The sequence below is a fragment of the Notothenia rossii genome (assembly GCF_949606895.1).
Source record: "Notothenia rossii genome assembly, chromosome: 2".
Classification (NCBI taxonomy): domain Eukaryota; kingdom Metazoa; phylum Chordata; class Actinopteri; order Perciformes; family Nototheniidae; genus Notothenia; species Notothenia rossii.
In genome coordinates, this window is record NC_136904.1 from 83,456,696 (window position 1) to 83,528,784 (window position 72,089).

At 40.0% G+C, this 72,089-nt stretch overlaps 1 long non-coding RNA gene across 1 annotated transcript; it reads left to right on the forward strand.

Annotated features, from left to right (window-relative positions):
• The first annotated feature begins 19,658 nt into the window (after positions 1-19,658).
• On the forward strand, positions 19,659-49,937 carry LOC307030329. The gene is made up of 3 exons (XR_013805621.1): positions 19,659-20,056; positions 49,015-49,133; positions 49,592-49,937. It is a non-coding gene; the product is annotated as an uncharacterized lncRNA (long non-coding RNA).
• Positions 49,938-72,089: the final 22,152 nt, after the last annotated feature.

Here is a 72,089-nt window from a genome sequence, read left to right on the forward strand (position 1 = left end):
AAGTAAACAGCTGTTGGTGCGATGACTCTCTGGTCTGGTGCAAACAAACACACAACCCTGAACTATAATATCACCTTGTTAGATACTATGTCCCAGTCCATGATTTAGCCATGATGGGGGGGTTTGCTTGTCTACAACCAAGGAAATAAACGTTTACATTACATCAATTTGTAGCCATGGTTCAGTTTAAGTCATGTTTCATTTAGCTACTATTCGCTTAATCTGTTTCCATTTCTTTGTCAAATTTTGTTTTTTATTGATGTTACCATTGAAATTCCTTAGCCAAGTTTGAAAACGTTTTGTGATACTGAGACTTTTCAGAAATATTGTTGGGTGTTTTAACTCATTGTGCATGTTTTACTGCCTCACAAATTACATTTTCCAGACATTTATTGCTGCAAATAGTTTTAAATGTGGATGATTTTGTCACAGCTATATCCATAGATTTCCAATCCTTCCAATATCACCTTAAAGTCCATAAAGACGCTCTTAAAATCTGTGTTGTTCATCGGAGTGATCATCCAGTCGATATAACATTTTTGTCTAATATACAGACTATTCAATTCTATGATAATGTAACCAGGTTGAAAATAACCCTTACAGTGAAATTAAAACAAGATAATAAATATGTAATTTAGTTATAAGTGTTGTTAAAATATCTAGTTCATGCAATGCGATTAAAAGATATTTCACAACGGTTCAAAAAGGGAAAGTGTAATACATATGTTTAAAAGACTAAAATGTATAATTATAAATATTGTGTTTTATTTTGAAAGTCAAGGGTTGAAGTTGGCAGGAAGTGAAGGCGGGAGAGGGAGTGTGCGTCAGAGTGGTGGCTTGACTGACAAAGTCGCGGCACAGAGAGTGAATTAAAGTTGACAGTTTATAGCAAGTAAGTATGTAGTTAGTGTCTCAAGATTATCAACTTGACAGTCTTCATATAGATTCTTTTCTACACGCTGTCTGCAAGGAACTGATTACCTTTCTACTCCCAAGTTTGTCCCAGAGTTATCCACGTGTGTATTAGCTTGTTAGCAACTGAGTGTTTGCATTCATTAATACAGTGAATGGACTCTTAGCCACGTTATAGCTAACTCAGCTGGCGTTATTGGCTTCAGTTCGGGGGTTTTCGGCATGAAAACCCTGAAGACCTTTATCAGTTTTGCTGCAAGTTGGTGACAGTGAGGAGTTTTGGACAATACCAGAGAGCACGCCGTCGCTGGACACCTTCCCGCCACCATTGATCGCCATCTGAGACTCAGGGATCGGTACAGCTGCAGTTTGGAGTTGAAGATGTAAGGTGTCGCTCTGGTTTTATTGCTCATTTGAGTGAAGAAGACAAATAGTTTTGACTTTCAACGCTCTCAAGCATCACATCAGGCCTGCAACATGAGGGGTTTTATTTCATTTAATTTGGCGGCTTGTGTGTGTGTGTGTTGAGTGAGTGTGGGCCCACTGAGTTAAGTGTGAAATTGTATTCAAAGGTGACCTTATAATATTTTGATATGGTTAATAATGTCCAGTTAAAGGGATTATTAATCAGACATTATTGAAGGTACATTCTGACTGTGTATTTCCTGTTTGTTCACAAGTATACAGTAAAATAATTGATAATGATCTCTATTTCTAAAACTGATTCCAGTGTGCTATTTGGTGATTTATATCAATAGAGGTATTTAAACTAATGTGTTTAAGGTAAGTGTCATTGTGCTCAACACATTTAAATATATATTTCTTTTATATGTCACTCAGCTAAATTGTTCAGTGTGTATTATGTTATAGTAGAGTAGACATAATCTAATACTAGCAAAGTTACAGTGCTTAAAGGTGCTTAAAGGGACTCAAGATAACACAAAGGGTACATTGGTCAAATATAAACAGGATAATTTAAGAGAAATAAGACAACATTACCTTATGTATTCTTCATTGTAAATTAGATTTATTGAGTTAACAAACTCAGGGCCCTTCCCTGATTAAACTAGGGAATAACTGGGCTACGATAACAAAAACAAACTTCATAAAACAAATGCCGATTACACAACACATTAAGTATTTATGTTTTTTTCTTATCCTGAAATAAATAAAAAACAATGGCTGCCATAGAACAATCCAAAACACAGCGTCATGGTTAACGAAATTGAGACTATTTAGTTTCATGTGAATAAGCTTCAGGAGATTTTAGTAAATGGGCAAAAACATGCAGATATCACAGCTGGTACTTAACACTTGGGGGTTCCAGCAAAACGAATATATTTTAGATATTTTAGACTCGTTTCACTCACAAAAGGCACGACAGGATTAAAAACAGTGATCAGCACATTCAATATTAAATCACAACCTCCCTAGAGATATATACATCTTGTCTGAATGAGGCTTTAGTCTGTCTGAGTCTGAGGTGATGGAGGGGAGTTGCTGCCAGGAAACATCCACACACACACACACACACACGTGCACACACACACACACACACACACACACACACACACACACACACACACACACACACACACACACACACACAGCAATACCTGAACCAGAGACAACAGATATCGAAGACAGGAAGACCTATATATAGATCTGGTAGGGGTTGAACTTTGTAAAGGTGTGTATGTGTGTGTGTGTGTGTGTGTGCGCGCGCGCGCGTGTGTGTGTGTGTGTGAACACACTGCTTCAATGTTCTTTCCCCCCGTGGGACTCTCAGACCAGCATGAGTAAGCACCCAGTCGGATTTACAGCATATTGATTAAATTAGCATTCGTTCCACAACCTGAATATTAACTCCTCCCACACACACACACACACACACACACGCACGCACGCGCACACACACACACACACACACACACACACACACACACACACACACACCGGTAGGCGTGCACACCAAGAAAGAAGTGATTAATTTCTACCCAGAAAAAGAAATTTGACTCTACAGACAAAAACGTCTGTTACGAGGCTTGAGGTGCGTCTGGTTTTTAAAAAAAAAAAAAAATGGCAGAAGGTGATGATCACCTGTCCACTACCCGAGGGAGAAAACAAGGAGGATTATTTTCAGCTTTTTATTTCTCCGGGGAATATTGACAAAGCTGATTTACAGAAACACACTGCAGTCCGGTCTTCTTACACGCAAACAGTGGTATTCACACAGTCAGACTACAGCCCAGTCACCTGCCTCTCCTTTGTTTGTGCAAGAGCAATTACGAAACGTTCAATTCATTTGTTTTAGAAACACAACCAATTAGGCACTACCGACCTGTTCTCTGGTCCTTTATTTCCTCTTTTCTGTACTCAATATGTGAGAAATGATCACATCAATATAAATGATTCCTTCCCCCCTTTATGATACAGTTGTATATGTGCGTGTTACATATAATAAATAAGTCTGACTCTGACAGAGTTGAATAAATAATTGATAAGGAATGTCAGAAAATATATGAGGTCCAGATAGGAAGGCAGGAGATGCTGTCATGGTGCCCTAAAGTTAAGGCAAATAACAAACTACATTCCTAAAATGTAACACACAAAAGTATTTTGTAGTATTTTTTTTGTACCATATTGAGCCGGAAAATACACAAAATCACAAAAGTTTTTTTTAAAGTTGATATTGATTTTTTGTTTTTAAAGGAGCTTAGGATCATATTTTTGCTGAAATTGTGTGCTTTGCAGTTCAACGATATTCATCCCCCCCTTATACCACCAATCATTATATAATTTAAAACTGATATACAGACTTTTATCAATATTAACATATGTTGTATATAATGCCATTAGCCGAAATAAAAGTTTAACTTTACAATACTTAAAATATATGTATTTACTACACTCGTATACAGGACTGTCTCAGAAAATTAGAATATTGTGATAAAGTTCTTTATTTTCTGTAATGCAATTAAAAAAACAAAATGTCATACATTCTGGATTCATTACAAATCAACTGAAATATTGCAAGCCTTTTATTATTTTAATATTGCTGATTATGGCATACAGCTTAAGAAAACTCAAAAATCCTATCTCAAAAAATTAGAATAGTTCCTCAGACCAAGTAAAAAAAAAAGATTTATAACAGCAAAACACAATCAAACATTTGAAAATGTCCATTAATGCACTCAGTACTTGGTTGGGAATCCTTTTGCACGGATTACTGCATCAATGCGGCGTGGCATGGAGGCAATCAGCCTGTGGCATTGCTGAGGTGTTATGGATGCCCAGGATGCTTCAATAGCGGCCTTTAGCTCATTAGCATTGTTGGGTCTGGTGTCTTTCAGCTTCTTCTTCACAATACCCCACATATTCTCTATGGGGTTCAGGTCAGGGGAATTTGCAGGCCAATCGAGGACAGTAATGCCATGGTCAGTACACCAGTTACTGGTGGTTTTGGCACTGTGGGCAGGTGCCAGATCATGCTGGAAAATGAATTCCTCATCTCCATAGAGCTTTTCAGCAGACGGAAGCATGTAGTGCTCTAAAATCTCTTGGTACACAGCTGCATTTACTCTGGGCTTGATGAAACACAGTGGACCAACACCAGCAGCTGACATGGCTCCCCAAACCATCGCTGACTGTGGGAACTTCACACTGGATTTCAAGCAACTTGGATTTTGCTCCTCTCCAGCCTTTCTCCAGACTCTGGCGCCTTGACTTCCAAATGAAATACAAAACTTGCTTTCGTCTGAAAAGAGGACTTTGGACCACTGTGCAACTGTCCAGTGCTTCTTTTCCTTAGCCCAAGTCAGACGCCTCTTCCGTTGTCTTGAGTTCAGAAGTGGCATTCCCATTCAGAATGGGAATACGGCTATTGTAGCCCATTTCCCGGACACGTCCGTGAACAGTGACTTTTGATACCTGGACTCCAGCTTCAGTCCACTGTCTTTGAAGCTCCCCCAAATTCTGGAAGCGACTCTTCTTCACAATGCTGTTAAGGCTGCGGTCATCTCTCTTGGTTGTGCAGCGTTTCCTGCCACATTTCCCCCTTCCAACAGACTTTTTGTGGATGTGCTTTGAAACTGCACTCTGTGAACAGCTTGCTCTTTGAGAAATTTCTTTTTGTGTCTTACCCTCCTGATGGAGGGTGTCAATGACGGTCCTCTGGACAGCAGTCAGATCAGCAGTCTTCCCCATACTTGTGATTTAGTTTACTGAACCAAGCTGAGTGTTTTTCAAGGCTCAGGAAACCCTTGCAGGTGTTTCGAGTTAATTAGAGGATTCAAGTGATTCGTTGAACACCCTACTAGTATACTTTTTCATGATATTCTAATATTTAGAGATAGGATATTTGAGTTTTCTTAAGCTGTATGCCATAATCAGCAATATTAAAATAATAAAAGGCTTGCAATATTTCAGTTGATTTGTAATGAATCCAGAATGTATGACATTTTTGTTTTTTTAATTGCATTACAGAAAATAAAGAACTTTATCACAATATTCTAATTTTCTGAGACAGTCCTGTACACTGTGAAACAGACATGTTGGTGAAACTACTGAAACATCTCATTAACATTCATGAAATACCTTTATACATCCGCCAAGCAGGGAACTAATGATGTGCTCTAATGAGGCTTTCAGGATCATTTGCAAAAGTTTCTTGATTCTTTGTTCCCTTTTTTGTTTATGCTTTATTTTCAATCATAAATGTCCTGTATCTGTCATTTATGGTTTCCATCCAAAATTAGCTCGTCATTTTTAACAATAATTCTACAAATCTGCCAGCTCCTTTTCTAACGAGTAGCCAATCAATTCTTGTCTTGATGCCTACCATTTAGTGGCTACTGATCTTCAAAGCAGCATGGTCTTTTCTTTTTGCGACTAACAAGCTGTAAACACATTGATATATAGCCATCTTATAAAGTTATGAAGGCTGATGTGTCAGCAAACAGTTGCCTATTAACACGTCCTTACTGAACAACATTAGCATTCATTTAGAGTTGTTTTTCTGTCCAATATTTACTGTCTTTTTAACTCAGGTTTGGTCTCCACCATCTCCTTATTTCTTTGTATCTGTCTCTTGTTTCTCTTAGATGGGCTTATCAGAGCTTGTTTACTGATAAAGTCTGCCTGCTGCTTGAAATTAGATTAATGAGAGTGCTGAGAGTGAACCATTAGGTGCTGTCCAACCAAAACAACACACTGAAATACTTTTCTGTAGAGTGAGATTTAGAGTTGGTTTGATCACTGCATTTAAATAGCATTGCACATTTGGTCTTCAAATGCCACATCCCTTCTCCTTTCTCCCTCCACCGTAAGCAAAAGAGGTTCCTCCACTGGGGGCAAGACCCCAAGAAGGAACCTGTCCTATACCTGCATGGCCTTTTAACACATTATTATTGCTAAAACCTTTTTTTATCGTATACAGGCAATACTGAGCAAACCGGCAGCAGACGAAGACAAGGTGGCACACAGTGACATGAGACAGACAGCAGGCATTTTCACACATTTCATCTTGAAAGTAAAACTCAGTTCCTTCTGTTGTTAAACTAAGATATTATTTGCTTCCCTGTTGTTCCTTCCCTCTACGTGGATAACAGGATGCAACCCTTCACTGTGAATTATATCCCACAGTGTCTCTGCACCCCTGTTGAATGTGAACTGATGATTTAACCTCACCACCTGCACTGGTGGGACTAACACTACTGAGACTCTCATTTTATCCACATGCACAGCGTGTAGAAAACATTTTCTCGCTTACTTTTCTGGGCTTGCTTTAAATTTCCCAAGACATCATGAAAGTTCAAGCAGTCTATCATGAAATCAGTTATCCCTGCCCATCTGCTTTTCATGGCAGCTTTAAAGCAAACAATCAAACTGAGCAAGATTGTTTGGGAAACCTGTGAAGCCATATGCCACGGAGAACAGGATGATTTCAGAGAACAGCAGAGCTTCTACGAGAGAGGGCAGATTTAATCAGATGTTTTACCTCGAGTGAAATTCAAATGGCTCAACAAAATCACCTATCTTGTTATACTCATATTGGAATCTAGTTTCTACAATTTACTGTTTACCAAGGAGTGCAACAGCTCAGCAGCATTCAAGTAAGGTAAGACACAGGTTTCAACTCATGGCCAAATTAAAAGTCAATGTGTGTTTGTGACAAAGATGGCTTTGTCACTGTGGACTGACGGCTTCGGGCTTTGTATATTGCACATGTGTTTTATTTTGAAAAGTTTTCCCTTTCCCCATGTCTGTTGCTGTTGATTGTGTGCACCTGGTGCCCTGTGTTGTCTCCTCCCCCCTCACCTGTGTCTTGTTGGATTAATTAGTGTGGGTATTTAGGCTCTGTGTTTCCTGTTTTGTTTGGTGTGTGAGATCCTTGTGGCTGGTGACTGTGCTCACGTGAACAGCGAGATTGAGGCTGTGTCATGTGCCCGTGAGTAATAAATGCCCACACCGGGTTGTATTTTGGACGTTCTGCCTCTGCCTCCTTGCTTGTTCGGGCCGCTCAATGGTCAGCTTCACAGTGTTCAGACTGAATATTAAGTACATTTTAGATGTGGGGCAACTGGATACAGAGTAAGGTGTAAGATGTGAACAGACACAGATTTGCTCAAGGTGGGACAAATTACGGTGAAGATGCATCCACATGACTGGAACATACTGTATTTCAACCTGCAAACCTCATTGTTACAGCCTGACTCATAGGCTGCAAAGATGGGAGACCAGACGAGTTTACATGTGACAAAAAGCATATTTATTTACAAAACTTAACAACTAAACTAACCTAACAAACACGAAAGTCAGTAATCAGTAATGTTTGGGTGTGTGAAAACGTGCAATAAACAAGCTAGTAGCCATGTTCAACAGAAGAGTGTTATAAATTACTTTTGAAGCAACGGTACAAACTGAAAATCTGGCCTTTGAAGATTGCCTTTATCAAGAGTATGTTGTGTGGCTCACTTAATGTGTGTAGACAAGGATGCTAGTCTGTCGACTCCTCCTTTTATTAGAGATGTGTCTGTTGTTTGTGTTTGTTTTTAGTGTCAGGATGGAACCCTTGTCTTTTTCTCTGCAAACAGAATCTACCTACGGGTACAAATAAATAACCTGAACCTTTCTTTCAAGTCTTTATTTTTTAGCGTTCTTTGAAGAACTCCATTTCCCATAAACCCTAAAGGCTAATTATCGCTGTAACACAAAATAGTATACATGTAACTATAAGTGCCCTGACATATTCAACATATGTGCCTTTTTACATTGTTTCTCATGTGCATGTTGGGGTGATACTCTGTCTCTTCCTCCTCCATCCACAGCTCTCTTGTAGGATGTGAGATAATGCAGTTATCACCATGGAGATCAGGCAGAGACGGACTCTGTCTGGTCTGGACAATGTCAAGCGTCTCTCTCTGTCTCTAAAGCACATGAACGTCTCTAGTGCCTAAAGTATGAAAATTCAAGAGTGAGAAAGTGTGAATGCTGGATGAGAAAGCTTACATAAACATCAGCTCAGCAGCTTTGTATTACCAAAAAGTCTCTTTATGGAGGAGCATTATTTAAACAAAGCAATATCCAACCTTTTCAAATGAATTCAACTAAAAGGCCAGAGGCAGGAAGTGACTCATGCTTATCAAATGCGGAGACTGCATTCAAACAAGAACAAAGAGCAGAAACCAGTAATGAGCACGAAACACAGCAAAGCTAATCCTGTCGGCTAAAGTCTCTGGATAATATATGCAACCTTGTGGACTTTGATATACTATTAAAATACTTACCATATGACGAAGGCTGCATTCATCTTTCTTTTGGTTTTGTATTAAACCTTTAGGATGTTTTGTTAGATTCATTTCTTGTTGGAGTTTTAATGAAAAACCATAATCATTTGAGTCCTGCTTTTCATGCTGGCTTTGAGACAAACAATGCATATGTTTTTAATAAGCTCAAAGGACTTAAAGGTGGGGTAGGTGAGTTTGAGAAACCGGCTCGAGATACACTTTTTGTTATATTCCATGGAATGCTCTTAACATCCCGATAGCAATGAATATCTTAAGTGCTTTGACAAAAAGTCCATAAAAAAATGTCATCTGTGGAAGCCGTAGCACTGTAAAAAGCACGACCAATCATTATAGCCGGCACGGCTAAAATAACTGGATGGCCTACCCGCCTGTCAGCCTTCCATCTGTGCACAAACTTATCTCGTGTCCTCATTGGTCATGAAGCGTTCGTGTGTGTTGGAGGAGGGGCTCTGTGAGGAAGTGGCAGATTTTTTCCGGCTGTTTATTTTTAAATTCTATCGCACTCGAGCTGGTTTCTCCAAAATTACCTACCCCACCTTTAACAAAACTAACTGGCCACTTTTTGATGTAAGAGGGACCTGTGACATTCTGAAATAGTTTTCTAAAAAAATCTTGATAAGAAATCTTGAAAAGAGCCATAAGTTCAGAAGAGCAAGAATCAATACTGTTTTAATTCTGTTCCTTCCTGTGGAGGTGTCACAAAGTCTGACTTAGTCCGGCTTTCCCACACTCTAAAAACAAATGCCTTGGCACAACAAAGAAAATCAACGCAACAGTTTGCATCGATGTTTATTGAGTTAAGACAACTTCTAATGAAATTGTCTTAAAGCAACAAAGTTATTTGAGTTAGGGGAGAAGGATTTTTTTTTTCATCTACAATCAGAGGTGCTTTTAATTACCACTTACTTAATAATTGGTAGCATAAACACAAGTTTTGAAGTTCATTACTCAAAAGATTAAGTTGTTCCAACTTGTTTTACCACATGATTTAAGAGGAATTTTAAGTTGTTTGTACTTAATTACCATCAATGTGAACACACGTTTTTAAGTTGACAACCATTTATAAATGAAGTTGCTCCAAATATATTGTATTCAATTGTTTTTTTTCTTAGCTTTTTCATGTTTTTGCCTCTAAAGAAAGAAATGAATTGATTCCACTCGAAAAATACTAGGCAATTCACTTTTTAATTTGAACTGCAGTTGTTTATTTCAACACATGATGTTTCAATCAGGAGAGAATTCATTTCATTTCAACATTTATTGACACATGCCATATGACAAGGTGCATGAACACCTGAAATCACAGCTGACTGCAGGAGAGAGGAGAACCATTTTATAGTTTGGCTGCAGCACGTTGATTGGCTGCTGGAGAATGAGGTGAATGTAATAGGTTAAAGAGAACGCCTGTGATGAGCTGATTATATATATATATATATATATATATGAACTCACATTTTTATCTTGCAACCATGCATTTTTTTAAGTGGAGGTGAAAGGTCGCCTGAATTCGTTTTTAGAGTGCACCTCCAGTCAGCTGCCTCTCATTCGCCTGTTCAGGTGTATCGAAAGATGGAGAGGCCTTGAACACCTTGAACCACCTTTATTTCAATGAATGGGTTGCAATCTTGGATGTAACCGATGACAAAACACACTGAGTTGGTTTTGTTAGCTCTACAGAACAACACAAACTCTTTTTTTCTTAGACAGGACTGTTTTTAGGAGCCTTACAAAACTGTCCAGGTGAATCTTCTCTGTGATCTCACAACACTATCGGGAACATTTTGATATTTTTTGGGACAAACAGGCCTTGGTTAGGGTCAGCGAAAGAGCGTGGTTGGGGTTAAAGTGACAACTCCATAAGGTTTGTTGTCAGGGAACGACAGAGCACTGCCTGAAATATATACTATCCGTTTGTAACCACAGCAACAATACTGATTATTATGATTATTATGATTACAATTATTTAGGTTACCTCTCTTTTCCGTTCAGTGCGCTCTGACCTTTCTTGGAATGAGTGGGATGTGTGCCATGCCTTGATTAGTTTAGCTTCCCTTTTATAGTCTGAACTGTAATAAGGTACTTTTAAATTAAATGAAAGTCTATTAATGGTACTCTGTTTGATAATGGAGAGAGGGTTAAAACATCTGTGAGCATGTTCCTGTAGCTTGGGGAGAACAGAGATGGAGACAGAGATTGAAATAGAGAGGAGAATGAGAAGGAAATAAGGTCCAGTGCGTCCTAGAATAGAAAAAGAAAATCCATTTATTCTGAGAGGCCTGTGGGGCTGGAGGTAGCAGGACTCCACTGGCACCACACACACGCACACGCACGCACACACACACACACACACACACACACACACACACACACACACACACACACACACACACACACACACACACACACACACACACACACACACACACACACACACACACACACACACACACACACAAAGGAAACTCTCATCCCACTGGATAAAATGAATTCTTTCCCTCTTTTTTCCCCCTTTACCTTTTTGCCTCAGTCAGCGCAGCCACCATAATTCCAACCTATGTGTAAATCCCCCCACGTATGTACACACACACACACACACACACACACACACACACACACACACACACACACACACACACACACACACACACTTTCACGGACGGAGTCACTCACCTGGTCACCTGCCTGAGGGGTTGTGATGCTGTTTCACTCTGTGCAGGGGTCTCTGTGGCCTGTCTGCCTGGCCACAGAGAATAGGAGGCCATCAATAATCCTGCAGCTATGAGAGGAGGAGAGGGGGAACCAGCAGAAAGGGGGAGAAAAGGGGTAAATAGAGGGAAGAGAGGAGAAAAGGAGAAAAGGTTGATGAAATGAGAAACCAGGCTAGGGAGAAGACCGAAGAACAAACAAGATGAGAAGAGAAGAGAGGAGAACGCAATGGAGAGCAAGAGAAGGAACAAGGATGGAAAAAGAGTAAGGAAAGGGAGAGTGGAAACAAAGAGACAAGACAATGATCGTTGAGAAGAGAGCATTATTATTGGTCATGCCAATAAAGCCCCTTTGTATTGTATTGTATTAGATGTGTGGATGGGAGGACAGCAGAGATATCTCTTTAGTCCTGCCTGATACAGATGCAGCTTATTGGCTGGTTAAGGTGTAACATGCTGGCAGTGTCTTTTTCCTCTGAGGATCATTCGTGAAACCTTAATCCTAACTCCAAGTCTAAACCCTCCGGCAGTAGGGGAGAGGACAACGTGTTCTAACTTCCTTCAGTGTCCTTTATGTCAAGGTACAAAACTCCTCACAATGACAGACTTACAAAAGAGCACACACACACACACACACACACACACACACACACACACACACACACACACACACACACACACACACACACACACACACACACACACACACACACACACACACACACACACACACACACACACACACACACACACACACACACACACACACACACACACACACACACACACACACACACACACACACATACACACACACACACACACACACACAGGAATGAATAAGGAGACAAAAGTGAAACATCGCCCTATCCTTCATTGCGCTCTGTGCTGAGCTGATTCTCCTTCCCCCCCGTTTCACCTCAAATCCATCTGCTCCTCTCACCCAAACTAAATCCTTTTCCTCTTCTTGCTCCATCCTTTTTTTATATTCACCCATCCCTCTGTCCCCGTCAACCTATTTCCTTCTCCTCTAATCCGCCAACCTTCAAACCACCTCAAAACCTTCCTTAAAAGTCCAGAAATACCTTCAGCTCTGCAACCCACTGAAAGATCACCTGTCAACACTGATGCCTGACATTCACAGCAGAGAGTCATGTCAGCGGCAATATCTCCCCGTGCCTCATCCCCATGTTTCCAACCACTTTAAAGAGCAATTTCATTTCAAGCACAAAAAACAGACATTTAGGTAAAGGTGAGAGTTCTTTTTGCACGGATGGGATAAAAAAAGATATTTAAACGAGATGTAATAACGGTTTTGGGAATACATGTTCACCATGATATTGTTGCTTGTACCTCTTGTTCTTAATGAGGTAATCCAATCATGTATTATGGAAGGTTTTTCATACTTTTGGTTCATGGGAAAGCATTGCGTGACTGTATTGTACTGTAACCTTTCTAAGTGTAGGTACAATGCATCTACATGTACTCATATACCTTACTTAAGTAACATTCCAGTAACTACACTACTTTTTTATGACAGCTGCAGAAAAATATTTGTAATTATGTTAATGTATAACCATCTCATGAAGTACAACACATCGACATCGGAACATGCAGAGGTTGGAGAAGTACTCAGATGTTGTACTTGAGTAAACTTATAAATACCAGTGTAGAAGTACTCTGTTATAAGTAAAAGCCCTGCATTCAAAATGTTACTCGAGTAAAAGTAGGAAAGTAGCATCAATATAAACGTAAAGTACCAAAAGTAAAAGTACTTATCATGCAAATTGGACCATTTCAGAATAATATACCTATACTACTGTATATATTTTGATTATCATTATTGATCATTAAAGTGTTATCAAAGCTGGTAAAGGTTCAGCTTTGAAGTAACTAAAGTCTTACTTATGTGTAGTTTAAACGTCAGATTATTAATCCAAATCTGCAAATTCCCTAAAGATATTATTTAATGGAGTGAAGTAAAAGTACACGATTCACCTCTGAATTGTAGTGGAGTAGAATTACAAAGTAGCAGTAAATGGAAATACTCAAGTAAGGTACAAGTATCTCAAAAGAGTACTTAAGTACAGTACTTGAATAAATGTACTTAGTTACTTCCCACCTTTGGAAACACGTGGCATATCAACACCTGCTTTGTTGTGAGCTCTACATTTTCGGACAGGTGTTGTAAAACCTCCATCTCTGTCAGTGTGATGCATCTGAAAGACTCCACTGCTGTCATGTCTAAGAAACTTATTGTGAAAGTGTATTCTTTATGTTAGTTTGGTCATGTCCCTTTGTCCTGTGCTTTATGTTTCTTTCGATAAGTAATTCTCCCTCTCATTTCAGGCCTCCACGCTCCCCGCCCCTATCTGTCTCCTGCGTCCGTGATTGTTTTCCCCGCCCTGATTGTTTCCACCTGTTCCCCTTACCCTGCGTATATATTCCTTCCTGTCCATCGCCAGTTTGTTTCCTCATTTAGGATAAACGTAGAAGCCTGCTCCACGGACATCTCACGTACCTCTAAGCTCATGATCATAGTCCTTGTTTTTCCTCAAAAGAGTGTTATTGTTTTCCCTGTTTTGTTACTGTGTCAATACCAGTAAAGTCTTTATTTTGAACACTACCTGAGTCTGAGTTGAGTCGTGCATTTAAGTTCATGCCTCAGAGTTCACTGCTTGACAACTGGAGTGCTATACGACTGTTGCTCCCTGACTGAAAACAATAAACGTTAGTGTGTTCATTTGCCTTGATGCCTTCAATCACGTTTATTGGCCGACATATTTCAAAGCACCTTTGGGCCAACCTTTTATTGCTGACCACACTGTTTTCCATCCACAGCACACCACCGACACAGTGCCACTGCAGCCTGAGACTGATCATTTCATTTCTTTTTAGTCCCTTATGGCTTCTGCTTCTGATGGAATCCTTTTGAAGGGCACTTTGGAAATAATTAACCGTCTGAAAGGAGAACATTTGAGAGGATAAATCGAGTGCTTCTACCTCTGAACGTCCACAGACCAGTCTTTCCACAAATATAGCTCTGCTTTTGTGCGGCAGAGAGATGGTAACAGGAACTGTTGCGTTGAAGTCTACACTTGTGAACATTAAAAATAATGTTTTGCTGTGAGTTGTCATTTTGTCTGCATCATGATGGATGGTTTAAACAGACCCCTTATATTGTAGCCTACAAGATTTCAATATTGTTCGATCACTCCCACTGCCTAAGATTTTGCAAAAACAAACATAACTTTTAAATCCATTGACACTTCTGTAAATCCCCACATGTTCTGCCTTTCCTTTGAGAAATACAAATTGCATTGCACTCTTTAACCCATAAGAACTACTTTAAGTCCTCTCCTCTCTCTTTGGCTTTTGTATGTTTGGGTATATGATTATGTTATTTTACTGTATTACCTTTTATATATATATTTTTGTGATGAGTTTCCTGTGTTTGTGTAACACATACTTGTTATTATATTCAGTTATATTTGAATGTTGTGCTTTCCCTGACATGCATGTCTTTATTCTGGGTCTGGACAATGTTGCTATGCTCATCTGATTAACTGATGATTACTTGTTAATTAAAATAAATGTTCTAATTAATTAGATTTGCATGGACCCTCAGAAGTGCAATTAAAGTCATCACATGAGAACACAACTATTATCAGCTCAGCTTCATCTTGCAGGTTGAGCCAAATAGGTGAGGAAAGACTCTCATGCAGCGCTGAGCCTCCAGGGCGGGCAATATTTAATGTTTTTAGGCCCCCAGTGAGCTGTTTGTTTGGGACCAGAGGTTCTCACAATGCCTCTGCCTCGATAAATTGGTTTATGAGTGTGATGGAAATAGATTTTTATCAGTGACTAACACTGGGGGTACATTTGGCTTAAGGAGGTCGGTAAAGTTTAGGAACGAGGCTGAAAATAAATCTTGATCTCGTGAGGAATGCTAATGACCTCTTAAAAATGGCTCGTCTCTTTTATCATGCAGCTAAACTACAGCACTGGTGCAATAATGTTCAATATAAGAATGAAAGAGATTTATTGTATGTTGTCATCATTTCAGACACTCACACTGCTTCTGAAAAAAAAGGACGATTAGGGAAATAAAGTGGACTATATAATATAAGGGCAATTTGTCTCATTTCATCATTGGTGTGAGATATTATGAGATAGTGTGTTTTAACATTATTCACCATAAAACAAAGACTTAGTCCGGATTAGAGAGGGGGAGACGGACTACATTGAGACCACTATATCCTGGACCTACTGACACATTGGAGACACGGAGGAATTAGGTCAGGACTGGAACGTGGAAGGTAATAGATGGCTACAGCAGAGATTTATGTGCGACACCCTCCCTCTAGAGAGAAATAGAGAGGGGGAGACAGAGAGAGAGAAAGAGAGATGGGAGGTTGGTATTGGAACTAAATCAGACTGTCAGTTGGTGCTGAATTCTTCCTGAGGCGACAGAGGAGAGGGAGGGAGGTAAAGGGGAGCAGAGCAATGGAGAGAGAACTGGGGCATAGAGAGGGAGAAGAATAATGATGGAGGAAGCAAAGAGGCTGAGAGAAAGATCCTGGTGCTGGAGTTCATGGGGCAGAAAGCAGCACAGCCAGGGTGAGGACACGGAGGAGATCAGGAAGCCTTCAGATGATGTAACGTACTGTGCGGTGGCGGAGGAGGGGAGGAAGGGGGAGTCGATTCAGGTGTCAAGAAGTAAAAGTCCCATTCGTTTTCTACATAGGCAATGTTAGGTAACTGAGAGTTGGAGCACTTCCAAGGTTTGAGAAGCCATGTTACTCTCTTGGTTGAATAATAGTACAAAATATGAACCACTGTGTTATAAAAAATGTGTTTCATGAGCAAAAAGTCAATGAGACTGAAAGAGAAGTCTTTGATGTCACATTTAAAGAGCCTACATTTTAAACATTTTCAGATCAGCACTACGTTTTGTTCCCAATTACAAAATGAAGAAGCTTTTTCTAAATATGCCACAGTAAATGGTGGTGTCTTCAGCATAACAACTGCTGCTAGGGCTAATGTTCCCGTGTATAGAGCTGACTCTCAGAAGTGGTATGGGTGCAGTTCGATTTTTCAGAAATATTTAAGAAATGTCCAGATTTAGTTGCTTTTTTTGGATGTAGGTGTGCCGATACCTTTAGAAAGGTGATGCCTTCTTGATACAGCTGAGATAAGGATAACAGCAGACTTTTTAAGATTGTTGACGTCATTAGATAGCAGGTTAAAAGTAGTTTAGGCTGCCATCAAAGGCTGCTTTTCAAGAACCTTTTATTTATTATGTCTGTTGACATTGTTGTGATCTGGTAATTATGCAAGCTGCTACAAAAACGCAAAATATTGACATATCGATTCTCTTGCTTTAGGGGTCCATTTACCCCTTTTTTAAGGTATGTTTGTGTTTTTTAAACAATAGTATTCTGCATTGTACTGAGAGTAGCCTCCAGACTTTTATAATAATAAAACATTAATGCTTTGGGAGTGGAACATGATAAAAATGCCACTGGATCAATTCAGGTCAAGGTCTTCCATGTAAAACCACTCAATTATTGATCTGTCTTACAGTACCCTATAGTATGTAATCCAAAACGCTGCAATCCATCATATCCATCTAGACTTCATCCCATTTGAATAAAGGATACATACAGTACGTCCCATGCATGTCATGTTTTAACCTTAACACCAGTATTGACTTTTCTCTCTTTCACTCGGACATCAACATTAACCCATCAAACACTGATTGACAGTTCCACCATTCATGGCCGGCTTTTGATTTCAAACCAAAACAAACATGGCTCTCAAAACCCTCCCAACATAAAGAGATGTTTCCATTGCCACACCAAATGTCAAATCTAGAGAGTTGGGAATGATGGATTTTGGGTTTTGAACTGATGATACCACCAGTATCCGGTCATGTCTATCAAAATGTTTCCATTAAATCCTCCTTTTATCAAACAGTAGGCAATGCACACTTTTGCACAAAGAACATTTCAAAGATGGGCCGCAATGTTGTATCCCAGTGTGAAAATGGAATTTTAGAAAGCAATCTGAAAACACTTTTGTAAAAAGTTTTTTCAAATATATCTACACTACAGACGCCTTTCACTTTTGTACTGTTACTGAACACACTCTACACAAACACACACAGCTACACGCACACACTAATCACTGTTCCATTTGCTGCCAGTGACCCTTATTGAAGGCTCTGTTAATGATGACTTAAACAAACAGTGTGTCTTTAGCTCCAGTCAATAGCTCTAAACAGCCACGAGTCACATCACCCATTACAATTAGGGTAGAAATATTAGAACTGCTGCTAGTGCACACATTGTCATTATGTGTGTGTGTGTAAGTGTGTGTCTATGTGTATGTGTGTGTGTGCTTGTGCTAATGACAGTATTGAAATTGTCATTAATGTGTGTGATGACTCAACACTAGGAGAGCAATTGGGTTTATGAAAGGCTCATTGCTTTCCATATTTCAGCCTTAAGCAATATAAATGTTTATGTGTTTTCTCATTGACAAGTCCATTTAAAGCAGCTTCCAAAGACCTGACAGGCCATAACTAATTCTCTGAAGCAGCTGGTCGGCCAGCGATACACTGAAACACTGGCCTCCTCATTTAATGGTGCTGGATCTCCTTTTGTCTTAAAAAGATATATACAGTGCAGTTTGTTTCATCCACCCTTGATGCACTACAAAGCCTCATTCTCATTGAATGGGCCCAATTATGCTTTTGGGGATTTTCCCTTTCCTATTGTGTATTTTATAGGCTTTTGTGCATGTAAATGGTTTGCAAGGCTAAAATCCCATACTGCCCTACTGCCTGAAACTCCAATTGGACTAAGATATTGAAATCAATATGTAACACTAACGATGTATAGAGAAAAATGCTAAGGTTCTACGTGATAGAAGGGGTGGGTCATCTCTAAGCGGTTGAACAATCACAACAGAGCCAGCAAGCTAACCAATCAGAGCAGACTGGGCTCTGGTTTCAGACAGAGGGTGAAAATAGGTTCTGCAGCACAGGGAGTATGATACAAATAAAGAGTTTTTGAACATTAAAGCATGGAGACATGTCACAGAAGAGGCACAAAACACAAATATGAACCTGAAAATGAGCAGAATATGTACTCCCTAACATGCTGGTACATACATCTTGGATGCAGGAAATGTTTTGAGTTTGTAAAAACACTCATCTATGGCAAATTCATCCTCCCTGTTCCCTCCCGACTTCCTCTGGAGGCTCGACTTCATGAGACATTGAAATCTCGCGGGACAAAGACGCCGGCAGCCTTGAGAGCGAGGTGGAGAAGTTTCTCTCCACGAGCTGCGGAAGCGAAATGCTCGATGGGAAACGACTCGCTGTGCTGGCGATGAAACTCTCCAATTGGCTCCGCAAAAGTTTTTTGTTGTTTTGTGTCAGTTTTACGTCGCCACTTCCATTCAAATTTTTCATAATTGTTCCACAATGTTTATCATCATGAAATTAATATCTATTATACTATACTTGCACTGCTTACCGTTTTCATACTTTGTATAGCTTAGCATATTCATACACACTGTTAATACTGTTCATACTGCTCACAGGCTGCTGTGTATATCTAGTTTATTCATACCCCTCACTGTTTATTCATCATTCAATTAATTCTATATTTTATTCTGTAGATGGTGTACATTACTTTTCACTTTACTGCTTTTTGCACTCTTGGTTAGAAGCCAAACTGCATTTCGTTGTCTCAGTACCTGTAATCAGTGCAATAACAAAGTTGAATCTAATCTTGACCAGGACCAAATGTATTTACTTAGTACATATCTGACATTAACGATTAAACACATTTGTGCATTCTTTATAAATGCAAACTGGTGAAGACCACTGACGTAAGTAGTTTTGAAAATTAATGCGTGGTTCTGTCTTTTACATGTAGGATTCAACCCCCCTTGTATTGATTTGTTTTAACCGGTTTAACCTTATGTATTGAATAAATCATTTAAAATGGCACGCCAACGCAATTTCCGCCATTGCAAACCGAGTCAAGCCGACTCCGAGCTGTCCGACTTCAGACGAGCTGTTTGAGACCTCCCCCGGCTGCAATCGGCTATTCTCGTCTACTTTCGAGGCGAGCCGCAGCTCGTCTCAAACAAGCCTCTATTCTCTACCTGTCCACCAGATGCCCTCAGACTTTCCCCCAGCTCCATGAAGTCACCTGACTTCCTCATCTGCCAGCTCACCTGTCTCCACTTCCCCTCATAAGCCCTGCAGTATATAGAAGGCCCATTTCCACTCACTCCCTGCAAAGACAGCCATGTTGTTTTATGCCACCTGAATCTGACCCGAAACCTACCAACCTGTATCCTGTTAGCCTATATAACCTTTAATATGTCAATTATCTATATTTGGGTCCCTCCCTTTCCCCTGTATCACAGTCTATGGATATAACGTGATATCCTGAGTGTCCATCTGCACTCCTTCAGCACAGGAGACAGCATGAGGTTTCTTGTCCTCAACAGCAGTCAACATAAGTTTATTTTTAACTCACCTGTCATGCCCCTCCAGGATTGATTTGTCCAGATTGCCATCCTGTTGCCAACCTCTTCCTCATCCTGGACGTGAGTACCTGCCTTCATGGCTGCAAGTATATTTATCTTCACTTCTTCAGTAAATCCCAGAACTCTTCCTTCGTCTCCCTTGGCCATCTGCCTTATTACCTTGCATTTACTTGCCCGAAAAGTCCACAATATTTATATAAGACCAATGTTCCATGATAATTTTCTTGACAAGGTTTTTTCATATGTACTGCTGCACTTTCGGCTTCCAGCACAACTCAAAAGGATTATGTGAATGTTTTTTTATTTGAGGAACTCTGAATCGAGATGAGATAATTTTTTAAACCATTTATTTTGATAGTTATTTTGGAAGGTCTGTGAGTTGTTATGAATGATTTTTTTCTGAAAAAGACATTGCTGTTGAGTTTTAAATGTCCTTTTGAATGTACTGAATGCTAAATATGAAATTCCATGCGACTCAATTGTTGGGAAAGTGGCAGAAGTTTCAGAGACGGTTATCTCAAAAACCTTAAACTGCAAATAAAATGTCTGCATGACTGGAAACGGCTGAGGCTAAGAGTGAAATTATGTTTTTGGAAAGAAAAATCTCCACATCTGTGTGGATGTGATAGAGCTGCAGAGTTGGAATGGTCTCAGTGCACTCAGTGTGTACTTGGCCTCCATTATCTTTTATTTGTAGGCTGATAGCATCTCTTGGCAAGGCATAAACAGGCTGTAAATCAGAAATGTGTTTGTGCATGGGTATGAGGGAATTCAGACGTGCACAAACACAAGAATAAATATGCAGGTGAGGAACACACATTCAGGCAAGCTCTCCGTTTTATTTTTTGTGGACATCTGAAGAAAAAAAGGCTGAAAACAATGAGTCTGATCGTCCATTAGCTGTGCAGAACATGAACACAAACCCACTGTGTGAATATGCACATTAGCAAATCAGCCATGGCAAGCTTCACTCCACAACACATTTGAATATGCAAATGTTTCCCAGCACAAAAAGCCTTGACAAGCTGTTATTACATGATTCCTGTGGGTGCAGACACAACAGCCTGAAAATATATAATAGAAAGCAGAACAAGAGAGGAGAGTAGCCCCAGACAGTTGCCGGGGAGATGTGTGCACGTTGCTTGAATGCATACATTTGTGGGTGCTTGTGTGTGTGTTAGTGTGTGTGGATTCACAGAGACATGTAATAATGCCAGTGGTATTTCTTTGCTACTCAATAGAATACGAGATGTGCTGGGTCATACTGGTTATGAAGGGGTTGGTCACCGAGGGCATCAAAACATTCGTGGAAATTAATTCTGATCACAACTGCACATCAGGCAGCGGTGACTCGGGTACAAAGCAAGTCTTCAGAAAACTCTGCCTGAACAGCAATGGCCATTTCTATAAATAAAATATTCTAACCGTACTTAAAAGATAACAAATAAAGGACTTACATATAGTCCAGCAGATATGTGAAATATCTGAAAGAATTGTGCTTTTGATGATAAAAGCATAACATTTGGCACACTGTTAGAGCATGCCCTAAGGAAGATTTTTGCTCATAGGGCCATCGCAAATTTGTCCATTGGTTGTTATTTTACCAGTAGTTTAGGATCTAGACCACCTAGGATCTTGATTCTGGTGACTAATCCTACATTTTCAAGGACGGGGAATGCATTGGTACTATTTACAACATGCTAGAATGTAGCTAACTATATGTATCTGGTATTCAGGGAACAAAATACACAGTAAACCATTAACATATTTATTATGGTGAAGTCATACATGTTACATAATATATATGAAATATTACAGGTCTTCAACTAAATGCAGAGTTAGTTCTAAAAACACAGTCCACCAGTGGCAAAGGGCACTGCACTGAATTGCTGCCTTGACACATTTGCATTGTCCACTGCAACCCTTTTTGCATCCACAGCGGAGGAGTTCACAACAGGCCTGGTAATGTGGTCCAGTAAACTTCCCATCCACCTGTGGCCTTCCTCTTCCACCCCCAGTCACCTGGGGATGGGAGTTCAGGGGCCGCAAACATCATCTGTCCCCAGCAGTGACCAGCTTGGAGGGCAGCTCTCTTTGTGTGCTGAATCGATGGTGCTTGCTTGTGTTGGGGGGAGTCCTTCAATTGTTCTACCTTTCTGGGTGAAGAGCTGCTTGATTGACTGACTCCTGGCTGCTAGTGCGGTCATACAATACCAGAGAGCAGTGTCATGCTCACTTCTCTACTTCCCCTCTTCTACGACCAGGCCAAATATGTGGCCATGATTCGTCATTCCATCGATGAGGTAAGTCAGGCATTAGAGATTCTGAATCCTGGTCAGATCACTCTGGATCAACCTCTATACGCTGTGGCAAAACAAACCCAGTGGAGCTGGCCAGCAACTCACAGTGAAGATCATTTTATTGTGATGTTTGTTGGGTTTCACATTGAGATGGCAGCACTCAAGGTACTTGGCGACCTCCTGGAGGGGTAGCGGGTGGACAAGCGCAGTGTCATGTTCCCAGTTCCACTTCTGGTCTATCATCCTGCAGCTGGAAATAGAGTTATGTGCGATCGATAAGAGAGGCCGACTTCCTACTCTACATAAATGCCTTGACCAAGATTGTGCCTTGGTTCATTTCATTACATTTCAAACCTTTATTTATGCAGGTGAATCCCATTGAGATCATTGATCTATTTTTCAAGGGTGACCTGAAGGGTCCTTTTTCTGGGACACACCCACTATGCCGGATGGATACCAGTCCACTTACGTGACATGATTGTGCTAAAATATAACCATCCTGATGTCCATGGACAGTTTCTGAAAGGAAACTTTGCTGTGAAGAAGACAACACACAGCTTCTCTGCTATTGCCATTCACCAGGCCCACGAGCAGAACAATGCCTCTGTGAAAGGTGATGGTGGTGCTGCAGGCCTGACGGATAACCCTTCAGCTCTGCGACGCTGGGTGGTGTCTGTCCCCGAGATGGCACGTGTGGTTGGGGAGTTTAAGGCCTCCACTGAGAAGAGAAAGAAGACTGACACCCGGCACCATGAGCAGACCAAACATGCTCAAATGGCATTTTCACAAGATGTTAAAGCACTAATTGGTGCTACATAAGACATGGGCAATCCATGCTGTGAAATAAGCAGTGAATATCTTCTTGTACTGGATACTAGAGACCTTGCAGAGGCAGCAGTCATTGACACTCTGAACCTGATTGAGAAACTCGGACACGACGGGTATGACACCTACAGTGGAGGAAATAAGTATTTGATCTCTTGCCGATTTTGTAAATTCACCCACTTACAAAGAAATGAACAGTCTATAATTGTAATGGTAGGTTTATTTTAACAGTGAGAGTAAAAATATCAAAAAGAAAAACTAGAAAATTACATTATATAAAAGATAAACAATTATTTGCATTTAACTGTGGGATATAAGTATTTGATCCCCTGCAAAAAACAAGGATTCTGGCTCCCACAGACCGGTTACATAAGTCCATTTCCTTTAGGAAAGTACCCCTCATACTGTATCAACTTGTTACCTGTATAAAAGACACCAGTCCACAGAATCAATCAATCAGATTCCAACCTCTCCACCATGGGCAAGACTAAAGAGCTGTCTAAGGACCTCAGGGACCAGACTGTAGACCTGCACTTGGCTGGGATTGGCTACAAAACCATCAGCAAGCAGCTTGGGGAGAAGGTGACAACTGTTGGTGCGAATATTCGGAAATGGAAGGGAAAAAAATGGACGTCAATCAACAATCAATCACCCTCGGTCTGGGAATCCACACAAGATCTCGCCCCTTGGGGTATTGATGATCATGAGAAAGGTGAGGTATCAGCCAAGAACTACAAGGGAGGAACTTGTTAATGATCTCAAGGCAGCTGGGACCACAGACCCAAGGAAACTATTGGTAACACACTACACCATAATGGATCAAACCCTGCAGCGCCCGCAAGGTCCCTTGCTCAAGAAGAACATGAAAGGCCCTTCTGAAATTTGACAATGAACATCTGAATGATTCAGAGAAGGCTTGGTAGAAGGTGATGTGGTCAGATGACACCAAAATGGAGGTGGAAACATTATAATTTTGGGGTGTTTCTCTGCTAAGGGGACAGGACGACTTCCCTGCATCGAGGAGAGGATGGACGGGGCCATGTACTGTAACATCTTGGCCAATAGCCTCCTTCCCTCAGCCAGGACACTGAAAAGGGTCATAGATGGGTCTTCCAGCAGGACAATACACCTGAACATACGGTCAAGGCAACACAGGAGCTGCCAAAGAAGAAGCACATTTAGGTGATGGATGGGCCTAGCCAGTCTCCAGACCTTAATCCCATAGAAAATCTGTGGAGGGAGCTGAAGTTTTGAGATGCCAAGAATCAGCCTCAACACCTTAAGGATTTGGAGAGGATCTTCAGAGAGGAGTGGACCAAAATCTTTCCTGAGATGTGCACAAACCTGGAGACCAACTACAAGAAGTGTCTGACCTCTGTGCTGTCCAACAAGGGTTTCTCCACCAAGTACTAACACATGTTTTGCAAAGGGATCAAATACTTATTTCCCACAGTTTAATGTATATCAAATTGTATCTTTTATATAATGTACATTTCTGGATTTTCTTTTTGATATTCTTACTCTCACTGATAAATTAAACCTTCCATTACAATTATAGACTGTTCATTTATTTGTAAGTGGGCAAACTTACAACATCTGCAAGGGATCAAATACTTATTTCCTCCACTGTATGTCAGTGAGCGCCTGGTCGAACAGAAAAAGCCCATCAAAGATCCCATTAAAAGGAAAAACCTCTCTCTATTCAGCCGGCCTCCAGTCCAAGATAAGTCCAGGTCCCAACAACAGCTCTCATCTCTGAAGAATGACTGTTCTCTGTTCTCTAGGCTGTACATTGTAACTGAGATACGTGATGGAAGTCTGGATGAGTTTTTTGGGATTAATTATGTGAAATATAAGAAACTTAAAAACTAGGCATATCCATCATCATTGTCACAAATGGGCGAGCTCAGAACTGGTACCAACTCAGACTTGGTGGGCTGTTTGGAGGACCTGATTTCTTTACAAGAGAATGCATCCCACCACACAGTTAATGCCTCATCCTTGATGGGGCTACTCTTGTGAACATGCTACGACCTGGTGCTGCTAAGACGTTTTTTTATTATGCGCAGAAAGCATTCTCACCATACATCCTGTCTCAGCTGGAGCATGTCAGCAGAATTGATGTCGTGTGGGATGAATATTTCCCCGAAAGTCTGAAGGCTGAAACACGCAGCCAGAGAGGGAAGGGAGTTCATAGACGTGTTGAGCCATCCAGTGTCATTCCTGGAAACTGGCCAGAGTTTCTGCGCATTGAAGACAAGAAGGCTGAACTGTTCTTCTTCCTGGCAACCAGTGTGACAGCCCTCAACACTGGCAAATAAATAATCAGTACTTGCAACATGCACACATGAGGAGGCTGATACCCGCATCCTACTGCACCTAGGAGATGCTGTGAAGGAAGGGTATAGCAAGGTGTCAATACGCACAGTTGACATGGATGTGGTAGTAGCCGGCAATCACAGCAGCCCAATCGACCCAGGCCTGTCGTGAACTCCTCCTGAATGTGTCAAGGTAGCAATTCAGTACACTGCCCTTTGTCACTGTGGTGGACTGTGTTTTCAGAACTAAGTCTGCATTTAGTTGAAAACCTGTAATATTTCATATATATGATGTAACATGTATGACTTCACCATAATAAATATGTTAAAGGTTTACTGTGTATTTTGTTCCCTGAATACCAGATACATATAGTTAGCTACATTCTAGCATGTTGTAAATAGTACCAATGCATTCCCCATCTTTGAAAATGTAGGATTAGCCACCAGAATCAAGATCCTAGGTGGTCTAGATCCTAAACTACTGGTAAAATAATAACCAATGGCGGCCATTTTGAAAATGACCGCCATTGGACAAATTTGCGATGGCCCTATAGCCAAAAATCTTCCTTAGGGCATGCTCTAACAGTGTGCCAAATGTCATGCTTTTATCATCAAAAGCACAATTCTTTCACATATCTGCTAGACTAATAATGACAATAAAGAAAGAAACCCTATTTCAAATCAATCTAAAACAATAGCCACTCAATCTCAACGGCAAATCTGTAATAAGCCAATTATCATAACTCTTCAAATATTTCCCTTATATTGCAGTGAATACCATCTTTAAGAAAAATGCATATGCCTCAAAGATATTGACTGGTAAAATCAATCAGTATAATCAGTCTTATATTATAGCATGGTTTGTTGGGTACCTTTTTAAAGGAGACTTTTTGCAAGAAAATTGTTTAGCACTGACTTTAATCTCCCTTAAAAAGTGTCATATACAAATTATGTAAATTATCTTATAGAGGTGTGTTTTAAGTTTGTAAAAATGAGAAACTGTGTGTATGACTTTCGGTAAACTTGACCTGAGTTGATCACCAACACGAGCGCCTATCTTTGTGAAATGTCTGCCATACAGCTCAATTACATTTTGAAGAAGGCTTCTTTCTTTCCCAGATTGCAGTTTTGATGTCTAGAAATTTAGCAGATATCAAAATGTACATTGTGAATTCCTTTTGCTTTTTCATGTCCTTCATTGCAGCTTTTGCATGGATGCAACAAAGCACATTCAGCTTGTACAACAAACCCTTTCATGTATTTCCAATGTGTAATATAGGCGTTGTCAATAGTGTTTGTTCAGAAATCATTCAGGATTTCAAGAGAAACCACACCTAGGCACCTAATCCTTGTTCTGCTGTTTCACGGTTAGCTTTTTCTACCTCTACCACACCCATTGTGCAAGTACTGTACTAACCAGTGCACCATACTGTGATCATACATGCCATTGAGTGTGGTTACAAGAATTAGAGACCACACCCAACAGAGAAGATCCACTTTAAAACAAGACCAGCTCAAGTCTTGCTCAACCAAAAAATGAATATAAATATGTCTTTCTGTTTTTAACCGTCTTCCTGTAGTATTTGTATGAGTAATCTTTAGTAAAACAGCAACTATTCTACTATATATTCTCAAATTATTTTTGCATTTTCTTTTTGGAGCAAATACTTTGAAACCAGTCTTTTTGACTTTACGTGTGTCGACTGCACCCAAGCATCCTTACTGAGCTGCGGAGAGGAATTCGGCCAGCAGTGAAGGTCAAATGATAATTTGGAGGAAGAAGCAACAATGAGAGGGGGGAAATGAATACACCTCCCATTTCCTGGTCATTTTAAAAAGGTCAGGGCGAAATGTAAAAGATCTGCAGGGAATTAAAAACTGCAATTTGCAGTGGCAGAAAAACTACCCTGAATTCAGAGATGTGTTGTTATGCCCAAGCTCTAACTTCCTCTGTGGTCTGAGTTTTCTGGGTATTTAAGCTATTTTCCGAGATCAAATCACTAAAGAACAGCGTGAACCTAATAATCAGATGTTCTGATCAGTCCTTATAAACTCATGCATCCATCAATCAATCAATCAATGTTTATTTATATAGCCCAATATCACAAATGTTACATTTGTCTCAGTGGACTTCACAGTTTGTACAGAATATCAGTATGACAATACGACACCCTCTGTCCTTAGACCCTCACATCGTACAAGGAAAAACTTCCAGAGAAAACCCAGTTTAAAGGGAAAAATGGGAGAAACCTCAGGGAGAGCAACAGAGGAGGGATCCCTCTCCCAGGACGGACAGACGTGCAATAGATGCCGTGTGTAAATTGAAAAGATAATACATTTGCAACATAGGTAGTCCAAATGTTTGGAAATGCATGTGTGTATAATAGGAAGATGAATCCATGAGTATATCCATCCAGGACTTATGATCCAGGACCACAGCCACGACTCAAGATCCAGGACTCGCAATCCATGACACAGGACCGCAGGATCATCCATGACTCCGGATCCCGGCGTATATAGACACCAAAAGAAAGAAATTTGGGGAAGCTGGGTTAATCGGAACATGAGTACACAGGTATAGACAGAGAGAAGGAAGAAGTAAGATGTCCCCCGACAAACTAAGCCTATATCAGCAAAACTAGGGGCTGAATCTAATCAGCCCTAACTATAAGCTTTATCAAAAAGGAAGGTATTAAGCGCACTCTTAAAAACGGATAGGGTGTCTGCCGTCCGAACACAAACTGGAAGCTGATTCCACAAAAGTGGAGCTTGATAAGAAAAGGCTCTGGCTCCCATTGTACTTTTAGAGACTCTAGGAACAACCAACAACCCTGCATTCTTGGAACGCAATGCCCTAGTAGGACAATAGGGTATAATGAGTTCTTTAAGGTAAGATGGCGCCTGCCCATTAAGGGCTTTGTAGGCGAGAAGAATAATTTTAAATTCTATCCTGTGTTCTATAGGGAGCCAGTGTAAGGCAGCCAGAACAGGAGTAATGTGGTCCCTTTTCCTAACTCTGGTTAGTACACGAGCTGCAGCATTTTGAATCAGCTGAAGCGACTTGACTGACTTCTTGGTACACCCTGATAATAAGGAGTTACAATAATCCAGCCTTGAAGTAACAAATGCATGGACTAGTTTCTCTGCATCGTTTTGAGGCAAGATATGCCTGATTTTTGCAATGTTACGTAGATGGAAGTAGGCGGTCCTTGAAATTGATTTTATGTGGGCGTTAAAGGATAAATCCTGATCAAATATAACACCAAGATTCCTTACAGTCTCACTGGAGGCCAAATTAATGCCATCCATAGTTAATATATCTTTAGATAATTTGTTTCGTAGATTCTTCGGGCCAAGTACAATAACTTCAGTTTTGGTCGTGTTTAACATCAAAAAATGTAAGGTCATCCACGTTTTTAAGTCCTTGAGGCAGTCTTGAATTTTATTTAGATGATTAATTTCATCAGGCTTGATTGATAAATATAGTTGAGTATCATCCGCATAACAATGAAAGTTTACAGAATGATTGCTTATAATATTGCCTAACGGAAGCATATATAGGGTGAACAAAATAGGTCCAAGCACTGAGCCCTGTGGCACTCCATGGCTAACTTTGGTTTGAATGGAAGATTCATCGTTGACACGTACAAACTGAGAGCGTTCAGATAGATAGGACCTAAACCAGCCTAATGCAGTTCCCTGTATGCCAACTAAGTGCTCTAGTCTTTGCAATAGGATATCATGGTCGATAGTATCAAATGCAGCACTAAGATCGAGCAAGACAAGAATAGAGACAAGTCCCTTGTCAGAGGCTATTAGAATGTAATTTGTGACTTTAACCAGAGCTGTCTCTGTGCTATGTTGTGTTCTAAAGCCAGACTGAAAATCTTCCAATAAATCATAGTTTTTTAAGTAATCACACAGCTGTTTTGCGACTGCTTTCTCAAGAATCTTTGAGAGGAACGGAAGATTAGAAATAGGTCTATAGTTGGCTAAAACCTCTGAATCGAGGTTGTGCTTTTTAAGAAGCGGTTTTATCACTGCTACTTTGAATGATTGTGGAACATAGCCTGATAATAAAGACATATTCATAATATTTAATAAAGAAGTGCTAATTAATGGAAAAACTTCTTTTAACAGCTTAGTTGGAATCGGGTCTAAGATACACGTTGATGGTTTAGAAGAGAGAATCATTGAATTTAATTGTTCAAGGTTTATGGCTGAAAAGCATTCTAGTTTACTATCTAGTGTAATATTAGAACTTACGTTTCCGGGAGCTGTTGATAACACTATACTGGTTAAAGGCAAGAGGTCATTGATTTTGTTTCTAAGAGTAACAATTTTATCGTTAAAAAAGCACATAAAATCATTACTACTGAGTGCTATGGGAATAGAAGGCTCAGTCGAGCTGTGGCTCTCTGTCAGCCTGGCTACAGTGCTGAAAAGAAATCTTGCATTATTCTTATTCTCATCTATTAATGAAGAGTAGTATGCTGCTCTCGCTTTACGCAGTGCTTTCTTATATTCATTGAGTGTAATATGCCAAATTAAACGAGATTCTTCAAGTTTAGTGGAACGCCATATCCTTTCAAGTTGTCTCGACTTTTGCTTTATTTTGCGGGTTTCGGCATTCTGCCATGGAGCTAATCTATGTTGTTTTATTTTCTTCTTTTTCAAAGGAGCAACAGAGTCTAATTTTATTCGCAGTGCATCTGTAGCACTATCAACAACATGATCAATTTGGGGTGGTGTACATTTTGTATAAGTTTCCTCCCCTACATGCAGACATGCTATCGAGTTAAGTATTGGTGGAATCTCTTCCTTAAATTTGGCTATAGCACTAACAGATAGGTTTCTGCTGCAGGAGCTTTTGGCTAATGCTTTGTAGTCTAGTAACAGTACTTCAAAAGTTACTAAGAAATGGTCGGATAAAGCAGGATTATGCGGTTCGACTAATAGTTGCTCAATTTCAATACCATAAGTCAGAACAAGGTCAAGAGTGTGATTATAGCAGTGGGTTGGTTTATTTACACTCTGACAGAAACCAACAGAATCTAATATAGAGTTAAATGCAACAGTAAGGCTATTTTTATCATCGTCAACATGAATATTAAAGTCACCTACGATAATTACTTTATCTGTTTTAAGAACCAAAGCTGATAAAAACTCAGAGAATTCTGATAAGAATTCTGAATAAGGACCTGGTGCACGGTACACTGTAACAAATAAGATTGGCTGCAAAGTTTTCCAGGTCGGATGCGTAAGACTGAAAATGAGGCTTTCAAAGGAGGTATAATTTAATTTTTGTTTAGTATTGATAAGTAAACTTGAGTCAAAGATTGCTGCAACTCCACCTCCTCGGCCCGTGCCTCGGGCAATATGAGTATTGATATGGCTGGGTGGAGTGGCCTCATTTATGCTGACATATTCTTCATGTCTCAACCAAGTTTCAGTGAGACAGCATATATTATAATCTGATATTAAATCATTTACCAGTATTGCTTTAGATGCTAGAGATCTTATGTTTAAGAGACCACATTTAATCTTCCTGTTTTGTTGCACTGTAGTAGTTGTTACATTTACTTTTATTAGGTTATTATGTATGACACCTCTATTAGGATTTACCTTAAATTGTCCTTGGGCAGACACACACACCGTTAATATTGGGTATTTTATTGGGTTCGGGATTCCTATGGATGACTGCCTAGGAGAGAGCGCAGAGACTGCGACTCTGCCTCCTGGTCTCAACTCCAGTTTGTCATGGATTAAGTCCACAGAGCCCTGAAATGTTTGAAATGTTTGCCGAAATGAGATTTGCACCTTCCAAAGTAGGATGAATGCCGTCTCTCTTAATCAGACCAGGTTTTCCCCAGAAGGCTGTCCAATTATTCACGAAGCCCACATTGTTTGCTGGGCACCACCAAGACAACCAGCGCTGAAATGATGACATGCGGCTATACATGTCATCATTGATCAGATTGGGGAGGGGACCAGAGAAGATTACGGTGTCCGACATTGTTTTAGCATAACTACACACCGACGCCACATTAAGTTTGGTGCATTCTGATTGGCGTAAACGAACATCATTACCACCGACGTGAATAACAATCCTACTGTATTTACGTTTATTTTTAGCCAGCAGTTTAAGATGCGCCTCAACGTCGCCCGCTCTGGCCCCCGGAATGCATGTGACTGTGGACGCTTCGGTCTCTAAATTCACGTGTCTCATAATAGAGCTACCAATAACCAGAGTTGGCTTCTCAGCGGGTGTCTCGCTGAGTGGGGAATATCTGTTAGATACGTGAACGGGTTGGTGGGGACCTGCGGGTTTCGCGTTATGCCCCTTCTGAACAGTCACCCATTCTCCCTGCTGCTCGGGAGTTGCCGGAGGACGGCTAAGAGGAGCAACCTTTTGCCGGTCCGCACCGGCTAACATGGGCTTTACTGTAGCTGAGTTATTTTCTAAGATGCGGAGCCGGGCTTCTATGGCTATGATTCCCGCCTCCAACCTAACAACTATACTACATTTAACACACTAGCCATCAAGCTAAAGTAGCTACCGTTAGCAAACCCGAAAAGAGTGTAGGCAACTGTGGAGTTACAGTCGCTAAGAGAAGGAGAGTTTGTGAGTGCTTAAGCTGTAGTAACGTGTGATTACAACGTCAGGCAGTTGCCGTGATCAAGAGTTTTAAAACGATCGATTAAGTTAAGATAATAAGCTATCAGCAACAGAACAGGCACACGGGATACCCGGAGATGACAACAACAACCGGAAGTTACAACATGCTTACCGCAATGGTGGTCCGCTTCACTGAGTTCATCTTCATCTTCATCCTGCTCCTGTGACATTGAACAGATCGGAGAGTTTGAACCAAAATCTAAGCGAATGATGGATTGAATCTAAGGATGGAGATTTCAGATCAATAAGCAACAGAAAACAAATGTGTTTACTGCATGTTTGACAAAAAGGTATCAATTTCAACTGCTAAACTTAAACTACAAACTCTAAAATATCACAGATTAAATCACCTTTCAGTTTAAATTAAAGATCATTGAACCAAATGATAAAGCCTCAGAGAAAAGATATTTATTTTGAAGTAAGCGAGGAGGTTTGATTTTGATGTTGTGCAACAAGGTGTGTTTAGAATCCTGGAGGTAAAGGAGCTCCAGGTAGCCAGCTCAGACCCTGTGGAGCGCTTTGAAGTGCATCGAAGAAAAGAGTCTCAACAGCTCGACCTCTCAAGGTCGGTTTTGATTTATTGCTTGTTGCATGCGTCTTGGAGTCTTCCATATTAATGACCAGAATTAGGTTAATGGAGTCATAAGAGACTGCTCTGCACTGCAGGTGTATCTCAAAAGCAACTTCAAAATCTTTTAACATCATGAGGATGACTCCTTGGGCAAAGAGCTCACGAAAAGTGATCATCAAAGAGCGGACAAACATTAGACCTGTTTTGCAAACTACAAGCCCTTTCACCTGAACACTTTATATAGATATGTATATAGGAAACTAAAAATACTGAACTCAGAGTACAAATCAGATGCCCTTGCAACGACTATTGTTATTTTTAATGAATACAATTTGCAGCCCGTCTGGACTGCAAGCGTATCGAACTCTTTTCCACTTGTAAGTCTCACTCTACAGATACATTCTAATTTGATCATAAACAGTTGTCTGCACTTGCATATCCAAACACAATGCAGCTGTCCACTGGCTGCTAAGCTAACAGCTCAGTAGCTCCCCTCATGCTGTTGAGAGAACATGATCTGCTGTAGTCAGCACTCTGTACAGTGTGTCATTGGCTGAGCAATAGACCTGAATACATTTTCGTTCCTGGGCAGACGGGGCTACATTAGTGTCGAGCTTCGATTCAAACGACGATAACTCTAAGGTTTGATTTAATGAATACAAACCTTAGTGGTCTTACCTCAAGTTGTTGATGTAACTGATGCAGTTGATAAATTGCCGCCCTACCGACTGGTTATGAATAGTGAGGAGTCAGCAGTTAATGAGTGAAGGTGTGAAACTATAGATAACATGTATTTGTTTAAAGTGTGAGTCACCACAACCTGGTCCTGGAACATAACGTTTAAATTGAGCACACAAATATTAGGTTAATGTGGGCTTTCATAATATCAGGTTTTCATTGCAAGATTATTGTGGTCAAAATAATAAATGATATTGTGATATAGGACATTTGGGATACAAATATAATAGTGCTATCAGTCAAGGCCATGTTTAACTTATATTTGTCTATTTGTTTTTTTTGGGCAAATTAATAAAATAAAATAGTTAAATTATTTTGTAATTTTTCTTTGCCTCAAAAATTATTGTAGCAATTGAAATGTGAAGAAGCTCAGTAGTTTAAATAAGAAAAAGATGTTACACTTTTTTGTCAGTGGCTCCGACATTCACAGTGAACACACTCTTGACCTAACCTCTTAGGAGTGAAAGAGCCAAATGTCAAGTTACAATAAAAGGAGAATACAATAGGAGATACACTATGCCTCAAATAATAAAAAAGGACATGAATAGCCCTCTGGTTTATTTTCCATCGGCCTGAAAGGTCAAAAACCACTTAATATATGTTCCCAGATGTCAGAATAGACCTACATGAAATAAATATTTAAAGAAACTGCCACTGTATCCACAAAGTGATCACACACACACACACACACACACACACACACACACACACACACACACACACACACACACACACACACACACACACACACACACACACACACACACACACACACACACACACACACACACTCGGGCCCATATAGCTGGTTGGTTAAATGCCATTACAGCTGACAGTGTGAGTGTGCAGAAGGGCAGCCAGTCATTTAGTGAAGGGTGCTCACAGTGAAGTGTGTGATGGCTGTTAACAGATTTCACATCACCATCCGTCCAGCTCTACAAACAGAGTGATGTCTGTCTGTGTGACACAAAACCCTCTACTGTAGGTTTTATATGAAGAATATAAGGAACTACAGACATAACCAATCAGTAAGAGTGTTTGCCCCTTTCCGTTAAGCTTGCACTGATATTAAAAGAAAGTCTATTCAACTTGCTTAACCTTTATTTGACTGACATAGGTTGCACAGAATTAAAAAGTGTCTCTGTCAAAGGGCAAACTGCATAATGCATCTCAGATAAATCCCCCTGGGGCCGGTTTAATGGCAGCAAACACAACAAAATGAAGAGGGGAAACACCACTTCCTCCTCTGCACTGCGTCCACACCTCCCTAATTTGATCCCGACATAGCGGACAAACTTCCCTACTCCTCTGTTCAGCCTGTAGCCAAATCAAAAAGTTCCACATCATTAACAGCTGAAGGTTGCTACACTGTTAATGAGAGATCCAATTAGCCTTTGCTAAAACAAAGAGAGCCAGAGGGAGAGACTCGGAGGAATAGTTTCCCTCCTGTATAAAATGTGTTGACCCTTGGCCAAGTTTGTACACAACAAGAGATAAGGGCAACTGAGAAAAAGAAACATCAGGAAGAGGGACGAGGATAGAAAGAGTTGAACCTTGAGTTGAGGTGCTAGCTTTTGCACCAATGGCAAGTGGAAAATCAAATTTTAAAACATCTCTTATAGACTTGTACTATCAGGATGTACTTTATCAGGTAGCCATTTTGTGCTTCTCAGGTGTTTGTGTTCAGGTGGTCATCACTCACATCAACTGAACCAATGAAAGAGCCCCAGCAGGACGTAAATAATAAGAGCTAAAGGGCTCCGTGGGGTCCCAGTGTCCCCGCTGTGCATCCAGCCAGCGCAGAATACACCGTGCCTTCACCACAAAGCTATTACATTCACGATTTATAGGCATCATGGAATAATTTTGGGTGAAATTAGAGACTACAGGCACTGTGAGAATGGGATAAAAAGGTTTGAATTGCAACTTCAGCCCAAGGCTTTTTCTGCTTGCCTCATGTTGTGACAGGTCACGCATCACAGAAAACAAATTGCCCTGCTCCAATGTGGATGCCTCCTTAGACACACACACAGGTGCTAACACTGGCATATAGTGGAACATGCAGACACCCAACAGAAGCAGAGTTCACAGGCACACTGAGTCTCACACTGCCCTGTTGATCCTGATTTGTCTTGGAATGCCGCCGGTTGGTTTCAATGCAAACTCTTGTAGTCAGACACGGACATTTTAAACTTTAGAGGCTGAAGAGGATCACCTTAATGCACCATTTGGGTCTCTGTGAGGAGGCTGATCCGTCCTCTGCCCATGTCTGTAGACTTTGTGCTTGGACGAACGAAGCAAACTTTACCCTTTGAGGGCCGTCTATACCCAGCTTGATGAACACTTGATGTTATTATTTTTACGTCTGACATTATTTTCATGATAGCCTATTTCTGTTGGATAGGTGTTATGTTTTTTTTTTACCCTAAAACATTATTTCTTTCATCAGAAACTGTGGTAGTGGTTACCACAAGCAGTTAACGTTTTTCATGAAACATCCTGTCCACCGGCGTCCATCTTTTCAATTATTTTAGGACATGTTTCTATTTCTATGGAAATGACATCTTTATTGATAATCCTAAAGCATTCATTGGACAACCGTCCATCCAATGAGTGCAACAACAGACCTGTTTGTGTCTAAGAACAAATGAGAAATATGAATGGTGATTAAGATCTGGAACCAGGCTAGTCTAAAGGTAAAGAATGACTTTGATGATTTGTGATTTTAATTTAGTTGACTGACTGTAGTTTCATTGTCTATACAAGCAAATGAATGTGCTTTTAAATTAAGCTCTTGCAAACCCTTTTTTATGGCTAAATCGAACGGTAAGGAGTATTGTTTTATTAGGAATTTATTTCTCCAATCTCTTTCCCTGTCATTAACAGCATTGTTAAGGTGTGCTATCTAGAGCACAGTCTGTTTGGAGGTCTGTTCGGAGGTCTATTAGAGCAGCAGAGAAGCGATAGGAAAAAGAATGAAAGAGACAAAGCAACATTATTTCACACCGTGTCAGAGAGAGCTGCTGGCAAATTAAAGAAGAAGAAGAAAGAGCAGCACCCTAAAAATGTTTTAGGGGCACTTTTATTTCTTCTTCTTCAAATTTATCTCTTCCACACTGCTTCCTTTTCTTCTTTTAATCAACTCCTTCCCTCATACCCCCAGACCCCCCGTTTATCAGCCTCCATCTCGATCTTTCTCTCCTCTATTTATCTCCGTCTGCTCTCTGAAAGCTCATCTGAAGCACAGCGAAGTCTCGAGGGACTGCAGACCTCTCCGTCTCCATCAACCTCTTCCCTCCTGCATTCTCCTCCTTCCTGTCTTTCTTCTCAGAGTTGACAAATCAGCAGAGAGAGTAGGGGGAAGCTTGGTTTTCCAAGTGACACGCTCACTGCAGTACAAGGTGACCAAAAATGTGTCACGGCAATGAAAAATGGCGGAGACTTAGAACCACCAGATAGGAGAAATTATAGGATCCTTTGCAGCGATATATTATATGGTTATGGACGGTATATGGTTCTCTTTCACTGTTCGTACTACAAAAAAAGGCAACAAGCTTTTCCTTAACATACTAAGGGATTTTGATGACTAGATCAATATTTTGTGATATGTTTTACCCTTATCAGTTCAATTGACAACAGTGACAAAACTAATACAGTGATAGCTAATATTTCTGCACATTTAAAATGTTCAAACTTTGAGCTGTGCACCTGCTTTTGGGTTTATCTGAATAATTCATGCACATTTGACGCGGACTGCTGCTTGTATCTGGTCCTTGTCAGTGCAGAATGATAGAGATGGCACATAAAGGCGCTGGTGTGTGGAGAAATAAACCAACAGCCTGCCAGAGGGCAAAAAAACCCAGTGTCCAGGGAAACGCTTTCATCAAGTCCTGCTCATAAAAGACGATTTACGACCATCTGGGGCTTTGACCAAGGCTGAGGTGTGTTTGTGTGCATATGGGCGCCAGCCTATTTTGTGTTCATAAGGCTGTGATCATAACTCACTCCGACGAGAGAAAAAGTGAGAAGAGAACCTGGTAAAAACCCATCAATGTGTTTCAGCGCCTGAATAGATTTTAACATGGTGACCAATGCGTCTTGTAAAATCCAAGATGTTTTACCTGTCAATACACACACACACACACACACACACACACACACACACACACACACACACACACACACACACACACACACACACACACACACACACACACACACACACACACACACACACCCCGTGCTGTTTAGTCCCTGCAAAATCATACTCAATGCAGAAATCAACACCTTTCAAACTTTGAGAAAATTGTACACTGGTACAAAATTCGTACAAAAATAATGTTTTAAATGTAAGTGTAAATGAAGGCTACCTGTCTTACGAGCAACACATCCAATCACCATCTAATGGGACGATCAACCTAAATAATGCAGTTTCATGTTATCCTTTAGCAGGTAAGTACAGTAGACATTATCATTGTCTTTGTTTCTAAGGTCACTGGATACGCTTCTGCAATGATAAAATGGCACCTGGCGGATTATTTCAATGCTCTCCACTTGAATTTTTCACATAATGGTTGTGAATAGAAATGCCGATTTATCAGATATTTATTTAATTGATTTTCTATAAATGAGGTTCAGTTTAGTGCTATGTTTGGATGGAAACATGGCTACAGGTGTATTGTGTTTGTCTGATTAGACCGGTACAGACTGGTGAGGTTGATTTCACTGATTAGCACTTCTTCATGTAGAAGGAGCAACATGTGTTTGGGTTATTGTGTGCGAGTCAAATCACCTGCTGAGCTCAAAACCCCCCCACGGCACATTCGGATGCACTCAAGTACACCTTACATTTCTGATGTGTTTGTTGATATGTTGAACATGGATGTTACTTAACACAATTAATATAAAAACATATAATGATCCTGGATGTTCTATTTTCCGTATGGCCTGGCCCAGTGTGCTTTCTGGTTGGAATTACAAAAGCTTGAAGTTTCATACATTATATATTAAACCTTTATCTTTTTTTTTACTTTAATCTGAATGCTTTTGAACTATAGTCTTTGCACACTTGCTCCCAGCGTGTGGTGTGCAGCGTGGTCGGGAGACATTGAATACACATTGGATAAGCCTCAAACTTATCGTTAATCCTATTTTTTGTAAATGATCTAACTCAACACAAAATACCATGCATACATTTTATAAATAAAAATCTTTTTTTTGTATTTTGATATTAATTATAACGATTTATCTCCTGTGAATAACTGAGACTTAAGGGGGTATTTCAGAAAATTGTCTTGAAACATGCTAAACATCATAACAAATAGTTTGAAAAGATTCCAAGTCAGCTCATATTGTGGAAAGCAAAAAGTGACGGTGCTTTTTTAACCAGACATTTGATAACACAGGAGATTTAAATATTCCTGTGATGAGGAATGGTTGATGCAGCAATCATTATTTTATTGCAGCTTATAAAAATATAATATATATTTAAATAAAGTACTTGCAAATGCAACCAACACTATCGCAGCCTACACATAATGAGTGACTATCACCGTCTCGTGAAAATTCAAATCAGAGCAACTGAATTTGCATCCCACCTGCCTGAACAAGCCGGGATTAGCAGAGACAATCAGAACACATGCAGAGTGAGAGATGAGATGTGAATAGCATCTATCCCCAGGCTGATGAATAACACAGCATTTCGTTTTTTAAAGAGTACACAGCCGTTTTGTTACACTTACACGGAGCAGAAAACAGACTTGATCACAGGGTGAAAACCAGCTGACATCCTGACAGATATGTGTTGATTATTTTATTACAGCGATGACACAGGAAGCCGGCAACAAAACAAAACATTCAATCACAGCAGGTTTCCCGATGGGAGACCACGCCACTTGTTGATACATGATACAACTTGACTAGATAAATATTCTCTGGAGAAGTTTCACTACCACTTTTTGATGGTTTGAAGTGAAAGTGAACTGAATCCAATTAATCTTTGAATGAGCACTCATAATGCTGAAAGCAGACACTCGACTGTTAGGAGTTTAGAAATGCTGCTGTCCATGGTGCTGAAGAGATTATTTCAATGTGACATGGTTTATAAACAGTTATGCAATGAAATACAAATAATAGTGACAAATATTCACGTTAGTTAACTGTGATACCTTCCAAGTTGGATAATACACTTTTGTAATAGAATATGTGAAGACTTTCTCTCCATCTCAAAGGGTATTATCCTGATGACTTCAAGTGTTAAAGGGAAAGGGGAAGTTAACAAATCAGGAAAGGTCAAACAAATTTGCTTTCAAATGTTGATCAAATCCATTGTATGAGAATAGAAAATAGGGATGCATGCTGATGCACAATATTATTCAAAATGTAGAGTTTAATTACTGGCACATTCATTTCATGTGGCACTTTTTGTCGCTATCTCTGCAGTGAGGACACAGCGCACTACCGGCTAATGGCTAAACAAAAAATGGACAGGAGGGGATCATCAATAGAGCTGAGGTGGAGCTAGCGGTTAGCGACCTGTGAGGGCCCTAAACCGTCACTCAAAGCAGCCCCTCCCTTAATATTTTAACTTTTTAAGTCTCAACATAATTTAAATGGGTGAGTTATACACAAAATTAACATAAATGTATCGATAGAGAACAAATCTTGCTTACTTTGGTGCTGGGCAGGTAGCTACGTAAGGACTGAATCAAAACAGTAAAGTTAAACCAAAAGCAATGAACTACAAGATGTAAAACCACTCTGTGGCGATAGAGAGTTGGTTGAAAATTCTGACATTATCATTTATCAACATATTGAATACAGGAGATAAAAAATGTAATGGTAAATAGCCAATATATTGACTCCGTTGTTGGCCTGATAGGTACATAACAATGCACCTCCATCTCCATCGCTTCTTTGTACCTTAACGAGTATCAGTGTGAGGTTGTTGTTGTTGATAATAAACGGCAAGAGTACCCAGCTAGAAATGTTTGGTTCTAAAAACATTCTGAGAATGTTAGTCATTGTTCTAGGAAGGTTTTCAGCGGGAAGTTTTTGTTTGGTTCCCCGAACGTTCTTCTGAAAGGTAGGATAACGTTCTCTAAAAACATTCTTAAAATGTTTGGTGATAAGTGTTAGAACATTATGCCCTCCTATTCTTAAAACGTTTTCAGCGGGAAGTTTTATTTTGGTTCCCAGAACGTTCTTCTGAAAGGTAGGATAACGCTCTCTAAAAACATTCTTAAAATGTTTGGTGATAACCTTCCTAAAATGTTTTTGATAACATTGTTAGAACATTATGCCCTACTGTTCTTAAAAAAATTTCAGCTGCAAGTTAGATTTTTTATGTTGCCAGAATGTTATTATTTTAGAGAAGGATAAGATGGTTTATGATAAAAAAAAAGTATGCAAATGTTCTGTGGTAACAATTTACTAAAGTATGTTTACATTATTAGAACATAAAGACATAATATTCCTGTAATTGTTCAACTCAAAATTCCTGGGTAAGTGGACTGACCACTGTGGTCATTAGGATGATTATGATAGTTGACTTAACTATTGGAATTTGACTATTAGCACATGTAAAAGGATGACTAGGAATCAGCTGGTGAAAGTAACATTTGTTTATTAGAAAAGGTGAGCTGGGAGTGGAGGTTGGTTATGGCGGCAGTGGGAAACAGTTGTTCCAGGGTGGGTTGAGAGGCCTGGCTGGTCTTGGGAGTGTGGAAGGCCTTGGATTCCTCCTGGGAGAGACACAAAAATGAGTGTGAGGCAAAAGCAGGCAAAGTTGTCAAAGAATATGCTGGTAAAAAGGTAGAGCGGCACGCAACAAACCGTTCATGGCAACAATCCGGCAGGGAATGAGTGCAGGCTGCAGGTTTTCATAGTGTGGCTGACGAGCAGGTTGCAGGTGTGGTTGATTGGAGATTGCTCCCAGCCGTGTAGAGCAGACTAGCAGGCAGTTGGGGGGGGGGGGGGGGGGGCACTAACCCACTAACAGGGGTTTCAGGGACGGGCAGTGATAGTCGGTCCATTCTTCTATATGTCTGTCTTTGGTTTTCTAAGTGTTATTCCATCCATATGACAATAGAGATACGTATGTACATAAACAACAAAAACACTTGGGGTATAATGTTCGAACAATGTTATCACCAAACATTTTAAGAATGTTTTTAGAGAACGTTATCCTACCTTTCAGAAGTACATTCTAGGAACCAAAGTAAAACTTCTCGATGAAACCATTCCTAGAACAATGAATGGTAACATTCTCAAAATGTTTTTAGAACCAACAATGTCTATCTGGGAACTCAGACATGCCTACGCAAACATGCAATATCATGAATTACGTGATTATTTTTTTCTAAAAACGAAAATGTGGTGACATCAGATTTCTTTTAAACATCCTTTTCAAACAAATGCATCAACTTTGTTTTTTAAAGTGCACTACAAATAAATCTGACGTTGACCATGACCCTGTTAATATTTTCTCATCACAGGAACATTTTATAAAAAAATAATAACCTCCTGAAAAAATTATCCAAATGTTGCTTTCAAAATGTTCTTCTTTGGTTAACATGTAACATTGAGGGAACGTTTTATAAGAGAACATCTTTAATGTGTTACCCCAACAACGTCCAAAACACATCCTTAGAATGTTGCAGGCAAAACGTTCCACCTTTGTTGACTTATCACATTAAAAGGAACATTTTGTAAAACACTTTCTGTCATCTCAGGCCTCAATAACATCCTGAAAACATTTGCAGAATGTTGCTTGGAGAATGTTCTTCATTTTTTATCATGTAACATTAAAGGAACGTTTTATAAAACCCTTTCTGTCATCTCAGGCCTCAATAACATCCTGAAATGTTTTTCAGAATGTTGCTTTGAAAATGTTTTTCATTTGTTATCATGTAACATTGAGGGAACGTTTTATAAAGAACATCTTTAATGTGTTACCCAACAACGTCCAAAACACATCCTTAGAATGTTGCAGGGAAAACGTTCCACCTTTGTTAACATATCACATTAAAGGAATGTTTTATAAAAAAACTTTCTGTCATCTCAGGCCTCAATAACATCCTCAAAACATCCTCTGAATGTTGCAGTTAAAACGTTATGTCTTAGTTAACCTTAAACCTAATAGGAACATTATTTGAAAAAATAAACATCTAAACTAAAAAGGTTCTTTGAACATCAGATTAAAACGTTTCTTTAAAACCTTATTAGAACCAATAGGTAACGTTAGCCAAAGTTGTGAGAACGTTCCCCGCTAGCTGGGTAGTCACTATCTGACATTGATGCTTGTGTATAAACTGGAGTTTCGGCTACTCAGATAAACTATACTGCTCTCATCAAGAGATTTATTCTGCTTCTAATTTAAAATTGGGTTGAAATACCACCTCACACACGCATTGGTTGTATTGCTGAATGTCACTTTACAGCCAGGCTGACCTAGATAAAGCCTCGGGGAGGAAAAGTGTCCTGCACCTTCAGACTGAAGCCATGTTTCAGTTTTAATTAGAGGGAAGAACTTTATCTCCCTCTCAGCCCTTCTCTCCCTCGCTCTGTTCCCTTCAGCCACCTGGCCGAGGCAGCAGCAGAATGTAAATTGGGGTTTGGGCTTTAATTGGATACTGTACATGCTGGGAAGGATCTACACACACACTCACACAGACCTGCTGTCTCATATTGAAAGGTTGTACTGGAGGATACTGGCAGAAGATCGCTGGACAAGGGAAGCTCGGAAAAGCCAAGCAAATTGGCTGTGATGTTCCAGTGTACCTTGCTTTGTTTTACCTCCTTAATGGAGACAGTGTGCAGTTTGGACATGCTTGAAAATAAGGGTCAGCAGTTTATGGATATCTGTTAATAGAAATACAGTAGTTAAATAACTGACTGTAAAACAGAAACCAAAGAAAACGTCAGAAACGACTCCATGCGTCATTATTGAAACCAACTAATCCAATTGTGTTGCTATTCATTTGTCAGCTGCCTTTGCATCTACAAACACTTACAAAAAAACGGACTAATCAACACAGTTTCCAGGCAACCATGTGGACACTCCATGCACTTCTATACTAGCTTTTTTGAGTACAAAAGTATGGTGGCCCACAGGTGCAAACGTGTTACAATGGCCCAACACATTTACATTGGGAGAGACGTACTGCAGATTCAAAAGCTATACACAAATGTGCCAAAACACATGCAAATGAAGAAACATCTTCACCAACTTGACAACACATGCCCAGCGTTTACTAAAAGCGCTGCCAAAACGAAACGAAACGCTGCAAAAACGAAACGAAACGCTGCAAAAACGAAATGCTGCAAAAAGCAAAACACAACGGAAACCAGGGGACATTAAAAAGGTGATGCACACAGCTGGGACCAGAGCACTTTTTTTACATTTGTTATAAAGTTTGCCAACAGTCACTGGAAACCTACCTAAAATGTACGTTTTGTTGCGTTATTTGAACAATGTGATTGCATAATTCTTTCCAATATTATTGCAGATCTGCTGTAAGTTAGCTAGCTTACATAGTTATTTCAAATAAAATACAATAAATACTTTTAACAAAAGCAAATCGAAGAATATTTGTTAAAAATAATTACAAGTTACTGTATCTATTAACGTACATTTACCATCTATACCCAGTGAGTAACCAGAAAAGACAGTGATTGGGTGAAGTGTGAAAAGCACTGTGAAAAGCACTGGAGGTCAAAATGTTGATGTGATGCGAGGGTCATGATGGCTTCGGAGGTACAAGCTGATTTAGGATAAGAATCAGCTCCAGTTAGCAACTAAATCTGGAGCCAGCTGAGGGCCGGTGCCATCCTTTCATTCTTTGGTTGATTCTGACATGGCATTCATTACAAGGCTGGCACCGGATTTAGACCACTGTTTGGACAAGACATTTTGCCTGCGTGGGTAGGATGCCAGTGCTGCACATTTCCCAAAATGTTGAAGTGTTCCTTCAAGGATAAGGGAAAATAAAGTTCAAACCAGTCTTATCCATCCATCTTCTACCGCTTATCCTAGTTGGGTCGTGGAGGTATAAGTTCCAGTACAAACCAGTCTAATCATCCTTCAAAATGGCAATGTGTGTGTGTGTGTGTGTGTGTGTGTGTGTGTGTGTGTGTGTGTGTGTGTGTGTGTGTGTGTGTGTGTGTGTGTGTGTGTGTGTGTGTGTGTGTGTGTGTGTGTGTGTGTGTGTGTGTGTGTGTGTGTGTGTGTGTGTGTGTGTGTGTGTGTGTGTGTGTGTGTGTGTGTGTGTGTGTGTGTGTGTGTGTGTGTGTGTGTGTGTGTGTGTGTGTGTGTGTGTGTGTGTGTGTGTGTGTGTGTGTGTGTGTGTGTGTGTGTGTGTGTGTGTGTGTGTGTGTGTGTGTGTGTGTGTGTGTGTGTGTGTGTGTGTGTGTGTGTGTGTGTGTGTGTGTGTGTGTGTGTGTGTGTGTGTAGAGAGAGATAGTCTTTTTTGGGAACTCTTACTTGCAGGGAGCCAGTTGCCTCTGTGAATTTAGCAGGTGACAGTGACAAACTGTTGTTTATTCTGCATTTGTGGGTGCTCTGTGTGTGTGAGTTCACTCTACCTTAGCTTATTGAAACACACTCATACACATACACATACACACACACAATGACATGCACACACCCAGTGGGAGATGCTTCAAAGCGTGGCGTCGCTGTCGGCTGTATTGCTTTGTGTTTCATGTGTCCTCTATTTTTCTACCAGGCACCCTCCCCCTTTCTCCCCCCTACTTACCCATTCTTTATTAATGGCCCAGATGTGGCGGAGGCACACGGGGAGCTCATTACACAGAAGACAACACAGAGCAGTTGTTTCCATATTCAAACATTTTGGGAGGAGGCGCTTTCATGTAATATGTAACCAAACCAGTGTACAGCTTCTAAAACTAACAATGCTGTTTGTTCGACAGTTTCCGCTCTATGTTTGATTAGGTGAGAGGAAGGTGGAGGAAGAGGAAGACATACATTATGTAACTTTATTTAGCTGCAGACAGGGCACAAGTTTCAGGAAGGGGGAAGGAAGTGAGGATGAGGGGGGTGAGGTGACTGAGGGAGAGGTGATGATAAGATGGAGGAAGACATACAGGGTTACGGTTGAGAAGGAGGAGAGATTTAAGTGAGGAGGGCAGGAAAGAAAGAGGGCAGGTGGACACGAAGAGTGGGAGGAGAAAGCAAGTGGGTGAGAAGGTTTTACAAAAAGAGGTGAAGAATGCAGAGAAAATGATGGAGTGAAGAATAGCATGGTAGGGTGGAGGAGGAAAAAGAGGACACCAAATATGACAAGGTAATGAAGGGGAGGAGATGAGTGGACACAGATGGGAAGAAGTAATGAGGACTAGGAGGCTTAAGAGGGAAACAAGAAGGAGGGAAAAGACAAGGAGGGGGAGAGAAAGGGCGAGGAGGTGGGGCAGCAGGGAGAAGATAAGGAAAATACTTGAGGGAGTGGAGAAAAATATAAAACTTTAAAAAGATGAGCCGTTCAGTGAATGGGATTAGGAGGAGGGTGTGAGGGAGGGTGCTGATAAGTGAAAAAGATGTGATTAAGAGTTGAGGCTGGAGGAGGAGGAGGGGGAGGAGGAGAACATGTGCAACAAAAAGAGGTGAAGAAAGAGAAGGCCCAAGAAAAGAGCTGAAGAAGAGGAGGAGGTAACCTACAAAGAGGTGAAGAAAGAGGCAAATAGGGTGGTGTAGGAACTGTAAGCAAAGAAGGAGATGAGGGAGAAAGATGAGAAGTGAGTGAGAGAAAAGAGAAGGATAAAGTGTGGGAGGAAGTGAAAAAAGTAGGTGAAGAAGAGGTGAGGAGGAGGTGGGCGCCAGGAGTCAGAGTCACTGTCATCACAAAAATGTTCATGTTGATCCTAGGTGTGAATGCAGCAAATCTGTGTGCGTGTGTGTGTCAACATTTCCACAGTCTTTATCAGCCTCCTGTTTGGGATTGTGTCGCCCTGTGACCCTGAGTTAACACCAGTACAGATTCATTTCCATACAATAACAATTCCTGCATTGTACGGCCATCAGTGGTTGACATTATTTAAAGTGACACGAATATTTTATCTTGATTTTAACATGTTGAATGTCACCTGCAGCCAAACCCTTAAATCATTTAAGTTTAACTTCAGTGAAATAGGGAAACAAACTTTTTCTTGCCAGCAAAAATTGCTCATAAACACGTTTTTCAGGGGTGAGCTTAAGGATCTAATCTTCCAATTATCATCCTGTATTTATCACAGCGTGTGATTTCCCCGTTTCAAAGTTATAAGATTGAAGTCCTGCTTGATGTGGCGACAGACATGGTTGCCGTGGTAACAGCAAGTGTGGTTTAGTTCTACAGCAAACACTTTGAGCAGCTGCTTTGTCAGAAATACAACAGAAGAGCAGCTGGTGTATCTGTTTACAGTGCAGCCAAACAAACTCATGTTGTTTTAGTGAAGAAGTCAATAAATATTCCATCGGCCATTTCCATCAAGCAAACGCTATCTCGTTTCATTATGCACAATGTTGGAGGTTTTATCTCAACAGCAGGAAAATAGTTGGTAAGCTTGCTAAGGGGTTCAACCTCTATGTGCCATACTTTTCAATCACTCCATGACACTCCCTCTGTTTTGATTGGTCAACTGATTAGAGATGTCTAACCCCTTAGCCTATCATGTACAATGTGTTGGAGCGCTAGTCAATAGAAGCTTGTTTGTTACACAGTGATGTCACTTTGTTCCAAAATAAACAATAGAGTCCAAACAAGGCATTTCAGGCAGGGAGAAGAAACTCACTCTAGTGGTTCTATTGATTTTAGTTTTTGCAGACCATTTACATGCACAAAAACCTATATAGAGAGGCGAAGTCCCTCCCTTTCCGGTGGACCTCCATCGGACCTTATTTCGGAACAATTATGTATTGAAGTCAATGGCGAGAGAAAAGTTATTTTTCGATCCCGTTTGAATTGTGCCACGAATTACACATATGATCACCTCACTATCACCACAATAGGCGCGTTCACACCGGAGTACTTTTAGCCGTACTTTTCCCGTTTAGTTCCGTTAGTGCCTGGAATTTTGGAGAAGCACAGGAGCGGGAATGTCTCTGACAATACATCGCGGCAAAGCAAATTAATAGTTTTCACCGTATTCTATACCATCTGTTAAACAATAAAAAGTTAAATAAACCACAAACTCCCTCTTTAAGCTGATAAAACCATTGTGTGTGTGTGTGTGTGTGTGTGTGTGTGTGTGTGTGTGTGTGTGTGTGTGTGTGTGTGTGTGTGTGTGTGTGTGTGTGTGTGTGTGTGTGTGTGTGTGTGTGTGTGTGTGTGTGTGTGTGTGTGTGTGTGTGTGTGTGTGTGTGTGTGTGTGTGTGTGTGTGTGTGTGTGTGTGTGTGTGTGTGTGTGTGTGTGTGTGTGTGTGTGTGTGTGTGTGTGTGTGTGTGTGTGTGTGTGTGGCGGCTCAGTAGAAGCTGCTGTTATATCAGCAGATATGAGCGAGGCAGTCCTGCTTGTTTGTTCAATCTGTGTCTCCTGCGCTTCAAATCTCATGTAATTAGCTCTGTCATGTGTTCAAGTTCTGTGTGTGTGTGTACAGAGTGTGTGGTGCTTATCGCGGTTCAGCTCATAGTGCAGTGCCTGTCTGAGTGTTATTATGTGGGAATACGGGTGATGCTGATTATGAGTGGCTTCAAGCAGTGATGTACCTGTGCTTATTTTACATCCAAATCACAAAGTACAGAAGTTAACAAGTGCACATTTGCATTAGCTGCGCCCACATGCACATTATGCTGATGGAAAGCACCAGGAACCAACAACAATTATGATTACATGGTTAACCTGTCAGGGGAAAGATATGTGTTCAGAGCCATAAACTTAAAAATAAGACTCAAATGTTTGCTCCTTTACTATGTAATAAAATGAACAGGAAAAGTAATCCTGCTGCCACACAGAAGTTTTAACCATGTCTGTTTGTGCTGATAAGACACAAGGGTTTGAAAAAAATCTCAGTTTTTCCTATTTCTTAAAGCAACAGGAGAGTGGATCGTTTTTTTACATTTACTTCCACTCAGAAGAGCATTTGTAGTTCCCATTAGTGAGGATAAAAGGCCACAATGGGGAGAGAAAACTATGCAATTTAAAATTCATCCACATAAGTGCAGACAAGGCTTTAGAGACAGAATGACAAAAAGGAGGAAATCAGACAGTGAAGTACTTAAAACCCTGGAGACTGATAGAGAGAGAAAATGAGACTATTTCCACTTGTTCCCTTTAGTCTGACCCTTCCTTCACCCTCTCGTCTCCGTCTCTATCCCCCCCTCCCCCTCTCTCTCTGTGTCTGTGTTTCTGTGCTGCACACACACACACAGTGCCACACACAGCTCTGGCTCGCAGTTCACACATAGCCTACAGCATGCTGGGTAAATACATGATAGACACACAATAGAAACTGAGCATGAAGATGCACACATCCGCTGCCCACACACAGTTTGTGAGAGGAACTGTTTGTGGATGTTTGGATGCAGTTGTTGGGTTGCCAGCTGGTGTTGCTGGTTGCCAGGTTTTTTGCAGCTGTCCTTGCTTGTTTACAGCTGCGACCCACACCATCGCTACCCCCATGCCACATTCAGCATCTCCACTCACGGAGCTCTGTCAGAAGGACATGGATACGAAAATGACGAAAATGGTTTGATCAAAAACATCTTGATTTGTATGTATTTTCTATTTTTTTTTTTTTGTTTGTTTGTTTGTTTGTTTGGTTTAGACTCAGCTCTCAAGCTGAAAATATTGGCCATGAAGATATATACTGAAATACCTCTGCAGATCTATGCAGATTTGGGTTTTGCTCCTGCAGAAGTGCCAATAATAAGTATAAAAAATGTCTAAAATCAGCGTGTCAGATGTCTCAGATTTATATTAAGTACATTTAGCCGTGGCAAAATTGCATATAAAATACATTTTTCAAAATTTGGACACAAACAAATGCATACTCACATTATGTAGCACTAATTCATGCAAGGACACGTCTGTGTACATTTTTTTGTATTTCAAGCGACAGATTATTGCTCATCCTGAAGCTGACACGGTCTGTGCATTAGGCTGCACAAACTGTCAAATAAGGGCGCAATGTTTTTTTAAAATCTTTTATTTTATTCATGTTCCCCACAGGATGGTTCTGACTGTGTACGGTGAGCATCTGACCTCAGGACCAACCCCTTTGGTTTGCGGCAAGGCATCCGAAAATGAATGGCTCGATTTCAATAAAACGTACTGGGACTTTTGCACTGAAACAGTTGAATTAAGCAACAATCTACAGAATGAATCTTTTCCAATTTTGATAACTAATCATACCTCCCCTAATTAATTGAAACATGTATTGGTGCATGAGGATTTACTGCTTTTGTTTGTGTTATCATCATTCATTTTTGATTATGTTAAGGTTACGACCGGAAGAACTAGCTATGTAAAAATGTCACTGTTCGTTTTATACATAAAATGATAAACCGATGAATAAAAACAATATAAAACAGACAATTGAGAGTCAGAATCAAAAAGCTATGTACTGTAACACTGTGAAATTGAAGGAAGTAAACACATTAAAGCGCTAAAGCAGGACTTTAAGTCTTGTTTAATTTGAAATAAAAACATAACCTGATCTCAGTCCTGTTTTCCAGCAGTAATAAACCTGTGCACATTCTCTACAGAGGCTTCTTAGTTAAACCCCAACTGTTCTCTCTTAGTCAGGGCTGACTCTCTGCTCAAACCACAGTCCTGTAATGTGGTCTGTATGAGCCTCTGAGCCGCTGAGGAGCCGGAGCAGTTTGGGTCCGGTGCTCAGGCTGATCTACTCATTCACTTTCTATTCCCACACTCACCACAACGTTTGGGGGATTCAGACTAGAGCAGTGTATTATTTCTTCTTTCTTCTTCTTCCTCTCTTCTCTCTCCCTCTTCATGCTCCGCCCCCCTCTACCCTCCTTGGTTTGATATCAAATAAAGATGAAGGTGTCGCCCTAATCGACATTGTTGCCAATTAATCATTTAGCAGTGTTAGTCTAACATCCCGGATTCCAGGTCAGTGCGTCTCACTCCTCGTCCCGCTGCCAGCAGGGTTTAGCCTGGTTGGGCCTGCCTGCTTCAGACTGGCAGCTCTGTCTCTCTGCTGTTGCCAACCAGAAGACCCTCTTTCTGCCCCGGCCCTCCCTCGGGCACCGAGCCTCGATGTGTGCCGGCACTTCCCTGCTGGAGCAGAGGAATACTGAGGGGGTGGAATATTTAAAGCAAAGCATACATGTACCCTGTAGCTTGGCTTGATGCCCATCTCTGCAAGGACTTTGTTAAAAATATGTCATGTATGTGACATTTTCCTGGCATTTCTCTCGGGCTGATCTTGGTTAATTTAATGGGCAAATATGAACTGGCAGTAGCATCGTAGGGATAGTGTGACATTTTGCCTGAAATTAGTAGTTTTTTGTCTTTTTAGCTATCTATCTTCTTCTGTGTGTTGCAATCATTGTATGCTGTACTGTTTTCATTTAATCTTTATTTTGTGTTATTGCATTAAAGAAGTTGTGGATTCATTTGTCAGATTTATTCAAATTTGATTTTCCTTTCTTTTTTTTTTTGAAAATACATTTCAATGTTGTCTGCCAGAAAGATTTGAATTAAGAAAGACACCTAATTTTCAAAGCTCTGAAAGTTTTATACTTAGCTGTTTATTGTACCTGGGCTTCTAACAGGAGTCTAACCTATAGATAGATACCATGCCTCACCACACCTCAGTAGCATTACATTGTCTGTTCTGCAGCAGTGGCACTGTGCATATACTGTATAAACTAAATTATTCATGCGTATGCATTTCGTAACTTCATTTTTGCTTCATTATCTTGATTTACATTTCTAATTATTGTAAAGTATTTAACACATGCAGGGTTGTTAATAGGCATGCATTCTCAAGATTGCAATTAAAAAAAGATTGCTCACAACAATTTAAAGCAGCCTGATAATGAAATAATGTTTTTTATTAGAGCTCCCCTGCTGTCACGTATTGCGTCAGTGTGAGTCAAAGTTGTGTGCGTGAGAGAGTAAAGAAAAGTTTGTGCGAATTTAGAATAAAATGAATGAAAAGGCAGAGATGATGATGCTTGTATATGCGGACACTTTAATTGTGAAATATTTTTTACTGTAATGGATATTATTCATTTGTATATTTTAGGCTGTGTGTCCACGTGCATGGCTCTTTTCAATTATGTGCGTGTGTGCGTGTGTGCGTGTGTGTGTTTTGTAAGTGCGCTGCAGCGTAGAAGGGAAAGTAGGTCAGGAGAGAAGGGCTCCCTAGAAGACGTTGTGAACTCGTCACCTTGAATTGCTTTACAGGCTGCTGAGGCAAGAGCCTCATATTGAACGTTAGAATTTCATATTTGTGTATGTTATTGCTTGATGTTTACCTATACACAACTAGTAATAGGGAAACATAATTTGGAGGTGTCGTTTGGAGTTCAAAGCAAAACCCAGCATATTTCAGGCTTATTAAATACATTTGATGCGTCTTATTTCTCATGAAACCTGTTTTTTAAATGTAATCCTGCATTGTCTATATCCCTAATAGCTAGCAAGCAGACTTTTTCTTCAAATTATTGTAATTATATGCACTTTTTATTGCATTATTTCATGCAAGTGTTAGAGTAGCTATGTGTCTTTTTACATTGCTCTTCTTACCACAACACTGTTAAACCTTCTCTCACCCTTTCCTTGAATGTTCACTCACTCCAGAAACATCCCTGGTGAAGGAGTCAAAGTACAACACATGATGAAAGAGGGAAAAATGATAGCATGTGAGATCATAACTGACATCTCTAAAACCCTTGATAGACCCTGACAGCACCGGGGACACATGTCTGAGGAGCACGAGGACACAGAGGGAGGGATGAAGAGAGGACGCGTGAGATGACGAAACATCAGCGCACTGAGGGATGTTTGAACTTTTCAGTGAGGGAATGTCTCATGTAAGCGGCGTGTAACAGAAGTCACTCTGTCTCTTGACACAGCCGACTTGTTTTTCTCATTTGGCGATGAACATGGTAAATCAATTAACATTAAGGTCACTGGGTAATGGGCATGCTGTGTACAGGAGAGCTCAAACACTGCAGCTGTCCTCAGTGGGCAGAGGGAAGGAGAGAAACACCAACATGTCCAAGACCCTGCAAACAGAGCCATGCTACCATAAGTGTTGTACTGAAGTAAATGATTTCTTTCCAATGCTGGATATGGTATAATGCAGTGAGGCGGTCATTAGGTTTACTTCCTGTCTGTCTTCTTCTGTTGATATCTCTGACATCGAGCAATCTGTCGTTTGACCATATTCCCTCTTTTCTGCTGTTTTTCTTTTCTTTTCTGGGGACAGTTTAGCCATCATGAATCCAATCTTCGTGCTCTCCACAAACAAAAGTGAATATTCAAACCCAACTTCTTCCTAATAATTGATACAGTATGACTGCACATAGTCATGTTATCCTTAGCAACCGATGTGTTATTGAGTCTTAACAACTCCTGAAATGTAAAAAATGAGCTATCAGAATTGAGTATTCCCCTTAGCAAACCTAATATTATGTACTACAGTATATTTAGACAAATGACATATTGAATACCTACAATATTTGACATGCTTTATCTAATTGTTTTGCTGGGTGCAGTTAAAAAATGTGGATGAGATTACCTTGTAGAAGACATACAATAAGTAGGAGGCATCTTGAGATTGTGGCCCTTTTTAGTTACCAAATAATTACATTTTTTTATTCCTCTATAGGTTTTTTCAAATAACTCCAATAATTGGTATTCACTGATAGAGATTTGGGGCAGTGATTGGATGTGTGTGTTTGTTGTGTATGGGAGGCACGTTTTAAAGCACTTTGATAACAAAGCATTGAGTAAAAAGTCAATTTAAAAGACACACACAAAAAAGAATCCTTTTTAGTCCAATTAGAGGAAAAACAAATGTACCGGGACAGGACACAACTACTGTCTACTGTTTCCATGGTGATAAGTGGGTGTGTTAGACTGTTGCTGCTCAGATTCTCGTAGAGGTCATCACAATGTTTTAAGGCTTCACCGAATTAAACATCTCTACACAGGGAGACTAAGGAGGAGGGGGCTTAGAAATCCTGGATTAGTGAGTCTAATGAAGAGAGAGCTGAACCCATTCCACCTGCACAGTGAAAAAATGAAGTGAAATTGAGTGAAGTTAGAGCAAAAGAGAGGCAGGAATGAAGAGAAGAACGCGGAGGAGTAGTTATGAAAGAGGTTGAACAGTGAATTCTTCCTGTGTAGAGACGGTTTTATTCAGTGTTTGACTCTGTTTCAAACACATCACACACTCCTGTCACAACATATCACAACAACAAGAGTAACACATCTGACCTGCGTGTCTTTGGATGGTGGGAAAAAGATTAGAGCAAGGAAACATGGAGAAATTTCACTTTGAATTTCTGCACATTGTCGACAACTTGTAATCCCAATAAACTAACTAAATAATATAATGAGACGTGGTAGAAATGTGTAAAAGAGTCCCCATGTTGGGTTCACTTTTCAAATTGCAGGGAAAGACAAAAATAATAGGATTTGTGTCACAAATACATAAAGAGTTGAAGGAAACAAATCTAATTTCCATTTGTGACATTTAAAAATGTGGCTTGACATTTATATAATATGTGGTAATTAAAATCAATTTGCTAAATATACCGAAAACAAAAGAGATTTTAGACACTTACGGGCAACAAAGTCCATCTAGCCTCCAACCAATAAAATGCCCTATACAATTGTTTCAATGGTAATTTAATCAAAAAACGTAAACATGTGCAGTATTTAGTTAAAAGGCAAGGAGGTTAGAAGTTAAAGGGGCCCTATTATGCTTTTTGGTGGTTTTCCTTTCCTGTATGTGTTTATAGGTGTATAAAGTCTGCAAAGGCTAAAATCCCGAAGTTCAGCCCAGGGAAGTTTGTCTCCCTAACACTCCCCCCCCCTCTTCCTGAAAACACCTCCATCGGACTCCTTTGCTTACTGCCTTAACATAATGACATCCCCATGTATCAATCACGCTTCTATTGGCCAACAGACTGCTCTGGTTTCAGACAGAGGGTTAAAGGAGGTGCTGCTGCACAGACAGAATAAGAACATTATAGTGTTGTAAACATATCACAGTAGAGGCTCAAAATGCAAATATGAAAATGAACATAATAGGACCCCTTTACTTGAGGTAAAATATGTCACAGCTCCATCGATCTCCAGTTTAGAGCCGTGAGGACATCCTGTGATGAAACTTCCCTCTGATGTGTTGTTACATAATATTGACACATTTTAACATGTTTCTTTGGATTTTGAGATTAAGGAACAAAAAGATATGGATATAATATTATACACATATCCATGCTTGCAGTTTTTAAATCAACATGGATTTCAAATGAAAACAAAGCACAGACAAACAGTAAAGAAGACTTGCCATGTACCCATCAGTGGAAACAAAGAGATGAGCTCTTCGGCTGCTTTGTCTCTTAGCCCTACATGCAATTGTTGTGTTGTGGCGAGCTGGAACAGAAAATAACAGTAATTCAGGTTGTGAGAGTGAAATGGCAGGATGGGAGACAGAGGCTTAGCTGTTCCTAAAACTCAGGTTGCAAAATCAGGGGGGAAAATTGGAGAGACACAGGAAAGAGAAAAGCAGAGGAAGAAATAATAGATATGTCCAATTCTGTGGATAAGTTGTCAAACAAGATCTGAAATGATTTCTATTTTCCTGACCAGGACGTTCAGGTTTGGCTGCTCTGAGCAGACATGAAAGATGGTGAAACTGCTGTCAGAGCGCTTTTTATCAAATCAGATGACAAGATATTCTCATTGGAAGACAGAGAGACCCAGAAGCAACACGAAGACAACAAGAAGGTAGAAACTTCACCTTAAATCTGGAATAGTTTTAATGAAGCCATATCCCATTAGTTTATATGCAGTCAGGGTTTGCCACTCACCCATCCCATGTGAAATCAAAACATCAGAAATGTCACATTTAAGTTAGAGATTATTGAACGTGGAAGAATCTTTCTTGTTGATATTCTGCCAGAAAGCTAATTTTGTTTTGTTTACTACAATGTTTAAATGTAATAGATTTAGTATATGAAGCCTATCCTGCTCTGATCTTTAGGCACTAGTTTTGGTTGCCTAAAGATAACCAGATAAATTTTACAACAAGTCCTCCAATAGAAGGAGTTTGTCATTTAAACGTAAATAGGTTTTTGGGCGTCTCCATCAACCAAGAAGCGGTGGATCAAGAATGTTTATTCTTGTTAAGAAGCAACAATAAATGTAATACTGAAGGTAACAACAAACAATGTTTATTTGGTGTTTGGTCATGAAGACGTGCAAAAAGACCTTGAAATAACACATTAATATGCTGGTAACTTGCAGAAAACATCCAGGTTTCAATGTGACTGAGCACAGAATTTTCTAGGTGGACACAGTTCAGGCGTTCTGCAGTTATTTTTATCCTCCAGTCCAGGAAGCATTGAGAGTCCTCTGAATCAAGAGGACGGACCTGTTACTCCCCATTAACGGTGCGGTGTATGTGTGAGCACTAATTAGCCTCCATTACCTCGGATAAGAGCTGCAGAGAGAGGAGAGCATCAACATTTAATGAGCCTCTTGTAGCCGCTCTGAATATTTGCTGTGTTTTTAAGTGCTGTATCGAACTCTAACGCTCTCAAACAAAACAGTATGGTGCATTGAGATAAATAGGCAAGTTAGTTGATACAAGTTATAATACGTAAAGGGAAAACATCATGACCCATTTAGGTAAGATGGGTTGCCTTTTTTTGGCTCACAGATACCTGCAAGACTAATTTACAACACATGTTGAGCTTGAGGTAACATTCATGCTCTCTGGTTGTCCTTTAAATAATGTTGTTTGGTTATCTTGGAGGAAGGTAACATATTTGTGTGGTGGTTATCGCTTTCAGACCATAAAGGTATATGATCCAGGATTTTTGTTTGGCAACGGTAAAGGGTTTTCCCTCACTGCTTCATGGGCCTTCACTTCTATGGAGGTCTCTGGATGGAGATGTAGGACCATTTACATGCACAACAACTTATATATCACACTACAGGAAATGAAAAACCCCAAAAAGCATAATAAGAATTTACAGAAAAAAGGGGGTACTGGCTTTAATACAGCTTATTTCCCTTTTTAAATATTTATGATAACCAAACACTATAAATGGTGGCATCGGTTGTCAGGGTTTGAGTCATTTTAAATAAATTTTAACCCAGTTATGACACTTAATAATATTGACCAAAACTCAGGTTACTTCAAAACTACGTCTTGAAAAAGTTTTGACATTTTTCCATATGAGGCCGCTGCTGTGGATGATTCTGCAGTGTTTGATGAGTATCTGATAAACCTTCATATAGACCCGCACACACACTTCAGACAGACAGAGCGTCTGCCTCCTGGGCCACTAATGGACACAGAGAGCAGTAAAGATCAATACAAGCAGACACACACACAGCTGCCCGACACACACACAGCTGCCTGACACACACAGCTGCCTGAGAGAGGAGAGAGAGAGAGAGAGAGAGAGAGAGGAGAGAGAGAGAGAGAGAGAGAGAGAGAGAGAGAGAGAGAGAGAGAGAGAGAGAGAGAGAGAGAGAGAGAGAGAGAGAGAGAGAGAGAGTCCCTGCATGCTTTTTAACATAAGTTAATTACAACAACCACCATATTTTCAATGTTGCAATGGGCTCCTTTCAACCAATGCAGCTCAACACAGTGTGGAGACTAAGCAGACGGTTTGTACAAATGCTTTCTGCTGTCCTTGGGAGTTTTGCAGTCATATAAACTCTACATCACTGCTGAACTTTTACAGAGCTAAACATTTAATCTCACAGTGAAAATAAAGAGAGAAACTTCTGGATTAGATTTTTAATAGCTTGCTTAATCGCTCATTTAATTTGTGTGGCGAGGAGACATGATTTTAAAGGAGGCAATGACACGTACAGTTCAGCAGAAGAGTTTGACCAGTACACTATTTTCTGAGGGGGACATTAATTATCTTCTTTTGCCAGCCTCCCTTCTTGCTTGTCTAATCTATTACTATCAGTGAAATGGATTAAAGTCATTATACATTAGTCTGTGTTTGCCTCGTTTACACAGGAGTTCAATTACACGTATAGATCTACTTTCAACTAATGTTTTCTGAAGACAAACAAACCTCCAACTTAATGAGCAGCTCGCTAGAACAAATTTGGACAAAATTGAATTAGACCTTGTGCTGATGCTGCCTATATGCTGAGTATTCTGCAGACTCGGTCGTTTGTCAGTGCCACAGAAGTGATGATGTTAACGTGACTTTAAAACAAATCTTGCTGTGTAACAAGCTCAGGACCTGGTTATAAAATGCACAATGTAATTACAAGTCATTTTAAGTCTCATAGAAATTATTGTTTGCTATCACCAGCCGCATAAAGCAGCAGTCACTTCACTGATGGACTGAAAACTGCTTCAATTTGTCACTGTCACACACACACAAAGGAAAGTACATAGGAATACACACAGATACAAACATGCACAAATACACACACCTAAACTAAAATACTGTGCAAACACACACACACACACACACACACATACACACACACACACAATATAATTCAGCTGCGTAAGCTTAGTGTTGGATAAGCACAGCTACTAAAACAAGAACAAGAACTCAGTTTGACATTTCTCGCATACTCATGTAACCTAGTTTTACAGCTCTAGCTTTGTTCAGCTTTTCAAATAGGTCGAGCATTGTGGTCAATGTCAATGACAGTCAACCTCAATCAGAGCTCTGTAGTTATATGGCACCATCCTTCTAAAAAAGCTAGCTAATTTATTAACTCTGCACATCGAAATTAGCCACATGTAGGATATGGAAACTTTTAATTTAAAGCATTAAAAAAATACATTATCAACAGAAAATGAAGGCCTCACAATTTGGATTTTATTACTAAGACTTCTGAGTATTGTGTTGCAAAGATATCTAAAGAATTTAGCATGCTAACTGGCTAGCACTGGCTAATCCTGTTACTGAAGCCTCCAGTCATTTTGACCTCTCAGTGTTTCAGCAGTTTGATCAGACTTTGTGTATACTTGCCCTTACTGTATGTTGGCAAGTACAGTAGTTGTTTATTTTAATTATTATAACTATGATTTATATTTAGATTGTATGGACCCAGTATTAGATGAGCTGTCTCTTATTTTACCTGACACTTGATTTAAAAAACAGGAACTTCCAGTGTAAGTAGCATTACTGCAATGATGTCCACACTTAAATGACCAAATCTATAACAGCCATTCATGTTTGAAAAGGATGTGGTGCCTTGTTGTTTTTTCGTTATGATCTTCATCCACACTGAAACACATGAACGAAACAAAAACTGATAAGTTTTCTATTTCTATAACTTATTCTGATCACTGAGTTAAGCAGTGGGAAATACAAAGAGGTTACTCTCACTTTAACTTCAGCTGGTTTAAGTGTGTCCCTTCCTGCTCTCATACTGTCTTGCTTTCTGTTGGTTTGTGTGTTCCTGAATGCAGCTCATCAATTCTTCTAGTCCAACAGTTATCACTGCAGTGCAACATTACCACATCAATCAAATCACAGATATTTATGATTGATTCCTTTGACAGCTTGGACATGCATCACAAGAGTTTGATGTGGTCTTCTCAGGCCTCTGACTGCAGGCTCCATCACTTCACATCTCTGCCTCCTGTGTTTCCTCTCAGCTCTGATCTCACTCTCCATAAACAAAATGGTATATTAAGTACAGAACAGGGACATGTCATTTGTTTCCTGGTGATCTCAACATGAGCGTGTCTCTTCTTTTTTATATCATAGAGCAGACAGACAAAGAGAAATCCTCACAGACATTAACTGCATCCATGGATACTGGTCGGCTAGGTAACAGGGACAATGCTTTTTTTCCTTATTGTGTTGTACATCACAGACATACAAAACTGAACTCATTCATTGAAGGTTCAGTCTTTTATTTAGTATTCAAGACTATTTAATGTCACATATTTCAATGTTATAATAATTCATAATGGTTGAGGGTTCACTTTCTTATGTTTTAGGTTTTTTTCTTCTAATGAGTGCAAGTGCCTTAGAATAAGAAATGTGTTTCTTGTTTTTAAGCAAAAGGAAAGGGTGATGTGGGTGATCTTTCCCTCGCTGTGCAGGCTGTCTCCAGACCTGGTTTGTGTGTGTGTGTGTGTGTGTGTGTGTGTGTGTGTGTGTGTGTGTGTGTGTGTGTGTGTGTGTGTGTGTGTGTGTGTGTGTGTGTGTGTGTGTGTGTGTGTGTGTGTGTGTGTCCTTTGACGGGGGGTACGTTCACCTTCACCCATTTCCTTGACCCAATTTCAGTGTTGTGGCTCCGCTGTACCTTTTTAAAGCTAAAGGAAAATAAATCCCATTTAAATCCCCCCCCCCCAACATGTCTGACCTTCTCTGCTGCCCCTTCACACGCGCGCGCACACACACACACACACACACACACACACACACACACACACACACACACACACACACACACACACACACACACACACACACACACACACACACACACACACACACACACACACACACACACACACACACACACACACACACACACACACACACACACACACAACACACACACACACACACACACACACACACACACACACACACTCCATGTTGTCCTCTTTCTGCCTCGCTTCACCACAGAATTTGGGCAGCACAGTTGAATTATTCAGTATTACCCCTTCTGCCAAAAAAAATACACTGGCACGCACACACCCCCACACACACACACACACACAAACTGTCGCTCCATCTTCAGGTCTTGCATAGATTAAAGAAGAGGTGGAAGAAATGACCAATGACATCACCAGTTGACACGTTTATGTTTGTTGCCTCTTTTGATTGTCCTTTTTCTTATTCATTTCTAAATATTTGACTATAACAATAAAAAAAACACATTTGTTTTAAGCATCTGGACTTTGTTTCAGTTCCATCCTTGTCTGTTAGCACAAAAAGCCACTCAAATGCACTACAACCTAAAGCTGTGTATTTCATTCATCAATCTGGTTTGCCGATGTCCACTTTGTGAGTGGAGGAAATTCATAAATGAGCTCCGATGTTTAATATGCTGAAGAAAACCCCAAAAATGTGTCATAATAATTAAAATCAAAATGGAAATGTGGCTAATGAAGAATACACTTGAAGATGCTGTATTTCTAGAAGAGATTTTGTGGACATTTTAACCATGATGGAGACGAGACAGAGCCTTGATACAACCAAAACACGACACAGCCTATCAGGGGAGAGATATCCAGACAGATGGCTTTTAGGTGTGGACGCCCAATATAACAATTTATAAATAAAACAGTTGGCCTGTTAAATGTTATTTTCCAAATTATTTTCTCTAGTCAGCCACTGTTGTATCTTTTTCTGCGTGACAAAAACGAAATAATCTTAGCATCTCTGGACTGAACATTATTCTTGCACTCTGGTGCTGTCTTGTCATCTTTGTCCCTCGACATGCTTTTTCTTTCTTGACAGTAAAGCTCTCTCCGTCTCTGGGTTGTTATTTTGGTTTGGTTTCTCCCCTAAGGCCAGGCTTATCAGACAGACCCTGAAGTATTGACGCCAAAATCCCAGTCTAGTTTCTATGCTCTTCCCAGCAGGTGGCTGCACACACACACCAACACACCAACACACTCACACACAGAGATTTCAATGGTGAAGTCCTAAGGGATAACAGTGAAGGAAAAACACAACAAATAATACCACTCCTGCCTTGGCTCATATGGAATTAAAGAGCTTTCTGTCTTCTGTTTCAGATTCCTCTATCACCTCCAGCCATCCTACCAACAAGACAGATTTTTAGCCTGTGGTCCATCACAGCAGGCACACAGCACACACACACACAGACAGACGCACTGCAGATGTCACCGCTGGGCTGATGAACATTTATGGCTTCTGGGTTTATAGCTCAGATATAATTACATTCACAGTACACATGTGAAAATATCTTTTTAACAGTAAAGTGTAGCAGGATAATGGAACACAATTTTATAACATAAAGACACCAAGTACTTCACAACATTAGACACTAAATGTGAATTAAATTCTCAATCATCAAAGAGTGACAACCTGAAAGTCAAAGGCAGTATTGTACACCTTAATCATTTCACAATTAATTCAAGAGTATTCATAATTTCTGACTGGTATAAGTTCTTGTCATAAATTGTGAAGGAAACATAACAATAAATAAACAATTGCTTTCCCCACTGAACATGTGGTTTACATGTGTTGTAAAATGCATCTGAGGAAGAGCAGCAGATGGTCGTTTCATGTCCTGATAGCATCTTCCTCAGTGTTCAGACCTGAAGACAAAATCCAGGAGACCTATGGGAGATAGTCGGGCAGAGATATAAAAAATACAAACTAACTACCTGTGGCATTTATTCAAATGAATGACAGATGGTGCAGGGCAGATAGAGGGGCAGCTGAGAGTTGAGATAAGGAAAGTTCATGTAGAGTGGGTTTTGGTGTCCTGATCCAAACACCTCGGTGTGTTGGTGGACATTCAGAGGACCACTGTCAGCTTTCGGTTCTCATGTAGGGTAAAGTATGACAGACAAAGTTTCAGTATGACTCAAATCTAAAATATGTATGATTTATATATATAGCTATATATTTAAGGCATTGAACTTTAATATTTAAAGTAAATACAATAACTGATACTGTCTAATGTTATGATCATGGATTGTATTGTCATTTGGTTTACACATGCAGGGCACCATTCAAAATGAATTATGATAACCCATATGCCTCAAATGTTTGTTTTCCTTTGTGCTAGAAAGCACATTTGATCGTGTTGGGTTTTGGTGTCCTGATCCAAACACCTCGGTGTGTTGGTGGACATTCAGAGGACCACTGTCAGCTTTCGGTTGTTATGTAGGGTAAAGTATGACTAAAATCTAAAATATGTATGATTTATATATATAGCTATATATATTTAAGGCATTGGACTTTAATATTTAAAGTAAATACAATAACTGATACTGTCTAATTTTATGATCATGGATTGTATTGTCATTTGGTTTACACATGCAGGGCATCGTTCAAAATGAATTATGATAACCCATATGCCTCAAATGTTTGTTTTCCTTTGTACTGAAAAGCACATTTTATCATGTTCATTTATTAAAATAAAAGGTGCACATATTATGCCTGCTTTACTGTACATCAGATTGTTTGCATTGTCATTGTTATAATGTTAGCAGGAAGACATATTGTCTGCACGTAAAGCGTGAAAACCAATGTATTAATCAGCCATTTTTCTTTACCATCCACTAACTCTGACTTTATCCCTTCCAATGATCCTTTTACAAAATGTAGACACACTAAAAAGGCAACGGGGAGAAAATCAAATGCCAGCTTCAAACAAAGCTATGATAAGAAGAAACAGAACGCATGAGAGATGGGCGGATTGACAGACGGATGGGAAGATGGAGGATAGATGGAGAAGGAGATGGAGATGGAGTACAGACAGGAGGTGAGGAGGCGGGAAGCAGTTTGAGAACTTCCTTAACTGCGGAGTGTTTCAGAGGGGCAACTGGGCATGTGTGTTCGTGTTGTGTATCTCCATGTGGAAAGCTCATAAATAGTGTAAATGTGTGTGTGTGCGTGTGTGGGTGGGTGGTTGGAAACAGTATGAGTGTTGCGGATTCTGGTTCACAGAAATTTGGAGAAAATCACCAGAAGCACAAAGTAAAAAAACTGCAGTATCTAGGATTTTAAACTAAAACGCTGCTTTTTTTCACAACACACACACTCTGGCTGGTTTCTGCTTCACATGACCTTCATTGTAGAGGGAAGCAAAGTCTTCCAGTAACATGATGTCATCTCTGAATAAAACATGTTGGAGTAGAGCAAGAGTTCTCTGTTGGAGGAATGATCTCATCGTTTTACAGGAAAAATCTTCTGAGCTCAAAAAGATTTAAAAGCCATGGTGTCATCGCACCATATCACATCAGATCTGAAAATAAACGGTGCTTTCATTTAAGATGTGCACTATGTGACTCATAACACATCATCAAAGATTATGTGGTGCTAAATAGCTCCAGAAAATACCTAAATGTCCTGTTTCCCCTGTTTGCAATCATTACGGCCACATTAAGCTAATGGACTCCAGCTTCATATTGATCAGAAGAAAAATAACATAAACAGGCATATTTCCTAAATTGTTTCCAAAATATTCCTTTAAAGCACATATTAGCTTGTTTCCCCTCTCCTAAAGCTACATGAATTCTCTTTGAGGTTTGAAAATATTAACAGCTGGGAGGAAATAAGGGGATCTTTTTTTGTGAACTGAAATAGCAAGACTTTTCAAAGCATGTTTTTACGTGGTTTTGGCTGTAGGATCTTTGTACCTTCTTTGTCTGCTTGCCAGTGCCAAACACACACACACACACACACACACACACACACACACACACACACACACACACACACACACACACACACACACACACACACACACACACACTCTCACAGAAATGCAATAATGACCAAGGAAGCACAATGTGCAGCCAGCTCACTCATTTCAGGTTGGAACAAGAATAGCAGCATATAATTATCCGTGAGTTACGTGAAATCAACCCAAGGCTAGGCTAACGTACCCCATTAAAACCACCAACAAAGGTAAAGAAATATAGAAAATATTAAAAGAACCCCGATCAAACCAGGCAATCTAACACTTGAACCTGTTCAATCAATTTCACTGCTGATCATTTTAGTCAAGCAATCAAACTAATGAGAGCAAAGAGGAGAAATTAAACATGCAGTAATTACAGGAGAACATCAGAACCTCCTGCCACGCACCCCGGGCACAGGAAGTGACACGTGAGAGAGCAGCACTCGTTAATTACTATTGACCCTCCACCGCCGTCCCAACAGGCGTCATCCGCAGTCACTCACCATGCTAAAATAATTAATGCTGTCGCCGTCATCCCCGGTCCCTGTAGCCATGGCGATGAGAAGATTTCCCCCCTGGGTATCCCCCCCGGTTGTCAAGCAGCAGTTAACCAATGAGGAGAGTGTATGTGTGTGTGTGTGTGTGTGTGTGTGTGTGTGTGTGTGTGTGTGTGTGTGTGTGTGTGTGTGTGTGTGTGTGTGTATACATTTCAATAGTGTAGTCTTTAAGCTGCAGGTGGAACGGTTCAATAAGGTTATGTCTTTCGAATGATACATCCTGTGACTTGTATCAAGTAAGATTCAACCTTAATCAACAAAATACAAATAACGTTTTAATAAAGTCAAACCTCGGACATTGGAGAAATCAATGGCTTTGCTTTCCAAGAGTATTTTTGCCTTTTGTAAGTCAAACAACTGATCCACAAAACTCAAAGCAGAGAAACATGATTGGTTTGATGAGTTACTATGGGATGTATATGGATGAATACGACAGCCAAAATCTAAACCAGAGTAAAAAGCTAGTAGACAAAAACAAAATATATTAAATGAAGCGTTAAATGTATGCAATTTGAACGGTTTCTGTTTTTATATAATCACCATAAAACCTGAAAACTGAAGGTGTCTCAACCTTCAGTCATTACATTTCTTGAACATCAACACATGTGTTTGTGCACAGTAAACACCCTAAGTGCCACTCAGCACCATTAAGTTCAGAGCTGATGTGTTTTTTTTTTTAGAAGAGGCTGCAGTTGCTGTGAAGGTCCTGAAGCAGATATCACTGTTGAATAACAGCTGATCAAACCTGAGTTACAGTCAAGATGAAAAATAGATATGACAGATCCCTTTACTTTTCTAATAAAGTAATTTTGTAATCACGTAAAAAGGAAAAATGTTTCGGGGCATTTAGTTTTTAACTACTCTTTCATTTTTGATTTCCTTCAGTCTTAACCTTAAACAGAGTCAAAACGTAAATTCTGTTTAATCTATGTGCATTCCTTCAGTATATAAGGGTTCACAATGTGTGTAACCTGGCTGAGAACAAAGATAATACTTCACCAGTTTTCAGGATGTAGTTCGGAGGCTTCTGTGTCCTTTGTGTTCTTGTAGAAAATGTCATTCAGAAACCATAGCTGTAAATTAGCCGTTGTAACATCCTAACATCTTTTGTTTTCAGACTCCACAAGATTTTAAAACTTGCTGCAAAGATTTTCTACCATTTAGTTATGAGAGCATCAGTGAGGACCAATGCTGAGTGACTAAATTTGGGCCACAGTTAGTGCTCCAGTTCAACCAAACATGTTGGATGGGTTGAGGTCAGGGCTCTGTGCAGACAATGTTCTTCCTCAACAAAAATATGTATTTATGGACTTGGCTATGGACATGCGGGCATTGACAATTTGAAAAATGAGAAGGAAAAAAACCTAACTGTGAAGTTGAAAGCACACTGTAATCGAAACTCGTTTGTATTGTGTTTAGATACAGTAACTCAACTGGAAGTGCAAACAACAGAAACAGTGCTCTACAAAAATATACACAGCATGTCCTACAGTCCAACATATTGATTTGGACTGAAAGGTATTGTGACATTTAGAGCTGCTTTACTTTCATGTGCAGCACTTGTTCTGCCTGTGATCATCTTGCTCTGTTTCAGGTCACATTGATTTGTGTTTCTGTTCTCCACAGTAATCTCCTACACTCCCCACATGTCTGCGCCGTCCTTCTCCTCTTCTGTCATATCTGTCAACTGTGTTGGCCTTTATGGAATCGCAATGAATATAAAAGCAAACAATGTGTGACTTGAAATGCACTTGAAAAGGATTACTGAACACTTGACATTTCTATGTGTGTGTGTGTGGATCAGAGGGTGTCCTGGTGGTCCTCTGTTTCCTGTTGGACCCTCTAATCCTTTTAAATCAGCTTTGTTAATCCCACTTTCTTCTCACAGCTGCTGTGGCTTCATGCAGGCATACAAGAATCCCTGCTACTGTGCACAGAGCTGCATTTTCTGCCCACTTCAAAGGAACACAGCATTCTTGGTAATTGACTTGTTTGCTAGCTTGCAGGATTAAGATTAGAGTATTGATATCTGTTTCCTTTGCATTCAGTAAAGAGATAGGTTCAGAAATACTAAATCCATTAACATTAGGCGAGAGGTTCACCATGGAGTCAAGAAGGGATCCTGATCATGTTATTCCGATTTTGGGGGAAATGTCATATGGAAAACACGTTTGTTGCCGACAGTAAATGTACCTTGAATGTCTTTCAAAATGCATAAGGTCGACGTGTAGAGTAACATTCCTAAATTTGAAAACAATGATTAGCCAAACCGGCAAAGATGTTACAGAGCTAGAGATAAAAGGAAGGATGCGAGGATGCGAGATACAAAAGCAGCACCCTGCATTACCACTGGGATTTCTTTTTTGTTTTGCAACTTTTGCCCTTTTTCTCCTTCACCTAATCTCTCTCAAATATTCTCTTTAACTCTCCCACAACTCCCCTTCCCAAAGACCTGTTTATAGAGGCAGTCTTTGAACCCCGACGGTCTTTATAGTTCAGAGGCTGTGAGGTGGCAGCTGCTAATGTCAATGCTAATGACTCTTCCCAAACCTGGTGAGCGCTCAAAACTCTTTTTGCACTGCCAGCTCTCAGAGGCCGAGGTGCCAACAGACCTGGATTTTAATTTTAGAGAATTTACATGGGTTGAGGGTTTTGGGGGGCTCTATGAATGTATTCATAAAAAACAAATCAGCCCTTAGTCGCTATGCTTTCGAGTTTCTGCAGAAGTGACTAGAGAGGCTGCATTCTTCAGCTAGCATGTCAAAACCAAATTAGCATCTGGAAGCCCCAGGGACACAAACACTGGGAAGCCCCTGTTTCCCCGCTAAAGAAAACCTCAGTAGTGACACAAAGCTGCAGGGAGAAAGAGAGACAGAGCTCTAATGAGGACTGCTCTTGTATAGAGTGTCTGCAGCTGTTTCTTCCTTCAGGGTCCTCCTCTTCCTTCAAAGGATGCCCTCTGTCCTGAAGAGGGCTGAAGGTCAGCTGAACCTGCACGTCTTCCCAAATTCAACAGAATCCAACAGCATCATCATTAAGCTTTCTGAAAAGAATCACATGAGGGTGGAGTGGTCATGTCAGGGTGGGGCACAAAGATAGGCAGGTTTAGAGTAGATGTCACCAATGTGGTCCGAGTAGCAAAAAAAGTAGAAGAAATCAGAGTTGTTCACCGTTCTCCTAATGACATACTGTAGCTGCCAGCCCTTTCATACTGCAGACATTCAAGGTAGTCCTTCGCCAAGATCATGGTGTGATTTATTTTGTTGTTTTTTTCCAATTCTGGGAACAATAAGCTTTAGGGCTATCAGATGTCACATTGGATGATATTTGTTTTTGTATTCTGCACAATGAAAGGTCAACTACATTCAACGTCAAAGTTCAAGATGATTGAACTTTGAGTAAAGTGGCCAAGTATAACGTTTGAGTGGTTCAAAATGCCCATGGTATCACTGCCTTCATGTTCAACATTGCTACTTTCTGCATTGGAAAGCAAAGACAAATGCAAGCACATGTCATATCTGATCACGTGTTGAGGGCAGAGACAAAACCCAACTTGCTGAATGCCTTGATAGCCATCATTGGTTTAAGGATACAGGCCTTACCTGAACAACTGATCTACTTAAGCATCATCTCTGGGGTCATTTTGGGTGGTTGTGCTGGCCCGGCATCCTCCGTTTACTGAGCTCTGCAATGGTTTCAGTCCATGGCTTAACAATCAAATACAAACTTAAAGACTAATCTAAAATGATTCATGGGTGATGGCTCTCATTCACAGACTTCATTTACCCATCCAGCTCCTATTAGATTAGACCCACCTTCTGGATGTTTGACAAACATCCATGACAAATGAGAACCGTTGAACGATTTCTGATTGCTACTACATAAATATGAAAGTATCCGAAAAGGCGAATTACTTATGTCAGCCTGAGTTCATCTTCCAATTCTCAAATCTACTGCTCTGAACTGAAGGTAATTATTCATGCTATACAGCTTCAATTTAGCTCAAAGTACTGCTAACATGCTTCTTTGATGGTTAGTGAGGCGTTAGATTGTCTTCCAGTTGAACAAAAACACTGTATTTGTGTAATTGCTTGAGATAATCTTTTTGATATTGCAGCTATACTGTAACCTAATTGCACACTAATGACATTGCGGCATTGTGATTGGATAAAGGAGTCTTATATTAAATACAGACATTTTTTGTATCACTCTCAACAGTTTCATAATCCATGTGTCTTCACATTAAGCAAACAGGTAAGTGACACATTATCATTTACTCATTGTCATTTACTTCTCTGAAGGAAAATAATAATGACTTCTCTGTCCATGGAGTTTTCCATTCAAACTGTTATCATCAGTTTCAAATGCTGTGTTATTGGTGTCTATCGGTTCTTGTTTTGAATTCAACGAAACAACCCTGGCGCGTTTCAGACTCAAATGTATCTTCAGTCAAATTATGCCGAGATTTAACCTAGTTTTCTATTCCCCTGTTAACTCTACCGTTCTTCACAATTAGCGTCAAACACTAACTGACTCTTAGTAAGCAATTAGCGTCCTCTTCCACATAAAAACACTTTTGTAATACCTCCCTCCCATCTGAAAAATACATAACACATCAAAGCAATTCAATTATATGCCCACAAAACACAAAACAGAGATTATAATATTAAACGAATGAAGATGCAATAAGCAGCTGAGCTCAGATGAGTTTATTACAAACAAGCTGGAGTTACAAGGAATATCTGCCAAGTGAAGACAGTATCACTGCTTCTCAATGAAACACATTTGATGTATTCTTAAGGTTTAACAAATCAGTTTTAATGCTTATCTTTCCTCATCAAATATTCATAGAGCTATATTTTCAGTATTTTGAGCAAGTGCTTGCTAGCTACAAGTCATTTTCTTTCTTGCCATTGTGGGTGCATTGCATAACTCCTTTTCACTTGACCATCTACACATAATCAGAATTAAGTGAAACTATCATAAATAATTTGTATTGGATTGCTTTCATGCATCTGCATGTTAATGGGAGCATGCGCGATACAGACGAAACAGATGACAACTTATATATGCATTGGTCTTAATCTCTATTGCCCAGAAACAAGAATGTACGTATGTCACTATGTTGGCTTAATATAGCACAACAGTTGGACCTGAACTCCCGATTATAGTTTCTGAATAAGGATTTTATCATATATGGCAAGCTTTTATTAGCTCTTATGGAAGGATGGGCTTTTTTTTTGCAGTGGCTCTTCCAGGAAAAATAGTCAGAGTGAGACAGCAGCCTCACACAACGTTTTTATATTCAGATGAGAGAGAAAGAAGAGACACTTGTTCACTGCTAATATAGCCCACAGGCCATGTATTTTTCAGACCGCACGGGCTCGTGCCCCGCTCATTAACAGCTCTCACCCAGCCAGAGAGACATGATATTAACATGGAAAAGAAAAGTTATTGGTTATTACAGTGTTTGAAGGCTGGTTAACTAAGAGTAAAATGTCAACAGATTCTCAGCCTAGGGGCGGACAACCCAGTTCAAAAGCCACCATCTTTTTATCCTCCTGTGCAAAACTCAAACGCAGAAACACTTGGCAGTTGCATAGCAATTAGAGCAAGGATGAATCAATACCTCCTAGGATGTGACACAGTGAAAAGGTCTCCTTTCACAAAAGCAATGCAGTATTAAGCTCGGTAAGATGATGGAACTCTGGCTTGGTTATCATGCTTCAGGCAATCTAGACGATCAGTGTCAATGCGCTTTTTAGACGGATGCATTGTACTGTATGTTTCATGCAACTGACTGGGGTTTAGGTCCTGCATTAAAACACTGGTTTTTAAACTATTGAACAATCACAAACTTTAACAATGTCATCTTTGTCTCACCTTAATGAGCTCTTAACTTTAATATTGTTGCAATGTGCAGATGAGCAATGAAAAGAACCAACAGTCAAATCAATATTTGAGTGTTTTTTGGGGCACCCCATACTTTTTCATTATCAATCATTGTTTTGGTTGTGATTTTTACATTTTTGAGGGGTGTTCCAAACATTATCGACTTTTGAATTGGTTTAATGGAGAACATGAAATGCTTGAAGGTACAATTTCCAAAAAGGCTTTAACTTTGAAAATACTCAGGACTGTCGCAACAGTTTGTTCAGTCCTGTTTGTAATTGCCCTTTCTACCTTTTGTTAGTCTGTCCTTCCAACCATTTCCCTAGGTCCTTTCATCTCTATTAGACTTTACTGCCATTCTCCACCAGTCCAGTAAATGCACCTGAAGTCACCTCCTCCTGCCCAACTGTGTCTTATTTCTCTCAGAACCCCAGCTCTTTCTCCCCAGTAAGTTGCTGGATGGTCTCTGTTGCCTTGCTTTTGAGGCATCAGTACCTGAAGCTGTTTCTCTTGCTGAACTCTTATCCATGCATGCCTGCCTTTCTGTGAGCATATTTGTTCTTCTTCAATAAATCACCAAAATGTTCATGCACACCTCCAATTTATGCATTTTGGTTTATACCCTGTTTCCAATCTTTGACCTGCCTGAGAAACCACATCAAACTGTAGAAACATTTTAACAATATTGAGTGATTTATTCTTGTTTACCTTTGGTTGATAAGTCTGAGAAACTTTGAAGTTCAAACATCAATAACCAATTGATTTGTATAAAGTTTTCAGTGCAGCTATTCTTTATCGTTCTCTGTATTTTCTGCTTTCCTTTTTCCAGCAGTTACTAAGGTGATGCTGAAAGCTCAATGCACCTGAGGTAAACTCTGAGTCTCCATACTGGTTTTATGTCAAAGGTTTGCATAAATGTGTCAATCCAAGTGAAATAGCTGCTTTTATCTTGTTCTCTGTGCCACAGCCTCATTATGTGTTTTCTGCAAAATGTGCGACAGTTTGTCAGTTAATGTGACTGAAAGCGTTGACAATAAATTGGGTTTTGCAATGGAAGGGCATATATATTTCATATTTTTTCACTGACTTTTTTGAACCACATTTAAAGTCTTAAATAAAAACATGTTTCCTTTGTTGATCATATGACTCCTCAGCCCTCACAGTACAACATGTGGCAGACACTGTGGTTAATGTGGGAATGGGAAAGCTATACAAAACAACCATTACCTTTTTTTGTTTTATCTTTGATAAAAACAGGAAATCAAACTTTCTATGACTTTATAACAAAACTGAAAAAAACAGACAAATACATACGGACATGGTCACTGAATTGCTCAGTTTGAAGGTATAAATGTATAGATAGTGTTGTGGTGATCTGATTGAAAGATTTTACCTAATGTAAAATAGTAATGTAGTAAAGTAATGCCTTATTAGGGTTGGGGGTTTGCTTGTGATTGAGTATTTTTGCATTGTGATGTAGCTCATGTTAGTTGGGTGAACACTTGTGTAGCCTCTGCAAACAGCTTTCATACACAGCTGAGAAGAACAGCAAAGGTCTGAAAATAATGAACACCCTCTCAATACAGGCCACATTAGCATCATAATAACCCTTAGGATATGTGTGTGTGTGTGTGTGTGTGTGTGTGTGTGTGTGTGTGTGTGTGTGTGTG